Raw genomic sequence first — 72089 nt, 5'->3', positions numbered from 1 at the left:
GACTGACATCACATCCAGGACACAGAGGTTCCCGGTGTCAGTCATTCAGAGAAGAGGACCCTTTTTGGATAAGAAACAGAAACTCAGAGACCTGAAAAAGGGATTTAGATCCTGGAGGAGTGTACGTGCAGGCACTTGGTTCCACCTGTAATGTTCAGAAAGTGCCACCACAAGAAAAAAGTCCATCAAGGAGGTGGGGAGGGTCTCTACGATGGTGACAACTGAAGGTTGCCAGCTAGGACAAGGTCACCAAGTCCTATGTGGTCATTAAGGACAACATTTAGCCCATGGGAAAAAGCTTAGATCTTAATTTTATATTATATACAAAATTCCAGGCAGTTTAAATATTTAAATTTTTTTTTAAAATAAGACCATAAATTATTACTCAAATCCTATTGACGTAAGAAGCCATTTTAACGGAACCATAAAACTAAGACCCCACAAAGAAAAGAATTGATACATTTAACCATATAAAAAATGGAAACATCAATTCCATTTAGGAAGACATGAACATGTTAAAGAAAAATGGAATGAAATATTTTAAAAATATTCCAAAAAAGGTCATAGCTATAATATAAAGAACACAAAATCAATGAGCAAAACATAAATAACTTACTGGGAAAAATTGATACATAGGGATAGTTAGGAAAAGAAAAGCAAAACTCAATAATAGTAATAATTAATAATAATAATCTGCTTTGCTTATAATTAAAGAAATAAAGCCAGACATCGTGCCATGTGCCTATAGTTCCAGTTATTCGGAAGGCTGAGGCAGATGGATCACTTGAGAGCAGGAGTTTGGGGTCAACCTAGAAAACACAGTGAGACCCTACCTCAAAAACAAAAAAAAAACAAAAAAAAAAAAGAAAGAAAGAAAATTTAGACTACATACTGTCAGCTCATTGATGGCAAAGCTTTAAAAAGTTTTACATTGATTAATATACAAAGATGATGAAAATTTGAAAACTTTTTTAGGTTTTCAGGAGAATTCTGATACACACACACACACATATATTAAAATTTTAAATATTTATTTCCTTTGTTTCATTGTTTCCACTTCCATTCTACAAAAATTACTTTCATAAATCAAACCAGGTGCAGTGGCACACACCTGTAATCCCAGTGGCTTGGGAGGCTGAGGCAGGAGGATCACAAGTTCAAAGCCAGGCTCAGCAAAAGTAAGGTGCTAAGCAACTGAGTGAGACCCTGTCTGGAATTAAAATATAAAAAAGGGCTGGTTAAGTGCCCCTGAGTTCTATCCTTGGCACCAAAAAAATAGAAATAATAAGAATAAAAAAATGGTAATATACACTATATATTCTTTTTGTTCTTTTTAGATATACATGACAGTAGAGTATATTTTGACATATATACATGGAGTATAACTTATTCTAATATAGTTTATACTCTTTATAGTACTTTTCTGTTGGTGAAAAATGCAAATAAACCAGTGTCTCTCAACACAAGAGTAGTTAAATGAGTCACCTCTGCATGTATAATGCAATTTCTTGCAACTACTGAAAAGAAAGATTTTATAAACATTGCCCTGAAAATAACAAGTCAGGACAGGTGAGGTGTATAAAATCCATATTGTTTTTGGTTAAAAAAAAAAAAACAAGAGAAAGATACTATGCTGGTAAATGTTTAAAAATAAAATAAGAGAGGTAGCAGAGAGGAGAAATACCCACCACACTGTCATATTGAGTGTCTTGGGCAGTGTGTACATTTTCATAATGTCCAGGTTATTACACACTGTTATAGCTTTGTGATAATAAGGGCCCATCCTGGATGGAGAATCCGCTGTCAGATACCACTATATTCTTTGCATGCACCACCTTATTAGCTCTCCGAAGCATCTTTGGGAACAAGTTCTATCATTTTCCCTATGTAAGGAACGTGGGGTTCAGGCCAAGGATTCCATGCTGAAATGCATGGGACCAGAGTGTTTCAAATGTTGGATTTTTTAAAATTTCAGAACATTTGCATGTATATAATGAGATATGCTGGGGACAGGATAAAGCCTAAACACAAAATTCATTTTTTGAGTCATATGCATCTTCTATACATAAACTAAAGGTAATTTTATACAGTAGTGTAAGTAATTTTGTGCATTAAACTAAATTTCATGATGTGGAATCTTGTTAAGGTCTGTAGACAAGTCAAAATAACACGTGGTATTTTGCCAGAGAAATGTTTGAGTTCGTAAACAAGTCTGGATGGTGCCTGGCAAAATGCCAGAGGGAGTGGTTTGAGAAGTAACAAAAGTGAGCCATTAAGTGTGGAGATTCCTTATTGGTTGACTGATGTATCTAGTTTATGCTAATTAAGATAAGCTGTGCAAAATGTATAAATAGCTCTGTTGTCCTACAATAAACGGCTCCTATTCCTGCTGCATCAACATACACAAGTTATTCGTCACCCCCCCCCCCCCCCCCCCCCCCCCCCCCCCCGGTTATTCTGCTGCAGCCGCCCCCCCGGCAGAATCTTCCATCTGTGGTGGTGGTGTTTTATTGGCATTCAAAAAGTTTTGGATTTTGAAACATTTTTGTATTTCAGATTAGAAATGTTCAACCTGTATTCAAATAGTAAATGGTGGGGTTAGGATTCAAACCCAGACATGACTCCATAGCCACGGTCTTAACCACTAATGTTATACTGGCAAATACACAACGAACATATTCACGACTTTCATGAGGGAACTGAGAATCAGAGAGGTGAAGCATCCTGGCCAAAGCTGCACAGGGTCTACAGAAAAATGACAAAGATGGTATAGAGAGCTCCGAGCACCTCCCACCCAGTTTCCCTTAACATTAACATCTTTGTCCCCATGGCACATTTATCAAGATTAAGAAATTAATATTGCTATTGTTACTATTCACCAAACTTCAGTCATTCAAATTCCGCTAGTATTGCTCTTCTATTCCAGGATCCAATCCCAGGTACCCACTGTAATTAGTTAAAATTCACCTTTCTTCCCTGTTACCAAAGACTTCGAAACCCACTCTTCAATACCTATGGCACACACTGCCAATCAAGGCACTGGTTTTCCAAATCTGCTTGGAGAACTTTTTGCTTTTTCAATAACCACCCTCAGGAATACATAGTGTAGTCAGCTCTTTTGAGTTCAAAGAGCAAACTACTGCAAAGCAGGGCTGTGGAGAGAGAGTCTGTGGGAATCCATGGACTAGCAGCACAAGGAAGGAACTGGAAGAACTTTCAGGAAGGAGGAGGTGATTTTTTTGCATTCTCCCAAGGATCCCTCGTGGTTGGGTTCTGCCTTTATCTGTTCTGCTTCCTCTTCTCCTTTTCTCTCTTCTCTCTCCTGACCTGGATCCACTGCTGAATTCTCCTGCACGTGCCAGCCTGGCCCACAACCCCACACCACCCTCTGCAACTCCACTCTGTTCAAATCCCAGCTCAGGCGTTGAAGCCCGGCCCAGATCGGTAGTGGGAAAACTTGGGTCTCATTTCCATCTGCATCAACACTAAAATAGATGGATTAGATAATTTGATATTTTGTTATTAAGGCAGAAAAAAATCTACTTTTCTACAAGCTATTATTATTGACTTTGTTAGACTTCCCTCATTAGAAAAAAAAAAATTACAGAGAATCATCAAAATTGAATTCTTAATTGTCGAGAGGGGCTTTTTTTTTGTTTTTGTTTTTAAGAGAGAGTGAGAGAGGAGAGAGAGAGAATTTTTAATATTTATTTCTCAGTTCTCGGCGGACACAACATCTTTGTTGGTATGTGGTGCTGAGGATCGAACCTGGGCCGCACGCATGCGAGGCGAGCGCGCTACCGCTTGAGCCACATCGCCAGCCATCGAGAGGGTTCTTGAAGGGAATAAAACCTCTAGGCATTATTCAGCACGGGGCTTCAAAGACTCTACCTTAAAGGATCTGGAACAAACTTCGAGGGATTCAAATTTCTCCCAGAGTTTCAGTAGAAAAGAATTTAGTTAAATTCCTAGAAAAGAAAGCACATAGCTCGTCCAAATCTGCTAATTAATCTCGTAGAACACACTGGCTCTTGGCGGTTATTCCTCCTTGGGGAGAAGAAAAAATAACCCTGCTTATAAATAAATATTTCCTTAAACACATGGTCTAAAATGTACTGCAGTCTTCTGGGATTTTCACCTCCAGTACACCGAAAGGAGTCCTTCCCTGCATGGACATAGTCTCTCCCCACCCCACCCCCTTTATTTTTTCTTGGGGTACTGGGGATTGAAGCCAGGGCCACTTAACCACTGAGCCACCTCCAGCCCTTTTTATAGTTTATTGAGAGACAGTGCCTCCTAAGTTGTTTAGGGCCTTGCTAAATTGCTGAGGTTGGCTTTGAACTCACGATCCTCCTGCCTCAGCCTCCCAAGCCACTGGGATTACAGACAATGCCCCACGGCACCCAGCCATAGTCTCCCTTAAAAGGGCCTCCCTTCCTCTCTCCCTCCGTCCTGACTTCCTTCATTCCCACCGCAAGTGCTTACTGAACCCCTCCCTGCTCCATGCCACATACTGCTAGAGATGATAGAGCAGTGAACCAAAGTAGAGAATAAATGAGACAGTATGTTCTATACGTTAAGCACTCTGGGGAAATGCTAAGTAAGGGAGGAGTCAGGGAGTCCTGGTAGGGGGGGCCTTATAAATAAATGGCCAAGAAAGACCCAGTGAGAAGGTGACCTTGGAGCCAATGCTGATGCAGCCAGGGAGGAAGCCATGCAGGTATCTGAGGCAAAGCAGCTGGGAGGGTTGCAGATGGAGTTTGAGAGCACAAGGATCAGGGCAGGGCCTGAAAAGCAGAGGAGGTGAGATGAGCAAGACCATGTTTGGCTTCCAAACTTTTATACTTTGTATGACATGGATTATTTTGCATTAATTTCGATGTGACATTAAAATGTCATTCATCCTGAATACTGAGATTTTTTTGGCCTTTGGAGGCTAGAGCTCGCCAGCTCTCTCTAGGCCAGGCTCTGGAGATGGAGTAGATGGGGTAGGGGTGCAGGGGTGACAGGGGAGGCAGGTAGGAAACAAGTCAGAGATGGGTAGGGGGTTCTGAGGAGCTTGGCTTTTGCTCTGCCCAGGGTGGGAAGTCCCTGGAGGGCTGTATTCATTTTCTATTGCTGCCATAATAAACCACTGAAAAATCAGTGGTTGAATATAGCCAACCAGTCAGGTTACTGTAAGCCATACAGATGGGTGGTCCAGGGTCTCGCCAGGCTAACACCAAGCTGCCAGGGCCAGATGGCATTCCTCACTGGATGCTCGAGGACAGATTCTGACTCCCGCACATCCTGTGGTCAGCAGAATTTGGTGCCTGGAGGCCACAGGATCGAGTCTCCTTTTCCTTTGGCTGGGGGCGGGGAGCCTCCTCTACCCCAGCCAGCAGTCGGTGGAGGACCAAGCTCAAGCTCTTCTCCCATCAGCCCTGACTCATTCTTCTGCTTTTGAGGACTCATGCAATTCCATCAGGCCCCCTGGATATTCCAGATGCTCTCCTCAAGTCCCCTAGGAGCATCTGCAAAGTCCCTTTGGCAAGGTGAGGTGACACATCCACAGGCTCTAGGCATTAGGACGTGGACATCTCCAGGGTACAGTTATTCTGCCCACCACAGGGCTCTGGGCCAAGGAGCAATCGCTGACTCAACTCGAAAACCGATCCCTCTATCTGCCTCAGTGGAAATAGTTGAGGGAAGTCGGTGGGGGGCAGGGAGGACACAAGAAGCCGCAGGAAACAGGTAAAGAGGCTAAGGTGAAAACTCCAGGGGAAATGACGGAGGTTTGGACTGAGGGAGGGAAGGAGGTAACTATGGAGGATAGAGTTGAGGCTGGATAATGTGGCTGGGGGTTTATGGATCAAACTAACTATCAACAGTCCCAGTTGTTCAATCAAACCCCAATCTGGGTGTTGTGATAAAGGTATTTTACCTATGTGATTGAAGTCAGGAATCAGCCAGACACGGTGGTGCATGTCTGTAATCTCAGCTACTCGGGAGGCTGAGAAAAGTTCAAGGTCAGCCTGGGCAATTTAATGAGACCTGTCTCTAAATAAATAAATAAGTTTGAAAAGTGGGCTGTCGATGGGAGCTGGAGTTGTGGCTCGGCAGTAGAGCACTTGCCTAGCGTGTGCGAGGCCCTGGGTTTGATCCTCAGCACCCCATAAAAATAAATAAACAATGGTGGCATGTGACGGTCATCATTATACAAAGTACACGTATAAAGACTTGAATTGGGTGTCAACATACCTTATCTACAAACAGAGATAAGAAAAATTGTGGTATATATGTGTCTTAAGAATTGGAATGCAGAAACAAAAACAAAGTACATGTATAATGGCATAAATTGGCATGAATATACTTTATATACAGAGATACGAAAAATGGTGCTCTATATGAGTAATAAGATTGTAATGCATTCCACTGTTGTTGTGTATTTTAAAAAAACAATAAATAAATAAATAAATAAACAAATAAAACAAAGGCATTGTGTCTGACTACAACTAAAAACTAAATAAATATATATATTAAAGTGGGCTGTCGATGTAGCTGTGTAGAGCACCACTGGGTTGAAACCTCAGTCCTGGGGTCAGGGGAAAAGTCCCTGATCAACTGATTCGAAGCAAGGGATTATCATAAATGTAGGGTGGGCCTATTCCGATCAATTGAAAGGCCTCAAGAGTAGAGCCAGTACCCTGATGAGAAGAAATGCTGCCTGTGGACAGCAACTTCCGCTCATGCCCAAGAGCTCCAGCCTGCCCTTCCTGAAGCTTGCCCTGTGGATTGTGGACTCACCCAACCAGCTCCTGCCATTACATGAGCCACTTCCTTTCAACCCCTTAACAAATACCTCTGACCAGTTCTGTTTCTCTGGTTGAACCCTGACTGATCCAGACCCTGAGCAGGTTTTGCACACAGAGCCAACTGTATTAAGCTAGTGGATTGGAAGTGGGATGTGGGGAAGGAAAGAGTCAAGGATGATCCTGCCTTTACCCTGAGCAGCCAGCAGGATGGTTCCTTGGCCTCCTGAGGGAAGAATCACTCACACAAAGGCACCTGAGAGAGCCTTTGGAGTGACAGCAAAGGAAGATGCCCCCGTTACCCCCAAGAGCCCCTTGCACAGGGAGGCTGAGCCTGGCTTGCCTGGAGCAGGTGAGCCCCACCCAGGGCAGAAAGTAGGGAATAAAGTGACCACTGTGCTCCAAGGCGCTCATCCGGAAATATTGTGGTTTTCCATTGCATTCTGGAATCCACAGGAAAGCGAGAGCTGAGCTGTGCTCTGCTGTGAGTCCCGCATCCCCTGCTGGTCTGCGCTCTGTGGGAACCAGTTAGCTGAACTCTGAGCCAAGAACAAGCAAGAAGAGATGAATAGAGACTTTATGAATAAATGTTGCTCCGTGGGCTGCCGCAGTCTGGTGACGGAATGGGCTGTACTTGAAAGTAAAAAGTGAGGGATTTGATTTTCTGTTGTCCTTGTTTAAATCTTCCCGGAAGGTAGAAAAGAAAGAAAAAAAAAATAGTATTTGTTACTTATCTGTTACCGTTCTGATTAGCGAGGTAATTGGGCCTCTGACCCAACCTGGTACTGAATATTTAAGAAATAGAAGAAAATTTTCCGTGAGTCTGGCAGCTCTGACAGGTGGCAGGCTATTTGGTACTAGTCCCACCGCCTCCCTTCCAGCCCCCAGCAAGCAGAGCTCCTGGGGCCTGCAGAGAGACACCCCAAAGCCAGCTCCTCACAGAGAACCAGATTCCTCTACTCTGGCAGAGAACAGGGCACTGCCTCAGTTTTGACCTAACATTGAGGCTCACTAGGAGCAAATCAATAGGGCCTCTTTGATGGGAAGAGAGCCAATATCCTGCTCACTACGAAATGGCAAAACTTCCACATCAGAAAGAAGAGGGATGGGAAAATGTGGATCAATGGGTACTGAGTTATGGTTGGGATCAAGAATCACAGTGGGGGCTGGGGATGTGGCTCAAGCGGTAGCGCGCTCGCCTGGTATGCGTGTGGCCCGGGGTTCGATCCTCAGCACCACATACAAACAAAGATGTTGTGTCCGCCAGTAACTAAAAAATAAATATTAAAAAAGATTTTTTTTAAAAAAAAAGAATCACTGTGGGCCATTGCACAGACGGGTGGCTAATGATAAGAGGGATGTACATATCAAAATGCTAGCAGAAAGGGTTTTGAAATTTCCCACCATATAGAAATGGTAAATCTTTCAAGAGATAAATAAGCTTGAGCCTATTTAAATATCATGCAATGTATATATGTATCAAACCTTGCCACGGTATCCCATTAATATGTAAAAATTTTATGTTTTCATGTATCTGTTAAAAATAAATTTTAAAAAGCATGAAAATTCTAAAGTTTTTACATTTCATACTAAAAAGTACTCCTTTGGGTTTTTTGTTTTGTTTTGTTTTTAAAATAAATTCATTTCTTTTCTTCTTTCTTTCTTTTTCTCTCTTTCCCTCTCTCCCTCTCCCCTCTCTCCTTCCTTCTTCCCTTCCTCCCTTCCTCCCTTCCTCCCTTCCTTCCTTCCTTCCTTTCTCAGTGCTGAGGATTGAATCCAGGGCCTCACACATTCTAAGCATGTGTTCTACCACCGATTTAGGTCTCCAGCCCAGGTGGGACTAATTTCTAGAGACTTCTTTCTCCTCCTTCCTCGATTCTAGATTGGACGGTTGACCAGAAGTCACAACCAGACTGTTTCGCCCAGAGACGAAGCCGACAGTGGTTCTTTCTTCAAAAGCCAAGTCTTCAAGTTTCAGCTGGACTTCAGGTGATTTCTGTAGGAGCTTTACTTTCTCTCCCCCAAAATACCCACAGTGGAGGTGAGAGTACAGAAGGTCTTTAGTGCCTTTAGAACTGCAAAGAAAATGAGGTTCTGTTTGTTTGTTTGTTTTGTTTTTGTTAGTTTTTGTTTTGGTCTCACCTCCTTCTGCCCTTGACCTCTACAGGAAAAGTAAAAGCCCTGGGGATTCTGCTGTGGAATAATAACATGCACCACACAAGATCTTTGGATTAAATAATTTGGGCCAAAGTATTTTGGAAGCTGCCAACAGCTTCTACAGCTGAAATGGACAGAAATATTGGCCGGCAGCCGGCCCAGAGCCACACGTGCATGGCAGGTGTAAGAGCTGAGAGAGCTCTGCAGTCCTGGGGGTGGGAGCCAGACAAGGGGTGGGGGGGATGGGAAGAGGGGTCTCCCAGTGGAGAAGGTAAGAAGGCATTCTTAACCCAGAGAAAAAGCTAAAGGGGTGGGAAAATGTCAGGTAGCAAAGTTGAAAGTGACAGTGGGGTCAGAGGGTGTGTGGGGTTCCCCTGCTGTTTACTAGGCCTGTTAATGTACAAGGGACGGCTCAGGGTTGAGGTCTTATGGGAGGGCACACCCCAGAGGCCTATGGGAAAATTGACCCAGAAGGATACTTGCTGTTTTCAAGCATGGGGTGAAAGACATCTAATGAAGTGCTTCTTTTAATTGAAAAAAAAAAAAGAAAGGGGAAAAAAATCATAAGGTTGCTAAGATCTAGGTTAAGTTTTTATTGGTAATCTCTTATTGTGCCTAATTTATAAATTACACTTTTCTCAGGTATGTGTAGAAAGGAAAAAGAAAAAAAACATAATATATGTGGGGCTCAGTCTTTTCTGTGGTTTCTGCCCTCCCCTGAGATTGGAACACGTCTCTCATGGAAAAAAAGGGGGACAACAGTATGTGTCTCCTGGCAAAAATAGTTGTTACATTCTGATAGTTAAACTTCTTTTCTGACGATCTCGTGGTTTGCATGCTACCAAGAGGCCTGCATGGGGGGTGGGGGATGTCCTTCCCCTATTTCAACTATTCCCACAAGTACCTGGCAAAGGAAAGTGTGGGCAGGAAGCATGACAGCAAATTGCCTTGGAAACTTGGAGAAGGGTGAGCTGCTGGGGAGGATGGTAATGAAGCGAATGTGTGTTTACTGGTTATTATAGTATGGCAGGCACAGTCCTGTGTATCCTACATGTATGAGTGCTTTTAAACCTCAGTACCATCCCATGAGATAGGACAATTATCTTTGCATTTAATGGATGAAGAAGCTGAGGCACAGAAGGGTTAAGTAGTGTTCCCCAGTTCAAATAGACTGTCTAACTGCATAATTTTCCACTGAGTGGATATGGTGAACTTTCCCTACCTGTCTCCAATTAGAAAATGGGGCAGTAACATGCTAGCAAAGGTGAGCTGTATTTGTTTGAACTGAAGTGTCTGATAAAGATAGAGCACTAGAGCTTTGAATGCTAGAATGCTTTTGGCCACTATATATCAGTAAGGATGCTTTTGGCTGTACATAACAGCCTATCTAACCAAAAATAGTTAAATAATAAACTCTTGTTATTTCTATAGGAATAAATTTGGGTTCCGTTCAACTTTAAAAGTTTGTGCCAATGATGTCAGCAAGCATCTAGTTGTTTGTTTTGTTTTGTGTTGTGTTATGTTTTGCTTTTTTTTTTTTTTTTTTTTTGACTCTGCCTTCCTCAGTGTATCAACCATGTCTCCCTCACACTAGCAAGACGGCTGCAGCAGCTCCAGGCATCACAGGTCAACAAGATTAGATCACGTTAAGGTATTTCTTATAAAAGACTCAGCAGATTTTGCAAGTAATTGGACCAATCAGGTATCATATTTATGCCCTAGCTTTTAGGGACTCTCAAACATGAATAGCTGGAATTCTCAGCTCTGTGAAAGGACAAGCTCCTCCAGTAAACCAGAAGGAGTTACAATGTGGGGTGTCATGCCACTGATTTGATTACCTATTTACTGGTATTTCCCCCCTTCTTGTTTATCTCTAAGTTGAAGATCCAGAGAGAGAGAAAGAATAAAACAAGGTCACAACTTAGTGCAAACTGGTGAACCACGGCCCAAAAATCCAGAGCCAGCTCCAGGTATGCCTCTGCCCTGAGACTGGGCTTAAGATCTACACAGCTGGAGACAACCATTCCTGCTGCTGGCTGCTGGATTCCCTGGTGCTATCTGGTATCAGCTTCCGAGTCCCTGAGCTTGGTTCAGCTCTGTTCTCCCCAACTACCACTTTGAAAGAATCCATTCTGTTTTCCTCTCTTCAATCTCATTTCCTCCTGCTCCCTCTAAAGAGAGAAATTTCCTAGTGTAGGAAAGATTTAAAAGGGGTCATACCCTCTTAGTAGAGTTTTTGTAAAATATTATAAATAAATTTCCTCATGGCCACCAAAGAGAAGTGCTGCCAATTCCCTGCACCAGGATGACAGAAATTGTGCTTGTTGGGGTCCATGTCATCAGGACCGGGTCTTGAAGTGTGGTTTAAACAAGCCTGGGCTCTATTTTTCTCTCATATAGAAGTCCAGACCCTTCAGGTCTGGTTAGAGAGACCCTCCGTCCTTGGACCCCGGCTACTCTTGCTTTCTGTTTTGCTGCTTTAACAGTCCACGGAGGCCCTGCGGCCATCCTACCTGCCTTCCAACAGCAGGACAGCCAAGGAGGAGTAACGGCCCCAGGGCATGGGCCTCCAGCCATTCAAGAAAATTTCCTGGTTGTAAATATGATATATTTAAATGAATTTCCTGGATATAAATATCCACAACACAGCATTGCTCTTTATATTCCATTGGTGAGAATTTAGCCACGTGGAGACCTCTTGCCACAAGGGCAGCTGGGAAATGGCATTGTATTAGGCAGGGTTGTCTAGAGAAATAGAAGCCATGGATGTGTCTATATAGACATTGGCTCATGTGACTACAGAAGCTGGCAAGTCCCAAACCTCAGGGTGGATAGGCAGAAGGAGACCCAGGACAGCTGGTGCTCTGGGTCTAGTCCAAAGGCAGTGCTGGAGAGCCAGGAAGAGTCAAGGTTGCAGATGAAGTCCAAAGCAGTCCCCTGGAGAATTCCCTCTTTCTAGGGGCTTGCTCAGTGCCTCAGTCTGGCTGGGCACAAAATCACGAACCACTCAAGCAGGAACAAACTTTATTTCCAAAACTCCCGAGAATGCCACGCACCAGGCCTTCTCCCAGGACACACTCCACCAACAGGAAATCCCTTCTCCGGAATTCCCTCCTACCACACTTCCCCAACCAATGGGAACTCTCCAGGAGTCCCACAGAGCTCCAAAGTAGCAGGCTGAGGCGGACAGCAGGGGTCTAATCTCCAATTGAATGCACATCTTAACATAATCATTATCATCTCAATGGCTTGCTGGCTCACCTTTCAACCAAAAATGCCATTTGTCATTCCTACTTGGCTGTGGCTCTCAGCAGCTCAGGCCTGTCATTTTGATCAATCAAGCTTTAGATTGATTGCCCATCACCCATGTGATGGAAGACAATTTATTTCATTTAAAGTCCACTGACTTAAATGTTAATCTCAAAGAAGACGCTCACAGAAAACCCAGAATAACTTTTGGGCAAATATCTGAGCCCACTCTGGGCCTACCAAGCTATCACACATAGTTAGCTATCATAGGTATCTCTACCCTAGTGGCATTTTCACTTTAGGCCAACTGTGTCAAGTGTCAGCAAACTGCATCCACAGGACAAATCTGGCCCTCCTCCTGTGAATGTAACAAAGGCTTTAGGAACAGACACAGCCACACTCGGTTCTATACATAGTGTCAATGCTTGCTGTTGTAGTACCAAGGAAGGGTTGAGTAACTGAAATGAGATCACATGTAAAACCTAAACTATATACTATATTCCACCCTTTGCAAGAAATGTTGGCTGACTTCTATTTTAGGTGACCTTGTGCCCAGTTAAATACCAGGAGTCTGAAGGCAGGTGGGATGGGCAGAGGAAATAGTAGTAGGCAAATAGCAATCTCAGCCCACAGAACTGGCTGCCGAGGTGTTCTAAGAAACCTCTCAGTTGCCCAGCAATCACATGTTGTTAAGCAATCTGTGATGTACTGACAGAATCATAAGGAAGTACAAGTCTTTTTGTCGGCTTTCAGGAACTTACTGGATTAAGTTTAGTGGAGAGAAATGATCTCTGGACTCAGGGCTGAATTGAGGTTGATTCATCAGCCACAGGACCAAACTTTTCAGAGTATCAGTTTTCTCCTCTCTAAAATGAGCATGGGGCAAGGGGTGTAGCTCATTAATGTCAGCTGGGCAGGGCCATGAAATGTGGTACAGTGCTTGCCTAGCACACTTACGGCCTTGAGTTCAATCCCAAGGACTGAAGGAAAAAAAAGAAACACTCCATAATGAGCATGATCTTATTGCTTCATTGGTTTTGTTGTGGTTGTTGTTTTCAGTGTTGGAGGTTGCACACAAGGCCCTGTGCATGCTAGGCAAGTGCTCTACCACTGAGCTACATCCCCGGTCCTAAAAACAACTATTAATTGAACTTGATCTATGTTCCAGGCCCTGGGTAAAGGCTCCCTCTGTGTGCACCAATTTACTGAATCCTCACAGCCACCCTACAAGGGAGGCATGATCATATCTGCATTTTCAGATGAAGACAGAGAGAGATTAGGTATCTTGGCACCTCATTGATTAGTGCGGAGGTGTGGTCCAGCCTGGTCTGTCTGATTTCCTAGCCCAGGAGCAGGACCAGCAGGCTGTCCACCACCTTCCCACGTCAGCACCCTCCAGCCATCTGTGTCTTTGCTCCTCTGGCTACAAGACATTCCCCAAGTAACTGGAAAAGTAGAGCATCTGCAAATCAAAGGCTAATAGTTAATACAAGGCTGCAGGTGGGGGCCAAGCGAGTGGTATCAAGGTCCCCCTGCCCTGGAGTGGGCAGGGAAGGTGTCACAGCAGGGATGGGCCAAGTGGGGTTGTGGTGGGTGTGCAGGGTTTAGAAGGCTGGAGACAGGGTGCCAGGCATGGGGAATGGAGTGGGTCAAGGCTGGGAGGCAGGAAAAGGAAGAATGTGTTTAAGAAATAGCAAGTGGCTGGGCGGGGTGGCACATGCCTGTAACCCCAGAGGCTCATGAGGCTAAGGCAGGAGGAGCGTGAGTTCGAAGCCAGCCTCAGCAACTTAGCGAGCCCTAAGCAACTTCAGGAGACTCTGTCTCAAAATATAAAAAAGGGCTGGAGGGCTGGGGTTGTGGCTCAGTGGTAGAGCGCTTGCCTAGCACATGTGAGGCACTGGGTTCAATCCTCAGCCCAACATAAAAATGAATAAATAAAATGAAGGTATTGTGTCCATCTACAACTAAAAAATAAATCGAAAAAAAATAAAGGTGCTGGAGATTGGCTCAGTGGTTAAGCACTCCTGGGTTCCATCTTCATTACCAAAAAAAAAAAAAAAAGGAAGAAATAAATTGCAAGTCAATTGCTGGCTAAACCATAGGATTCTCACAGGACAGAGCAGTTGGGAAATGCAGATTGGAATTTAATGAAGGAGCTCGAATGCTGGTCTGAGGAGCTGCACTTCTCAGCTGGTTGACACTGGGTGGTCACTGGAGGGTTTTGAGTGAGATCACTGGCAGAGGCAGTTTCTTCAGGAATAAACGTGGCAGGAGGGATGGTGGGTGAGAGGCTGGGAGAGCAGGTAAGAGGCGTTTGCCATGATCTAGACATGAGGTCATGAGAACCTGGAGCGAGTGTTAGCACAAGGCGGGAAGGAATGGGAGGGGTGTGAGACGCCACTGCAGCAGAGCTGAGTGACTGGAGCTGGGAGGAGGGTACCGGAGGGACAGAGATGACACTAGGAATTAAGCCTGAGTGACTGAGAATATCCCACTCCCCGGGAAGCCCGTGTGTCCCCATCCTCCTCGAGATCTCTGTTCCCACTGAGCACCTTCACCGGCTCAGCATTCACCAAAGGTGCCTGCGAACTCCTGGCTGTCTTCTCTGTCCTCTTGCTGCATCCACCAAAGAATCAGAGGCAGAGGGCAAAGCATGGGCTTTGGGTGGAAGAGCGAGGAATTGAAATCTGCTCTGCCTGTCACTAGCTCTGTAGCTGTGGGCACATTTCTTCATTTCCACGTTTCTCTTTAGGGTTGATAATATCTACTCAATGAAGCACAAACACCAAACATTTAGCACTTTCTGGCACACACTAGATGCTCAATAATAACGGTTAATAAAAATGTGCCTGCTCTGCGCACTGGTCTAACTGCTTATGTATACAGCCCTCCTCCGCATCTGTAGGGGCTGGGTTCCAGAACTCTCATGGATACCAAAAACCATGGACACTCAAGTCCTTTGTATAGAACAGTACAGTATTTGCATATAACCTATAAACACATCTTCCTGTACACTTCAAATTACCTCCAGATGATCGATGATACCTAATGCAATTTAAATCCTTTGTACACAGTTGTTCAACTATATTGCTTAGGGAATAATAAGAAAAAAATCTGTTCGTGTTCAGAAGCAACTTTAAAAATATCTTCAATCTGTGGTTGGTTGAATCTGCACATACAGAACCTAAGGATATGGAAGGCCAACTGTATACACTTGTTTATTTCACACAGCAATCCCAAGCAGTGGCTGCTACTCTGACCTCCAGGTAAAGGAATGAAGCACAAGGAAGGCACAGAAACTGCTGAGGTCACAGGGACTAGGTGAGGCTGAACCAGGGCTGTCCAGCCCCAGGGTCTGCACTCTTCACCACTACCCAGAACTTGAGTAAGCTCCAGCTGGGGCTGGGGCTCAGTGGTAGAGCGCTTGCCTTGCATGGGTGAGGCACTGAGTTTGATCCTCAGCACCACATAAAAATAAAGAAAGATATTGTGTCTGTCTACAACTAAAATACATATATATATATTAAAAAAAAAAAGCTTGTGCTCGCACCAGCAGGAAGTAAGAAGAGCAAAATGTTCCCTGTGAGGGGGATAGTAAACTAATTAACAACCAGCCAGGTGCGCTGGCACATGCCTGTGATCCCAGCGGCTTGGGAGGCTGAGGCAAGAGGATCATTAGTTCAAAGCCAGCCTCAAAAGTGAGGCACTAAGCAACTCAGTGAGATTTTTGTCTCTAAATAAAATACAAAATTGGCTGGAGATATGGCTCAGTGGTTGAGAGCCCCTGAGTTCAATCCCTGGTAGCCCTACCCCCCCCAAAAAAAAATTAAAAAAATTAACAACCAACGTGGCAAAAGCACCCATCTGTGAGATTGGCTTCTGATCACATCCAGGAGCTGATCCTTAAGGTCTCTTTTGGTTGCTGGACCCTGGGGCGGGTGCAGGAGGGAGTGGTCCCAGGGGAGAGTGGAGTTAGAGGGTTGGAGAAGAGACTCAGGATGCTCAGGGCCATGGCTTTCAATAACTCATACAGAAAGACTTCATTAACTTTAGTATGGCAGTATGGGTGTGTCCCAGCTAAATATCAGAAGTAGTTGTCATTTATCAGGGTCCTCGGATCAACCTGTGGACAAAACTGTGATGTTTAAGGATATTCTCAAGGTTGAATAGTATATGGACATATATCTTTATTGTGAATACTATGCTCACGTTATTTCTTATAAGAGATCTGAGGTAGCTTGTAGTAAAAAAAAAATCCTCTAAAATAAAATCATTAAAACATGGAACTAATAAGTTATGTGTGTTAAGGGTTTTTGTTAGGCTCTGAATGTCTGTGTCCGTGCAAAATACCTATGTTGAAATGAATGTCCTCTAAAGGGATGGTATCAGGGGATGGGGCCTCTGGAAGGTAATGAAGTCATAAGGGGAGTGATCTCACAAAGGGGATTAGTGTCCTACTAAAAGACATCCCAGTGAGCTTTCCCGCCCTCTTCTTGACATCTGAGAACATAGTAGAAGACAGCTAACTATGAACCAGGAAACTGCCCTTCCTACATAGGCTGGTCCTTAGACCAAAATATTAGAGAGAGAAACAAGATTTTGTTATTTGAAACACTCAGTCTGTAATTCAACTAAGAAGACTTGAACTGAGTAAGGCAGTTTTATACCTAAGAACCTAAATTAAGAACACATAGTGAAAATGAGGTCTAAATTTGACTCTGAGATTCCTAGTGGCTAAGATAAAATGAGAAATAGGATGAGTTTCCTACAGATTATGAAAACACATCTGAATTCTGAGAACCCTATGCTTAGAATTTAAGTGTGAGGGTCAAGATGGCATTTTGATGGGAAAACCACAATTCTTATCCAGAAAAAGACCCAGTGAAAAGCCCCTAGTCGGCTTTGAAGTGGGTGACTCTGGAGAAACGCCCAGAAAGGGCTGCTGGGCATCAGGAAAGGCGAATGGGATTTCCATCATGCCTTTTGCTTCCATGGCCTCAGAGTAGAACAGTGGTCCAAGTGGGCACTTTAAGATAATTTGATTTCTCTCTATGCAGGCATAGGCAGGAGGAGCAGATTAGAGAATTTCCCAAGTTTTAGAGGTGTTGTGTTCTCTTCCAGGCCACATAGAGTTGTCTCTGCCTGACAGCACAGAGTTGTCTCTGATTCTGTCCTGCAGCACCTTGCTAGAATGAAGGAAAGCCCATAAGGTTTGCTAAGATATTTATTAAGAACTGATGCTCAAAGGGCGCGGTGGCTCATGCCTTTAATCCCAGTGACTCAGGAGTCTGAGGCAGAAGGATTGCAAGTTCAAAGCCAGCCTCAACAACTTAGTGAGGCCCTAAGCAATTTTAGTGAGACCTTCATCTCAAAATAAAAAATAAAAAGGGCTGGGGATGTGGCTCAGGGGTTAAATCCCTAGTGCAAAACAAATCGCAAGAAGCTTACAGTGTTTTAGGACTAAAAGGCATAATTTCCACATCATTTTCATTGCTGTCCATGTGATCTAAAATTTCCCAGATGTCAGCACATTGTAGGTTCAAAAGGGAGTGCACCATGGTGCCCACACCTGCAGACTTGGAGTTTCACATCCTAGGGGTTCCCCTTAAGATTCTAATAAGCTTTCTCCCAGTGGGTGTCTGCTGGGCAATGTCCTGGTGCCCTGGCATCTGCAAACCCCCTACCCTCCTTTCCCTGGTGACTATAGGACAAAAGTGAAAGTGGGCATTTAGCTTCTAGGAAGAAGAGAAAAGACCAGGCCATGACTGTTCCTGAGCTTGTACAGGACAAAGATTCAGTTCATGAAATGGCAATCACCTGGCTCTGGTATTTGTGATATCACCTTGTGCAGGTCACCTTGGTGCTTTTTGTTTTAATTTCCTTTACTAAAAATGGCAAGAGTTCTCACATCTCACAAAGATGTAGTGGGAACTGGCTATTTAATGATTAGATGGTATTTTGAAAACATCAAGTATAAAATAAGCGCCAGGACAGGAAAACCAGAGATTTGTGGCTTCCCTGATGAGGTCATTGGATATGCTTGCCTTTTTTTCTTTTCACTTTAAACATCAAAAGGAAATAAATTTTTAAATGTCTGCCTAGTACTGAGAGAGAAAGAGAGAGAGAATAATATTAAGTCCCCAAATCAATAAAATGCTCCTAAGCCTGCAACTAACTTGTTGCATAGGTGAGCCCCAGGTTACAAGGGCAATACATTCTTGACAAATCCTATGCACCTTGAAGCTATATAATGAAAGGTATTAGGAGAATATAGAAACAGCTATAGACATAGTTTCAGAGACCATATCAGAAAATAGGAGACACCTTATGGGTTGAGTTGGGCAAATTCATATGTTGAAGCCATAACTCTCAATAACTCAGAATGTGTTCTTATTTGGAAATGGGATCATTGCAGATGCAATTAGGTAAGAGAGGAGGTCACATTTGAGTAGGCTAGGCACCATATCTGTTATTACTGGACTTGGGGGGAAATTGGATGCAGACACACTCACCATTGGCCAGGTGCAGATGAAGGCAGAGGCCAGCTGATTCATCTACAATCAAGGAACACGGGTGACCACCAGCCAAGCACCAGATACAGAGGAGAGGTGTGGGACAGATCTTCTCTTACAGACTTCAGAAAGAATCCGCCTTCAACATTACAATCTCAGACTTCTAGCCCCCAGACCTGTGAGACCCTACATCCTAATGGTAAGCAACACCCCACCCCCGACACACACAACACACACACATGCAAGGCATGTAGTACTTTGCTATAGAAGCTCAGGAAACTAATAGAACACATCACTCTCAACTGCTTTATGGTGAAGAATTGAGGTTAACTTGGAGAATAAGGGATTGAAGGCAATTGACACAAGTTCTTCAATACTTTTTCTATTCATTAAAAATTTATCTGGGTTAATATGTTATTTTCTTAAAATACAAATTTTAAGAAATTTTCCTAAAAGGCAATGGTCATTAGTTATTTATGACTGATGTTATGTTGTCTTTTCCAGAGATGGCCACACTAGCTCTCATCTTACATTGCCCTTATAGAAACTTGTCGTTTCTTATTAGGAGGTAATGTCCTGATTTCCCTCCTTCTGAATGTAGATGAGCTGTGACTCACTTGTAACCAACAGAATGTTATAGAAAGGAGGGTACATTTCTAAGGTCAGTCATAAAAGTTGATGGAGCTGCTGTCTTGGGAGTAGGGTCTTGCACTGAAGCATTTAGTTGCCTTGATGTCACCATATTGTGAGGAAGCTCAATCTGACTCTTAGAGAGAGACCATGTGGAAAGAAATTGCTGAGACTCTAAAGACAGAGATGCCCAGGGAGACCGCAGGGACTCCAGCCCCTCTTCTATTGTGGCTCCAGCTTTGCCTGACCCCAAGCCAAATTTCCCCACAGAGCCCTCTCTGAATTCCTGATCCACAGAAACCAGGAAAGGTAACAAAATGACTCTTGCTCATTTAAGCCAGTGGGTTTTGGGGTGATTGATTATGTTGAAGTGGATAATGGACATGCCTTATTGCATTACTCTAATAATTAAATTTCTTGACATTTAAATCAAGTGTTTCAGAATTTCATTTTCTTCAGGAAAGGATGGGAAGCATAGGAGAAAGAATGAGGTGGTAACCTAGAAACATCTACTTTTGTAGAATTCCCCAAAGTCTGGGGGTAATTCTCTGAGCCACTAAAAGCAGTCAAAGTTGCTCTCTTTGACGTTCTGTCCCTTGGTTAATTTAGAATGTAGATGTCAAGGAGGTACCTTAGGAGTTGAAACCTCTAACCACACTCATGAATATGTAAATCAGTAAATTTACATAAATTACAGAGTCCCTTTTTTCTTTCTATTTCCAAAGGTATTCTAATTATGCAAAATTGTGTCCCCAACTGCCATGGACTCGAACAAGTTCATTATCACTGGCGCCAGAGTCTTGCATGTTGAATTTTCCAGCTTTGGCAGACCCTTATTTTCAATCAGAATCTGCTACTAATTTAATGGTCTTTGCTTCATTTGTGGTGGGGTGGGAGGGCCAGGTTGGTAAAGGTCTTTACACATGGAATAATCCCAGCTCTCGGCATATAGTTCTGACTCAACTGGGCCCAATTATGAAAGATCATTCCCCCATCATTTCCTTCCGGTCAGAGAAGCCTGGTCCCTTTGACAGTCTCGTGTTCTAAATCCTCCCTCTCTGCCTGCAGCTTGTTTTCTATGGTGTCTTTGATTAGGCCTCCTTCTATCAGGGCATTTGCATTAATAATCCCTTGCCTCTCTTTTGTTAATGGAGTTCTTGCCTGCTGCTTCTGGTCTCCAAGACAGCTCCCAGCATTGAGTGCCAGGAATTAAGATGCCTGTGAAATCCACCCTTGCACTGCAAATGCCTTGCAAGGGAGTCCTTAGAAAACATTGACTTCTTTCCCTTATTGAGCCATGAAACAGTAGTTACTGGAAAACAGTCATTCAGAACGTGGTTAGAATCTCTGTAGACAATAGCTGAGGAGCAACAAAGAGGCTGAAAAGAAAAAGCTTCATAATCCCTTTATTTGTGACTCCCAAATGGTAGCTGCTAAAAGTGACTTCTGCAAACAGTCATTTACTCTTTATCAGATAATCACAGGGCTGGGAGAGCGCTTAATCCACCCCTCTGCATTAGCTAGAGCTGGTGAGGCTTTCTGAAGAGTGTTCTGGAATCCTCAAGAGCTGCCCTCATAACTACACTTGGAAAAGTCAAAGCACATTGTGGGGGAGGAGACATTTACTCCTTCAAACGGGGGCAGAAAGATAGAATTTTTGTCACCTAGTCTTTTACTTCTTTCCTGAATCTTTGGATGCAGATCAACTCTGGTCCTCAAACACACTATATGAGATTGCTATTATTATCCTTATTTCACATTGAATGAAACTAAGTCTCAAAGAAGTTAATGACTTGGGAATGAGAGAGCTGAAGGAGCTGGCCAACCATCCTGGTTTGCCCGGGACTGAGTGGTTTTCTGGAATACAGGACTTGCAGTTCTAAAATTAGGACAATTCTGGAAAACCAGAAAGGTGGACACCACAGGTTTGAACCATGTCCAAACTGTCTCCGAGCCTCTCCTCTGAAACCTGATACAACCCTCAATTGTTCTCAGCCTGAGACTGGGCTCTGGGACATCAGGGCATCTACTGGCAGTACCATGAAGAAGACAGAGTCAGAGGACAAAGTCAGGTGTGTCAAACTGGGACACCAGGTCCTCACACAGGTTATTCAGAACCCACTGGAAAGTCTAGTCCGGGAGCTGACTCTCTAGAGAGTTAAGAGCTAGATGCGTGAGTGTGCACCATTATTTATGTAATATGCCACATCAGAAGGTGTTCCAGAAGCAGCTATAAATCATCACCAGCAGCCCTGCCAGGCCTGGTTGCAAAAACCTCAGAGAGGGCCACGGAGGAGGCAGATTTTTACTGAACAGCTCTGGGGCCTCCTCCTCATTCACCTGCCCCAGACATGCTTCTCCTGGAGGACAGGAGGTTAAAACAGAAAGGACCTCAGAGAACATATCAGGTTTGCTTCCTCCTTAACACAGAGGAGGGGATGAAGGGTGTAGAGCAGATGTGAGCTTCTCAAAGTGACATCTACTTCTCCATCTTGGTGCCTCTGGGGTAAAGAAGGAGGAAGGAAGAAAAGGGTCTTGTGGCTTCTAGTCAAAGCTCTCCTCTGTCAGTGGCGGTGCATGCCTTTAATGCCAGAGATTCCAGAGGCAGAAGCAGGAGGATTCCAAGTTTGAAGCCAACCTCATCCACTTAAGGAGACCATGTCTCCAAATAAAAATAAAAAGGAATTGGAGATGTAGCTCGGTGGTACAGGGCCCCTGGGTTCAATTCCCAGTATAAATACATATGTACATACACACATAAAATTTTTAAAAATCTTCCCCCTCTCTGGCCTGCTGCTCCATGATTTAACTTAAATATTAAAAAAAAAAAAAAGAGTTTGGTATTGGGGATTAAACCAAAGGATGTGAAGCTATATCCCCAGTCCTTTTTATTTTTTGAGTCAGGGTCTCCTGAAGTTGCTGAGGATCTTGCTAAATTGCAGAGGCTAGCCTTGAACTTGCAATCCTCCTGCCTGAGCCCCCAGCTAGTTGCTGGGATTCCAGGTTTGAGGCATCTGACTAGCCCACATCATTTTCAACCCTTTCTTTCTCTACTGTGTCCAACATGTACTTAGATTTTACCTTGTCTTTGACTCTCAACTTCATTTTTTTTGTCGGCTCAGTCTTCCTTTCCCTGTCCTCTCTGTGGCCAAGTAAAACCATGAGTAGAATTCAAGCGTCTCTGGTGGAACTTGGGGTCAGGAGCACCCAGTGTGGCGGAAGCAAAGCCTTTTCTTCATCTGCCACCTGGGGCTCCGGTGAGACGCGTTGGAAGTGGCTGCAAAGGTTGTGCTGCCTGGAGGTTAGGAGTGCGGACCAGGAGCCCCAGGGGCCAGGGGGCAGAGGGGCCAGGTCTGCTGCCCGCCAAGGAGCCTTTTTCCAAAGGATTCTGTTCTCCACCCCAGCTCCCGGCTGGCTGCTTTCTCAAAGCACAGGGACCATCCCTGGAATTTCAGGAGGGGTGTGGGGACTCTCCTCCTCCACACAGGGGATTGCCATTGGGTGGGTGGCCCCAACCCACGGCCACTTCCCGTCCTTCACCCAGGGGACCGCCTCTTAGGTGAAGCACCGCCCCCGCCCCCTCGAGAATGATGTCCTATTGCTTCTTGGCAGCTCCTGCCAGCAGCAGCGAAGCCCTGGTGTTCAGGAGAGGAGCCAGGATTCGTAGGCCAAGAAAGAGACCTCCTCCCTCCCTCAGTCCATAGAAGGGGGGGGGGATGTCTCGTCCCCCGTTATCCAGGGCTGCCCCTCCTCCAGCCAATCACCTGAATGAGATGACAAGGAAATGAGCTCATTCATTATGATTCTGGAACCTACTTATGCATTAGACCCTGGATGAGGAAGCTGAAGAAACTTTGGTTCTTAAGCAGAAAGGTGAACACAATTAGGGTCACTCCAAATGGAACAGCTCTGTCCAGGCGCCCCTCTGTAACAGGCACTGCTCATGGGCCATCCCATCTATCCACCAGGCATCGACTGACTAGGGCTCCTTGAGGACACAGTGCGTTAGATGAGATGATGGAATCCACACTTTGAATAAAGCGTATACAGTTCACTGAAAGGATGACGGCATCATTACCATGTCAACAACCAACTTCCAAGAATACCTAGTGCAATTACGTCTTGACTTTCACTCCCCGCTCACCAGGGATCATGAGAACTCCTCTACCAGGAGAAGCCAAGGGAACTGTCTCTACCAGTGGGTTGGCATTCAAATTCTTCTTTGTGCAGCTTCTCTGTCACCTGCCACTCCCCTCTCTGCTTCCTCCACTTCATTAGTCCCAGCCAGGTTAGGCCAAGAAGGGCCCTAAGTCAGAACGTCCAGAGGTCAGCAGAGTTTTTAGTCTGCAAGTTCATATCCTAGGGGCAGAATCTGGGGCAGGGATGCTCCTATCCTCTGACCGCACCTCTTCCTCATTTGCTTCCCTACAGCTCAGATTTTGGTCCTGGGGAGATTTGTACACTGTGAACTTGCTGAAATGTCAGTAATTTTCTATCTCTCGAGGAATGGCTTCTGCCTCTTTCCACCATTGTTAGTTCCACATCCCCCCCTATTATAAATTAGCTTCCTACACCATAATCTCTATTTTGGGTAGGAAAAGATTAGCTGCTCCTACTAACCAATTATCACTGCCTTCTATGTGGCTCTACCAATGCCCTGGCTCACTATAGCAATGAGGAGTTTTAGATTTCACTAATTTTTATTTATTTATTTTGATACTGAGGATTAAACCCCAGGACACTCAACCGCTGAGCCACATCCCCAGCCCTATTTTGTATTTTATTTAGAGACAGGGTCTCACTGAATGCTTAGGGCCTCGCCATTACTGAGGCTGGCTTTGAACTCGTGATCTTCCTGACTCAGCCTCCCAAGCCGTTGGGATTACAGGCCTGCCCTGGCTAGATTTTACCAATTTTTTTTGTGGATTTCACAAAGATGACTAGGGATGGGCTTGGTTGTAATCATTAGCAGTAGCTACCATTTTATTGGGCATATATTATGTTTGAGGCATTAATGCTAAGTGCTTTGCATATATTATCATTAATCTTTACAACACATCTCTGAGAAAAATATCATGACTCTCATGTTGCACATAAGGAAACTGAGGCTGAGAGAAGTTGCCCTGGATCACATAGGTGGTGAACACAAGTGAATCCGCATGATTCAAAAGCCTTCACTCTTTCCTGTCCACCAGTCTCCCACTCACTCACCAGGCATATGTTGAGCATCTGCCATTTCCCAGACAGGCTCCTCCCCTGTGCAGCTGAACAACTAGCTTATCTCATCTTTTCTCCCATTTCTTTTGATCTTTGACCATGTAGAAAAGAATGCCCAAGGTCTGTTCTAGAATTCCCAAGAAAAAGTCTAGAACAGCAAATAGAAGGGTAAGAATGAACTATCTGCCTGTGTTCATTTGAAGTTTGTTGACGGCAGAGAGAGGAACTGTGGGAAAGGTGTTTCTAGTTGGCATATTCCAGGCAGTGGCTGAGATAGATGCAAACGTGGATTAGGAAATTCCACTGAAGTATAATAGGCAAGAGGGGGAGTAGGGCAAATGAGTGTTAAAGCATTAAAGTGTTGCTACCTTTGTATAAGTATTTGCAGTATTGGAACCAACGTTTCTAAGAAACCAACATCATCACCGATCCCTTGTGGTACCAAAGCAAGAGCCTGACGGACTGTGTGCTGGTCTCTGGAAATCAGTAGTGACAAAGTTCCAAACCTATAAGGAAAACCCAAAGCAACAACAAAAATGTCACTGAAGCCAGTTACTTCCCTTGTTTGTGAGTCATTGAAATACTTTTAATTTTTCTGAAATGCAGGGCAAGCTTTCCTTCTTAAAAACAAACAAACAAAAATCAAACTGATATGGTGAAACCAAATTACCATGCTCTGAACTAAACTAAAGCAGTTTTGCTTATCATTTAAATGACTTCCTGGATTGGTAGTACTGTTGATAGCACTTTTCTACATCACCCCTATTAACTGCATCCTGAGCTATTTGTCTGAGGAAGATAAATCCTTGCCTTGTGCCCAGTGAAGAAACTATATCATCAGCCTGATTCATTCCTTTTTGCAAATGATGGACTTAGTCAATGTAGTGGCCATTTACTCTGTTCTCAGCAAGAGCAAGGACATGTAAGTGGAAGTCTGCACATGACTTCTGAAAAGATTTTCTACTCTTAACAAGTAAAAAAAAAAAAAAAAAAAAAAAAAACCCAGGCACTTTCCTACTTGTCTTTGGATGTTTTTGCTTAAGGATGTGATGCACGTATCTACTGCATCACATGTCACCATGAGGGGAGACAATGCTGCTTCATTGAGGTCCACAATATAAAAGAGAACAATCTTGGTGACATACAAACTGCTTCTTGGTTTCATCTCAGTGATATGCTGGAAAAGGAAAAATAGCTTGAAGCCAACACATCATTTAGGAGCAAAAGAAATGTATCTGACTGAACCAAGATGAGACTCTATTGTTGCCAAATTCCAAAGGAATTTAGAAGCTGAGCAAATAGCACATATTTATTGAGCATCTTCTATATGCCAAGCACTGTGCTGGATGCTGGGTTACAAGAGTGGACAGAGCAGACAGAGTCATTGTGATCCTGGAAATCATGTTCTGGAAGATGGGTGATAAACAAGCAGAAAAATAAGGATAAGAGGAAACATTCTTAGCTTAAAACAGTCCTCAGTATAAACCCAGACTCTGAAATCAAAGAGATCTGCATTCAAATTTCACCTCCACCATTTACTCTGACCTTGGGAAAGTTCTTTAATCTTTCTGGGTATCAGTTTCTTATGGGCAAGATGTTGATCACCAAGACACTAATTCACAGACTTGTGAGAAATCAGCGAGCAAAGACTCTCTGTGAAGTGCTCCACAAAGAACCTGTCACAATTGTCCTTCTAGATTCTAGAGTGTCATCATCATCGTCATAATTACTAATGCAAATCATTGTGGGTGTCAAGAGATGAACAAGACATAGACCCTGCTCTCAAGAAATCTGGGGGCAAGAATCCAGATCTGTCTATACAACAGTTGGCAGTTACACAACCGAAGAATCTCCTGGTGACCAGGTAGGGTGCTCTTCTCCATACACATATTATAACCATAACCTACCCTCTTTTGTAAGAGGGAAAGAAATATTCTGAATGGTTGCTGCTCTTCTTTCATAATACGGCTACTTTCCCAAGAGAATCAAGTGGGGGGTGCATGTTGGGGTTGCCATTTAAGGGTTTGTGCTTCATATCTGCAAATACACACAGATATCCCCACAAATGATCTCACCAAAGCCTGCCCCTTTCCCTCCTCTTCTCCATATCATGCCCACTTCATGTGTTCAGTGTGCTGCAATTGACTGTTAACTGCTGTATCTAGCTAATAAAAAAGATAAACATGGACCAGCTGAGTCCTCACACCCCCACACACCCTCATTTTTAGAAACAGTTCCAGGGATAGTCACAGGAGACCCTGAGCTCATTCCTTCACCTTTGGTGTGCTTCTTCCTACAGCCTTGCTCACACACTGCCTTTTGATGGGCAATCCCTTGGAGAATCTTTCAACTCTTAGATAGGAATTTCATTAGCAAAGGAAGGGCAGGGGAAAGGAGGAGGACAGCACAGATGCGGACCGGACCAAGAGTGGGTGAAAACAGGGTTTGAAGGGGACCTAAAGTTGTTTCATACTGGCTGCCCTCTCCTTTAATTGTTCCTTTATTTGTACATGCGGTGTCCAGAGGGAAAACCGCTTTTCATTAATTGGGCAATTGTCCAGGCACCGAGCTGGGCATCCCGCCTGCAGAGCTGTGAAGTCAGCCACATCAGTCCTAAGCTTTGAAATGAAGTGACATCTAACAGGAAGCACATTCCAAATAGGGAAGTTAAGGGAAAGGGTCCAGGGTCCTATTTCTCTTCCCCTTCTTCCTGCAGCCGCATCTTCCATCCAATCTTGAAGAGTCTTATTTGGCTAAGTAAGAGGACAGGGATGAGGAGGATGGGAGGAGGGGAGAGTTCCATGGGACTCTCAGAAGTCACCGCCTGGGTATCAAACCTGAATAACCAGGAGAGACGTACCCTCCCCAGGCAGACTGTTTCCCTCCTGCCCACGCTGCAGGTTTTTCAGGTCCTTGTTTGAGCGTGCATTCACAGGGCGTAAACAAAAGTGCTATCAGCAGCCTGCGTCAGCCAGCCAAGCTATTTAAGCAGGCAGGCATCAGCAAACGCAGCTTCCAAACCCAGGGCTCCCCTTGGCCACTTGCACGTAAGTAACTTTCATTCTCTGCCTTTAATGCAGAGAATGAACTTGCATAGAAACTAGACCAAAATGCTGTCGTTACCATGATGATAGCTTTTCTGTTGGAAAAGGGTGGTTGTGAAAGGGAGAATAAAAATGTAATGCTTACCCCCAGCAGGGAGCCAAACCCCCTGCCAACAAACATGCCTGGGGTTGAGCTGACTTTGGATGAAGCAAGGGGGGAGTCCTGTTGGTCTTTTGGCCAGCAGGTGAGGTGTTTTCTTTTTGCTCTCTCCCTATTAAGACACTTTGAAACCAGCATTTGTGTAACTGCCAGATGCGTAGTTTTGTTATTTAGAAACTGATAATTGCTACTGTATATTTCAACCTTTTCTAAGATCAGTTTAAAATTTTTTTTTTTGCATGTGGGATGTACAAGAGGGGCCATCTCTGGATTGAGTAGAGATGGCTTAATGATGAATTTGCAGTGTTACTTAGTATATTTCTTGTTCTCATTATACTTATAAATAACAATGAAAGTATTGATCTTGTTTAAGATTAATAGAAATCCTAAACTCTGGAATTTTCAGGAAATGGAGGTTTATGATAAAAAAAAAATCACTCTGGTATTAAGCTTGGAAGGAAAGCCTTTGAATAAAAGGACTCAACATGCCACACAGCTTAGATGAGAAGATGTGGAAGAGAAGAATGCCAAACGTTCCCAGGCAGTAGACAGCGCCTGGAGTGTTTATCACACCCTGAGGTTAACCCTGTGTAGGCATAACCAGGACCGGGCAGAGAACAAAATACCAGGGAGGCAGGGAGGGAAGAGAAGGAGGGAGTAGATTGCAGAGGATTTATAACTAGACATCATATTTATAAAATGCATGTGGGATATTAAAGGAAGACAGTGTGGCATTCATTCCATAGCTCAGCCATTTGGGTCTAGGATCTAGGGATTAAGAGACTGGCAGAAGCCAAGGATCTTTCCCAGGTATTCAGCCCCCAGCCGCTTCCCCTGTCCTCAACACACATCTAGAAGCTCACTGTCTAGACCCCTGGAAGTCCACAGACCCTAAATTAAGATACCTTGGTTTAAAATCATGCTTTATTTTTTAATTAGGAAGAAGTAGAAAGTTAAAACACTTAACTCGATGGGCACTTCTTGATCACCAAACTGAAGCTATTATAATTTTACAAAGCCCTTTTTTTTTCAATCCAACAAATAATGATTAAGCGGTTTCTCTGAGCAAAGATCAACTGGGGGCTGGGAGGAGGAAAAAAGAAATAAAAGGACCCTGGTCTTGAAATGTAAAGTCCAAGGATGTAATAATAAGAAGCAACAGTATTTACTTAAGATTCAATTTGTAGAAGACACAAACTCATCTGTAGTAGAGGAAGACAGATCAGGGATTGCCAAAGGCATAGGAAATTTGGGGGGCTGACGGATACGTTTGCCATTGTGACTACGGTGACCATTTCTTATTGTGAAAACTTACCACTTTGTATACTATGAACACTAACATTATTTTTTTTTAAGAGAGAGTGAGAGAGGAGAGAGAGAGAGAGAGAGAGAGAGAGAGAGAGAGAGAGAGAGAAAATTTTTTAATATTTATTTTTTAGTATTTGGCGGACACAACATCTTTGTCTGTATGTGGTGCTGAGGATCGAACCCGGGCCGCACGCATGCCAGAGGAGCGTGCTACCGCTTGAGCCACATACCCAGCAACACTAACATTATTAGATGTCAATTACAGCTCAACAATACTATGGCACTACTGTACAATACCGTTCTTTTTTACAATTAAATCAACCAATGTAACATGAAAATAAAATATGAGTAATTTTGGAGAAAACTAAAGACACAAAGTGGAGGAATGAGAGAGTCAGGATATAGACCTTTTAGGACTAGAAAGGTCTGTAGAGATCATCTAACTCAAAGGTTATTGGACCTGGAGAACCTTTTTAAAAACATCAAGACTCAGCCCCACCCCAGGGCAATTAAATCAGCAGCTCTTTGGTCGGCAACTCTGACCTTGGTTATTTTCTTGGTTTTTGTTTGCAGTAAGAGGGTTGGAAACCAGGGCGTCACACATGCTAGGCAAGCCCTTTACCACTCAGCCATGTCACCAGCTCTTTTATTGTATTTTGAGAGGATAGTAAGGCCCAGACAAGGGATGGGGATGGTCCCCCAGCCCCATGACCACTGTGTCCCAGGGTAAGAGAGGCTGGGAAGCCTGGGGAGCACAGTAATGGGAGCTTACAGGATGAGGAAGAGGCTACTCTGGGTCCTCAAAGTCACACTTACAGCTCCGGCTAGGGTATCCAACACCTGCCAAGAGAATTCTTGGAACCCAGAAGTGCTCCAGGCAGCAAGCGGCAAGAATTACTCTGAGCCTCAGAGGTGCATTATTTAAGGATTGTGCTATGAGTCAAAAAGGAGGATGAGAAGGGATATTTCAAAACTATAGCCTCCTTTTGTTCCCTACATAATATCTGGTCTAAGCAAGAAGATAATACTTATTGAAAGATATCTCTGCGGAAGCACAGGGCGCTCTGCTCTGGTGCCCAGCCACGTTCCATTGCCGGTTCAGGAAATGGCACGAGTTCTCAGCATTGGGGTGAGTCTGTCTAGCCCAGGGTCTTTTCATTAGGATGTCCAGAGCAGCCCTGGGCAAAAGCCTGGGTGGGTGACATCTGTCTTTATGACTTGTACCCTTCCTGTCTGTCCCTCCCCACCTGTGTGGGTACTGGGGTATGGGACCACAGTACCTCACTGCACTGCCCTGGCCAGCTGCCATGTTCTAGTGGGTTCCCATCTCCCCTTTCACCCCAGTGTGCCATTTCTGGGGTCTCATTCTCCCAGGGCTTTGCCTACCCATCGTTGGGAAATTAATTAAAGTCATAATGTTAATGGACAATAATTGCTTAATGAGTGATGTCTGTCCCTGGGATATTAAGTAAGTTCCACCCAAATAACATATCTGGGAGTTCTTTGGACTGTTATGTAAACATAATTGCCATCTGAATTCTAAAATGGGGCAATGGGAGAATCGGTTTTAGGTAAAATATATAACCCTACTGGTCAGAATTTTCAAACAACTTGCTGGTAGACAATATACCTAGATTGTGGGTTTTCTATAGAATTCTTCAAATTATATCCTGTATGCAACCATCTCCAGACCATGGACTTGGTTGGATAGATTTCTTTTTCTGAATTATACCACTCTTTGTTAAATGGATTTATACTCATTGGAGGAAGCTACATTTCACTTGTGTTTCTGAAAAAATGAAGAGACCTCCTAAGATCTCTAGAGACAAAATGTCAAGAAATTCTGCTCTCTCTCTTTTTTTATATACTGGGAATTAAACCCAGGGGTGCTTAATCACTGAGCCACATCCCCAGCCCTTTTTATCTTTTTTTTAATTTTGAGACAGGGTCTTGCTAAGTTGCTTAGGGCCTCGCTAAGTTGCTGAGGCTGGCTTTGAACTTGCAATTCTCCCATTTCTGCCTCCCAAGCCACTGGATTACAGGCGGGCGACCGGGCCCAGCATGCTCATAGGGTTTTAAAAACATGAGCTGTTCCCTCTCTGGAGCAGAAGGCAGGCACCAGCAGAGGAGCTTGCCCAACTTTAGTGACCAGGAGCCTTCTTCCTTGAGGACCCATTCTTCCATTCTTATAGGCCAGTCAACCTGTGCATCCTACCCACCCTAGTCCCTGTGGCTCTCCACCCACGACAGCCCTTTTGTCCCATTGTAAAACAGATTACTTCAGCTTGGGACAGCAAGTGGCAGCTGCATTTGACGTGCTCTGCCCTGGAAAAGAGGAGTGTGGTGGAACCAGAGGATCAGCAGTGAGAGCTGTGCTGGGGAGGAGAGGGCGGAGGTGAAGCTCCATCCCCAGCCCTGGGGACTGGACACTGTGCTCTGGTGAAAGGACTGGTTTCCATTGGCTTTGGGGTGATAGCCAACTCTGGTTTAATGCTACTGTTGTTAAGTCAAATGCTACTTCCTGTCGTTCAGAGTTTCACCAAAAATAAAAATAATAATAATTTTTTTAGCAAGTGATAGGTTTATACTGCTGAAAAAATAGGTTTTGTATCCAAGGAGAATGTCCTCCTTGGATAACTTTTCTTTGAACATTTCCCCTTCTCTTTTATTTTTAGATTCTTTCAGTGTGGAATGGCTTAGTTCAAAGGGTCACTTGGACTTTTTTTTTTAACAGGCTATGCTATGATCTAACCTGAATTAAGTGTTGAATGTTGCTGATGGTTTCCTCGGGCATCTAAATTATCAAGTAAATGGGGGTGGTAGACAGCAGAAAGGTGACCTGTGGCCTGGAGGGATGGATAAAGCACCAACCTGCAAGGTTAAAAACTGACCCCTGAGGGTCCGAGGCAATGCCTGTCCTCCTGGGTTCCATTCATCCCTCCTGATTACCTGAAGCATGCTGGTGGGGATGCGGGTGAGTCCCACACTGCAAGTGGCAGGAGGCTGTGTCCTACGGAAGCGGGTGCATCTGCTGCCCCCTGGCCCTGCTCACCAGGCTGCCCTGGCTTTCAGTGGCCCTGGTGTGGATTTGGCATTCCAGTGGTGTGGATGCTGAACACATGTGGGATTTGAGGTGTGTGAGTGTGCAACCAAGCAGGTGCGGGATAGGCTGTGCCTTTCAGTTGCTGGGAAATGCCTATATCAATCTTTCAGTCCCAATCCTCCACATAACTGGCGGAAGATGGTCCAGCTCAGGGAGCAAAGCACTGGCCTGGTGCTCAGGAGCAGCCTGAGAACCCTATTTTCTCATCTGTAATAGAATTTTAAAACAGGAAGAAGCCCAAAAGATTAATCACCCAAGTGGGATTATTAATAGTACCCCCTTTCACTCTCAAAACACCTGGCCTGACCCATAATCTATCTGATCACCCACGAGCACAGTCCATGAAGGTACGAGAGAGCACGCTCGCTTGCATGGAATCGTAGGATTTAGTTGGCCTGGCTCTGGGACCCCGGCCGCCCCACACCTCAGTCTAGCCTCTGTGACGAGTCATTGACTCCCCCTATGCTCAGGTCCCCTATGGGAAGCCTGGTACCCATACTGCCCAGACTGAGAACTGGTTATTTATGTTGGCTCATCATCAGGAAGTTCAGAGTATATGTGGGGACTCAAGGAATTATTCATCACATGGTCAAGTTACTCTGTTTGCTTTAGGCTCTTATGAGCTCTTGGACATGTTTGGGTAGCAATACAAGCTCTGTTAAAAATAGGGAAAGCAGTTTTTATCTATGCCACCATAATTTGTTATAATATGCCTTTGGTGGTGTTGATAAAATGTGATCCAACGTGAAAACCCTGCCAGGTCATTTTCAAATAACTGTTCTGCCCTTGTATATTAAAAGGAAAGAAAGAAAAAAACCTGAGACAGATGGTGATCCATTCTGATCTTAGTATATACTGAGCAGGAAGCTAATGACAGTCATTCTAGCCATTGGATCTAGAAGGGATCAAGATGGAAATTTCCTGGAATTCTTCAGTCCTGACAGATCTGCTTACATAGTGAGTCTCTGCTGATGTTTTTCCCTTTCCTTCCTGTGTGGCGTCTCCCTAAGGAAATTTACATAAACAATTTTCCTTAGTACTTGTATCCCCCCAGCCCTTTCTAAATTTCTAGTCTACCAGTGCCTGGGAGAAATCGGTTTTATAAAAACCTTCCGTAATGAATGCTGGGAGTATCGTAACTTTATCAAGTCTTCTCACTCTTCACCCTTTGGAGCTGGCTACAACTGGGATTTATAAAGAAACAGGGAAAACAGTAGGAGGTCACTCCCCCTTGGATTAGGTCATCCACCTAGTTCTGGGCTCCACAACTGAAAAGGGAGGAGAGTCCTTGGAACTAGTTCAAAAGAGCTCCTCCATGACTAAACGCAATAAAAGCACATCTAGAAAGAGCAGCGAGAGGCCCTGGTGTGATTCAGCTTGGACAAGAGAAAGCTAAAGGACCTTTTAATGGTGATGTTGAAAAGCATGGAGGTCAATGGCCAGCCTCTTCATCTTGTCCTTTGAGGGTAAAAACCAAGCCCAGGGATGGGTGTGTGCTGCAGCACGAGGGACATTGAGCAAGCCACAAAGTAGCCCCTCATTGTGAAAAAAATATTTTGGGAAGAATTACACAGGCCTCTCTGGAAGATGGGGCAATCCATTCCCTTTTAATGAAGTGTTTTTTTGTTTGTTTACTCTTTGCTTTGGCCTCTAGGCTTACATTAACACATTTCTTAATTCAGATTATATCTAAGGTTTTGTACCTCATTCTTGTTTCCTCCTCCCTTGCTCTCTCCTTCATCTCTCTGTTGAGCTCCATGCTGGTTTTTTTTTTTTTTTTTTGAGAGAGAGCCATGTATGTCACTGATAATTCTAATATATTGTTTTACACTACTTATTATTAGTCTGTCATTCATGGAATAGGTAAGTAAATAGAACTTGTCCTCTGGTGTTGGCCATCTCTCCTGCCCCTGATTCCCACAAATGATGCTGTGATGCATATCCTCAAACATATGCTCCCTGCCCTTCAGATCTGGCTGTTGGGAGGGAAAGGTGCAGGATAAGTGGCTTGTGTGTCCTTTAGCAATAAAGGAGAGATATGACATCACAAGTCCTTTTTTAAACATTTAGGAACTGTTCTGGATTCCTTAACATTTTAATAAGAGACAGAGTGGCAAAAGTAATTTTATGGAACTTAGAGATATTTAGTTGTCCCCCTCCTCCATTTTATTTGTTTGTTGGTTGGTCCTAGGGATTGAACCCAAGGCCTTGCACATAGTAGGCCAGTGCTCTGCCACTAAGCTGTACCCCAGCCCCATTTTCCTTTTTTGATCTCATTTTCTTAAACTTGGATTCATCTATCCTAGAAGCATTTCATTTTTCCCACATAGGTCATAGATGATCTTGAGCAAAGCAAATGAAATGTTCTAAGAAATCATATGGCTTCTTCTGAGGTTAGGCAAAGTTTCTAAAATGTTTTGCCATTTTAACAATCGCAAATTTGATGTCATTCAGGTTGCCCAATATTACATCCTGCCCATTATTATATCCCAGGTCAGTGGGAAAGCTGGAGTAGTACATTGTATTTATATAGTTTTATAATTGATACTTCCATTCATAAACTTAATCCATCTCAATGAATCCTATGCTGTGAGACAGGTGGGGTAGGATGATAACAATGGGAGATGAAGAAATGAAGTTCCAAAGCAATTGTGAGCTGTCCAAAGTCGATTGGAAAAGAAAGCAAAAAAGCTGGAAGGCAGTTTCGGGTTTCCTGAAGCTCCATCTAGTCTCTTTGTGAAACATGTCTAATGCTTAGAAGGGTGATCTATTATAAATTCAGAGTTATGCTCTAAGCAGGTAGTGTATCTGTCCCTTTCAATCATTTTGTGATGTTAACGAGTAAGTTAAAGCTATGCACCTCTGTTTGTTCACCCATATAACTATGTATTGCAGCAAAAAGTAGTATGGGTGTTTGGACTTTGGCACAATTTGGAATTCTATCAGGTACCGCTGTGTGTCACTTTATCCGTTACTTAATTGTAGTCAATAAAATAAGAATGGTCGTTGGATCATAAAAAATCATTGATTAAAGAATTTTTATACAAATTTACCAGTCCAGTCTTTCAAAGAATCTCTTCTGGACTTCTCAAAATTCACAAAGCATCCAAGGAAGCTATGCCTGCTTGCTTTAGGCAGAGTACAAAGCCTAAGAAAGGGCACACCCTGGCAGTATAAGAGCCTATTGTTCATGATATCACACAGGTCCCTAAATTTCTTACCATGGAATTTGGGCTAGGGCAAAAATACTGTAGAACCCAGCATAGATTCTCAAACAAATAAATTATGGTTTCACATTCCCAGAATTACAAATGATTATCCCTTTACAAAGCCAGGCAGTGGGAATGAGAATATTTTGGGAAAGAAGCTCTAAGTTTTTAACATTCTAAGGTGACTGGATGGTGACAGGACAATCAGACAAGTTTATCTACTTGATTCTCAATTATCTGTGAGTGACTTATCTTTATTAGATGTTTTTGGAACACCAGACTGATTTCTAACATCGGCATCTATGTTTCTCAGTATGCAACAAATACGTCTCCCTACCTTGCAGTCTGTTGGTCTAATTAAGCTAACACTCTTCTGAACAAAACATGACAAGGAAGTCAAAGGGTAACCAAAGGTTAATAATATCCTCCAAAAACAATAAAAGTATATTTATTAGCTACCATTTTTAATTATTTGGGCCATTTTTCCTCTACCCGAACTATTTAAAAAGTTTGATCTTTTGGTTATTTGCTTCCACACTTAGTCATGCAAGTTTCTCTTTGGCTTTAATGGTTCTCTTTAGCAAATATTGAGAATTTTACCCCAGGGCAGAAATCTATTTGTCTGATTTCTTGGTGCATTGGGTCAACAGACATTTTCAGAGAGGCTATTTGATCATTCAGTTTGCTTCCCAAACCTCATCCCTTCTGTATGATCTGGTTTGAAAAGCCCTGTGCACGTGGCAGGGCCCCATAGAAATCTCCAGGACACACTGTTTTTGTTCCTGTTTATATTTGATCATAGGACTGAACTCTGTTTGAGGTGTAATAGATATTCATGCCTATTAAGCATCAGCAGGACACACCAACAATCCCACAGCAGGCAGAGGCCCAAGCATTATTCATCCTGCCAGGCAATTTCTACCTCAAATTGCAAAAAAAAAAAAAGAAAGGTCAGGAAATTTGAAGCTATCGTCTATCCTCTTACCTTTAACAACAGAGCTGCAGTGTCGTCTTTCCTTAAGACTAAAAAACAGCCTCTTCTTCATCTATGTTATTCTGTTCTCTAAGGGCCTCACAGGTCTAAATTTTGCTGATCCATAACAGCAGCAAAAATGTCCAAGTTCAACAGGAATCTTTACCATCTCAAACTGAAGTGAGGAATTTAGAATCTTATATATAATAAGGGGACTCAATGTCCAGGCTGGCCCTGAATGCTCCTGGTGTCTGCCTGTTATAGTGGTGTATGTATTCAGAACATTCCATTTATTCTTAAATGTTCTGGGTTAGATGACAAATTATATGGCCACCTTAATTTAACAGACAGGCTGAATATTAAAAAGCACAGGGGTTCCAAATTTTTCAGTCTTCTCAGTTGTCCTTTGAAGAAGGAACTGGGCACAAAGTGTTCAGCATACAAGGACAGAGCTCAGAATGGGCCTGTCTACTCCCTTTCTTAGGTCAATGACATCGGTAAACTGTTGATGAGGAAGAACATGATAATTTAGAACCCAGGCCACACCAATCCTCAGAATTTTTAGGAGAGGAATGATATCACTGTCACATTGCCCAACACTATTGCTTCTCTGTATTAAGTAAATTGCCGGACACTGTTGCACACATTTGTGTTACCAGAAATGTGGGAGGCTGAGGCAGGAGGATCACAGGTTCAAAGCCATCCTCAGCAACTTAGCAAGGCCCTAAGCAACTTAGTGAGATCCTGTCTCTAAATAAAGAATAAGAAGAACTCAAACCCTAATACAAAGAAAAAAGTGATTATAACACTTGTAGAAATGTATACATCATTTTACACTTTTCTGATTTGTGTTTCATGAGCATCCACCACTGGATCACTACTGGAGTAAACAGGCAAGAAAGGAAATTCCTAGCCACATTTTACAGACAGGAGAACTAAGTTTAAATAAGCCAAATGACCCAGCCAAGGTCATGTGATGACTAAGTGGAGGAGTTAAAATTGAAACTCAGCTGAGTCCTCACCCAGTGCCCCCATTCCTCCCACAGTTTAACGGTCTCACTCATTAGTGAGAATTTAAAATGTATCCCCTGCTATTCCTGTGAAACTATCCATTGCAGACACACAAACGTCCCCTCTGTGACTAGTGCCACATACCCAAAAGCCCCTAGTTTCCAGCTGCTGTGAGCTCTGGTCAGCAACTAAACTGTCCTCGTGTGACAGTGCTCCTTGGTGTCTGGCTCAGGGAACGTGACCCACAAAATCTTTCCTATTCTCTTCCTTGAGGCACTTTGAATGGAAGAATGAGCAGCAGGGCAAAATGCAAAGTAACTGGTGTTTTCTTTATTGCCCACAGTGAGCATCATTAATCACATATTAGACAATGAAAGTCTCACATCAACACTCCACAGTCCCCATCACTGTCCTGTCTTCCTCTCATCCTTCCCTCTCTGACACAAGCACAGCTCTAATTATAATGCTTTTATATAAAGCTAAAGAAAAACCTACTTCTTGACGTGAAAATAAGCTCTAATCAGCATGAATTCAGTAAGTACTTAGTAATCAATTTTGATGGACTCTTCTGGAAACTTGACACACATCACAATTTTGCTGCAAGCGTTTGGTATCTTCAAAAATCCCCTGAAAGTCCCGTCCATACCTGCATCCAAACCTCCTTTCCCTATATCAGGTTTCAATTAAAACAGCTTTTTCATAAGCATCTTCCAAATAAATAACTTCTTATTCAATGTCACTAAGATATTTTAACAGGACTATTTTCTTTTATAGTTACAAATATGTAGTAAACCCCATCCCCAGCTCTGTGTGTTAGCCTGGAATTCTATCTACATTTAAAATGTTCTTTACAAAGAAAACTTTTTCTGAATTCATGGACTTTGGGAAAAGCAGCCTGTTTCCAAAATGGAGATTTTCTCCAAGGGAATTATGGAAACGGCATTGGCCTCCTTCATGTGCCCATTTATTTCTAAAAAGGTAGGCTAGAGTCTCCACTTATTTCACAACATACTCAAAGAAGAAACTAAAACTTTGTTATTCTCTGTCATCATTTTCCCATATTGTCACATACAAGATTAAAACAGGAGTTGGGTTCTCAATGAGAAGAACTCAGTGTGTAAGCAAGGAATTCACAGTTAATCAATGATTCATGGTTGGAAGCCATTCACAGATGCCCTCCCCTCCAATAACTTCTTCTTTTTTTAATAGTATCTTCTTGTTTTCTGAAGGGATCTAGAAAGTCTATATCACTGGGAATTTTGTTTTGGGAGGATCCTTAATTCAATAAAATTCTTCCCATCTAAGTATTAAGTATTAAGCAATGGTCACTAAGCTCCTACTGGTGCGGTGGAAGTTATTAACCTCTCTATTCCATTCCAGTGGCTGCTGTAACTTTTTCTCATTTATACATTATTTACTAATGTCCTCTTTCAACTCTGCCTATACCAATGAAAGAAGAGTGTGAGGGGAAGCAAAGCCAGCCAAGCGGGTGGTGCTGGTGGTATTAATGGAAATTACTGGCTGAGCCATTGGATCACCAAAATTGAGAAATATGCCACAGAAAGGAAGTGTGGCTCCCATGAGAGCCAGGGCACTGTCCTGCTCCTGACCCTGGTGGCACCACCCAGTTCTGCTGTCCCTTTAACCACAGCCACCCAACAAGGATCTTCATCTACGTAGCTGCTCAGTACAAAGAGGAAATGCAGTGTAGTGTTTAAGAAAGTAGATGCAGAAGTCAGACTATCTGAGTTTGAATCTCCATTTTTCACTTATGAGATTTGTGATTTGGGGGAAGTTGTATCCATCTCCTTGGGTAAGGTGTATAATTTCCATCTGTGCCAGTTTGCACGGGTGTGAGATGCAGAGGGGCATGCCTGTCACAGAGAGTCACCGTTCCTCTGATGATTAAATGAATTAGTTCAGCGAAGGCACTTGGGACAGTGCCTAGCACATGGTAATGAATAACTTTTGCTATTAAATAATACTATTGCTATTAAAACAGGGGTGGTATTTCTGTATGAATCGACTCTATGTTGTTGGGGGTACTGAGGATGGAAAGATATCAAAAGCTATAGAGTTCTTTCTATGTTTATCCTTTGGCTAGTCTTAGTTGTTAAAAACACAGAGCAGTCTTTTCGTAAGTTATATACCATCCAAGTCACATCAGATGCCATTGTTTAAGCTCTGTTCAGCAGACACCAAAAGACCACCTATTAAATGCCAAATACTCTTTTTTTTTTTTTTGTACCAGAGATTGAACCCAGGGGCACTTAACCACTGAGTCATATCACCAGCCCTTTTTTGTATTTTTCTTAGAGATAGGGTCTAAGTTGCTAAGGGCCTCCCTAAATTGCTGAGGCTGACTTTGAACTCACAATCCCTCTGTTTCAGCCTCCTGAATGGCTGGAATTACAGGTATATACCACCATGCCCAGCCAGATACTCTTATGAATGTTGAGGAGACACAAATGTATAAAAGTGAACACAGCCTCCACAGAAGATTATAAAATTTGGTGGGGAAAACAGGCCCATGAATAAGTTATTTCTAAACAATTTCAGTGTGGTCATTATTCTCAAAAAACTTCTCAATTCACTAATTCATAGAATATTTGTTCCTGCTTATTATTATTATCTTTTTTTACTACTCCTGTCTTATTAATACGTCCTTGTTCATAGATTTATGAAGTGGTGGTGAAGAATAGGCAAAGAAATCGCTATTTCAGTGAAAATGCCAACAATAATGAAATATAACCAGTGCACCAAGCAGAGAAGAGATGCTGAGTCCCCCGCATCCACCTGTCAGTCTGGAGATCTTCCTCCAGGCATGCATTTTATAAGGAAGCAACATATGCAGCATTTGTTTTTTTTAAAAAACAGGTTCTAATTTCAATCAATGTACTTTACCATTCTGGAAAGATAAAAAAAAATATCATAAGTGAAATTTAGAAACAGTTCTTACCAGTTTCCCAACCTGGAGATGAGTCACTTACAGTAGCCCACAGCCATTTAAAGAATAATAATCTGGGGTTGGGGATTTAGCTCAGCAGCAGAGTACTTGCCTAGCACATGCAAGGCCCTGAGTTCTGTCCTTGGTCCTGAGGGGTGCGGGGAACAATAATCTATTTCATAAGCAAGCGCTTTACACTTTAGAGAAATGCCCCTATAATACTATGTGAACTCTACAACAAAGTTGTAAGCTGGGCAAAGGTGTGTGTTATTATAGCCTTTCTTTACTTGAGAGAAATGGGAGCTTGCAAATGATATTTCAAGTGATTAGTACTTGGTGCTTCTAAATATTCAACCAAAAGGTCAGTATGGAAAAAATACTATATTAACTCACATTTCATTTTGCTCTTAATTCTACTGTTTCTTAGAGCCAGGGGGTCTCCAAGGCAAGAGGAAAGCTAACTTAAAGAGGAGGAGGACAGGAAAATAGCAAGGTGAATAATTAGCAACTCTGCAGGGCACATACTAAAAAAGCATCAGAGGGCTGGGGTTGTGGCTCAGGGGTAGAGCACCTGCCTAGCATGTGCAAGGCCCTGGGTTCAATCCTCAGCACCACATAAAAACAAATAAATAAAATAGAGGTATTGTGTCCAATTACAACTAAAAAATATTTATTTACAAAAGCATCATAAATGCAGAAGTGAAAAATCTTTAAAAGACAGTACTTTATATTTTTAAGATATGGATTAACAACTAAAATATACAATCCACAGCAGGGCTAAAACTACCCTTGCCTGACAAACCTTGCAGGAATAAGGTACTTGGGAAGGTCTGGTCACTGGTGGCCCATTGGAGTGGTTTGAATTTTAGTAAGTATTTCAGTCTTCCTGCCTCACAGTCAAGCCCAGAATATCCCAAGAGGACAGATGCTCCACTTGGGAATTCCCATGGTTCTGCCTGTGCCTGTACCCGTTTCACAGGCTTAAAGTTAAGAATACGGACACTCCAGGACAAACTTGAACAATCTCCCCAAGTTATCTGTACCTCCATTTCCTCATCCATCAAATGGAGTAAGAACAAACCTTGAAACAAACCTCAGTTGTCTGATGTCAAGAGATGCATGGAAGTTGGCAAGACTGCTTGCTGAGAAGCTGAAAGAGAGAGACTGGAGAGGCCACAGCCGGCCAGCAACTGCCCAGCCCACACTGGCACCACCTGCATCCAATTCTTTACTAAAATGACAGAGGAAGCCGGATGAAGTGGTGGTCACATGTAATCCCAGGCAACTCCAGGAGGATTGCAAGTTCAAGACCAGCCTTAGCAATTTAGTGAGACCCTCCCTCAAAATAAAAAATAAAAAAAATTGGGGATGTAGCTCAGTGGTTAAATGTCCCTGAGTTTTACCCCCAGTACTACTACTACTAATAATAATAATGATAAAATGATAGAGGATGGCCATGTTAAAGCTCAAAGATCCAAATGGATTCAGCGATAGCTTAGGATTTCTGACATCAGTAGAGCATGTCTGTGGGGGCGTAAATCAATTTTGATGATAACAAAGCCTTGATTTACCATTATTGCCATAGCCAAAAAAAAAGGTAGAATCCTTAGTCTCCCCCTGACATGTAGAAAGTTAGTTAACCTCTCTTGACTGCAAAACAGGACTAATTTCATTTTCATTTCTAAGAGAAGAATGTGAGAGAAACTGAAATGACTAATATCAACCTGCTGGTGGCCTGGAGCTCCATGCACTGCATACAAACCTTTGAGCATGCTGAGTGCACATGGACATGCTTTTTTAAACTCATAGCCTAATAGTGTTTCTTTTTTGCACTGTCCATCTCACATTATTTCTTCTTTACTCAGCCATTTTAAACCTATCTCTGTGATTTTCACTTGAAGACTTCGATATTTACTTTGGGGGGAACTAATAGGTTAACACATTTTTAAATTACATAATCAAGTCCTGACTCCCTGAGCTCTATGGAAGCAAAACCAGTAACATTTTTGGTACCAGGGATTGAACCCAGAGGCACTTAACCACTGAACCACATCCCCAGCGCTTTTTTTTTCCCCCTTAATTTTGACACAGGGTCTCTCTAGGTAGCCTAGAGCCTCATTAAATTGCTGAGGCTGGCCTTGAACTTGTGATCCTCCTGCTTCAACCTCTGAGGTTGCTGGAATTTACAGGCATGGACTACCATGCCCAGAAAAATGAGTAACACTTCCATCCTGATCCAGATGAAAAGTCTTAGTAATTAGTTTTCCTCCATAATTTTTTTTTTTTTTTTTTTTTTGGTATTGTTCATGGTCACCAATGGAAATAACTGAGCTAGCCTGGAGACCAAGTCTTGACTCTCAAAAAAACAAAAAAACAAACCTCAAATCCCCTTCTGGCCTGGAACAGGAAATACTTTTGCAGAGTAAAGAGTAAACATATGGAACCTTTTAACCCCAAGCGGTCATGCAAGCTTCTGAAAACATAAATAGCTTCAACAAGGTTTAGATAGTATTCGTGTATAAAAAGAATACACATCAACTTTGGCAAAAACTAAGATTGACAATGCAATTATTGATGAGGATATGGAGAAAAGGAAATGCTATATACTGCAGGTAAAAGGGTAGTTTTGTTCAACAACTTTGGAAAATAAGTTTATAATATGTTGTAAAGTTAAATAGTCACACCCCACTTAATGTAAGCCTACAGTTCCAGACCTGGCAAGATTCCAGAGAACTCCTAATGGTGGGGAAAAGAGAAGAATGTTCAAGGAGTCAGGACAGTAGCACATACCTGTAATTCCAGAAGACTCTGGAGACTGAGGCAGGAGTTTTGTAAGTTGCCTGGGCAACTTACACTCTGCCTCGAAATAAAATTTAAAAGGACTGGAGATATAGCTCCATGGTAGAGTGCTTGATTAGCATGTGGGAGGCTCTGGGTTTGAGCTCCAACACTTCAAAAAAAAATTATTCAGGGACACAGTGTTGATAACAGCAAAACAAGAGACAACCCAAGTATGAGGAGATGTCAATCAGTCAAAATATATTTATAAAATGGAATCAACAGTGAACATGAATGAGCTTCTCTACATGCAGAAATATGGATGGATCTTGAAAAAAATGCTGGGTGAAAGAAGTAATTTCCCAAAGAATTATATATATTATGATACTATTTTAATTATAATTCTAAATGCATATTAATTATACAAATTAATCCTCAACAAAATACTTGCAAATCGAATTCAATAGCACATTAAAAATATCACATACCATGATCAAGTTAGTTTCAATCAAGGATGCAAGGATGGTTTAATATACATAAATTAATAAACTGAATATATCACATAAATAAAATCAAGGATAAAAATCACATGATCATCTCAATAGATGAAAAGAAAAAGTTTGATAAAATTAAACACCCTTCATGATAAAAGTCCTGAAAAAATAAGATATGGAAGGATCATACCTCAATATCATAAAGGCTATATATGACAAACCTATAGCCAACATCATATTAGATGAGGAAAAACTAAAAAAGGGTTTCTTCTAAGCAAAGGCACAAGACAAGTGTGTCCATTCTCACCATTCTTTTTTCTTTTCTCTCACCACTCTTATTCAATATAATTCTAGAAATTTTAGAGCAATTGGGCAAGAGAAATAAATAAAAGGTATAATACGATTTTTATACAGTTTAATAACATACAAAACTTAAAAAAAATTTAGAGATCCTTACACATGTGCTAGAACTAATCTTAAAAACAAAACAATAAGTAACACAAAATTAAGAATCATGGTTCCCTCTGGGGACAGGCCAACCAAAAGGGAGTTGAGGGAGAAATACAGGTAGCTTCCAGAAGTTCAGTGATGCTTTAATTCTTAAACCAGGTCGGGTTCATAAAACTAGTGTTTTCTTAATTTATGTTTCATAATTTTTATATACTATCTTTTTTTCTTTTGTGGTACAGGGGGTTGAACCTAGGGGTGCTCTACCACCAAAAAACACCCCCAAACCTATTTTATTTTTTGAGATATATTCTAAGTTGCTTAGGTTGGCCTCAAACTTGTATCCTCCTGCCTCAGCCTCCTGAGAAGCTAGGATTAGAGGTGTATACCACTGTGCCCAGCAACATATGCCCTTTTGAATACTAATAATGTTTGAGTGGAAAATGAAAATGTCTATATCTCTAACTAGATTTGAGAAACAATTCCCGTATTCTTTCTGGAAATGTTACTTTGTACCAATAATAAAACTTAGCGCAAGGTAGGTCTCTGGTCTAATCAAGAATGTTTTGTTTTGTTTCATTTTGTTTTTTAAAGAAAAAAACTATTTTTTTAAATTTTAAAGTGATGAGAGCTTATTGTACAAAGTTTGGAAAAGCAGAAAAGCATAAAGAAGAAAACTCTTTGGGCCATTCATAGTTGTAAAATATAACCATTGTTAACATTTGTTGTATTTTCCTCTTTTTTTCATATGTAAAAAGATGGAATCAATATAGCATTTTTTAAAAAAATTTTTTAGTACTAGGGATTGAGCTCAGGCCCTCACACGTGTTAGCGAACACTCTCCCACTAAGATACATTTATTATTAATATTATTATTATTTTGAGACAGGGTCCCACTAAGTTACCCAGGCTGGCCTCAAACTTGCTATTCTCCTGCCTCAGCCTCACAAGTTGCTGTAATTACAGGCAAACGTCACTACTCCTGTCTTCAATAGAACATTTCAAAATATATTTTCCTGCTTAGATTTGGAATCTTACTTCCCTGAAGGCGGCAATGATGCTTATGAGTACATAAAGCATCTTGAGTCGAATGTTCAGTTTTAAGTTATAGTAACTATATTATCTACATAAAGTATAACTTAAGTTTTATAGCATTTCCTCACTGGAAATTTTAAGGAATTAAAAGAGGACAATCAAACCAAAGGTTGCCAAATATTTTCTATGTAATATTTAGCTTCTAAGTCAATTAGAATAAATAAATGTGATGGGATAGGGTTTTTCTTTTGATGATATGCTTTTAAAACCTCTGATCTCAATATAATGTTTTTTAAAGACTTGTTTTATTTTTGAAATTGTTTTATTTTTAAATTATTTTTTCTACTTTTTTATTGGTACATTACAGCTGTACCTAATGATAGGATTTGTTGTTACATGTTATTTCTGAATTTTTGAAAGCTCAGCATCTCTCTGGCTAACATAAGTTTAAAGGCCCTTTCCTATTCCTTACCATATATACAAAAGATTAAATTGTTCATTCTTATATGTACTTTAAAAATTTATTCCTGGACTGGGGATGTGGCTCAAGCAGTACTCGCCTGGTGCTGGGTTCCATCCTCAGCACCGCATAAAAATAAAATAAAGATGTTGTGTCCACCAAAAACTAAAAGAATAAATATTAAAAAATTCTCTCTCTCTCTCTCTCAAAAAAAATTATTCCTTTAAAAATACCTCAACTTACCATCTACTCAAATATTAATGATATATGCAACATCAGAGCAGGTATCAGGCATAAGAATTTCTAACCATTCATAGTTGACTTTAATGATTAAATTGCAAAATCTTGTAAGAACTGGAATACTTTTCATCTCTCCCATGCTGGGTTCCTAAAGTATGATTCTGATTCAGGAGGTCTTTGGTGGGCTTGGACATTTCTGCAGGTGATTCTGAAGCCTGACCAGGATGGTATCTCCTGCTCTTAGTACCTTAAGGACACTAACCAACAGTTTTATATTCAAAACAACAAAACTCTGTCCCAACCCTTTGTACTGGCCTGGAGAGGCAGATCAATATTCCACCCCTTTTTGTCAAATTTTTTTTTCTTTTCTTTTTTGGCAGGGCTGGGGATGGAACACAAGGTGTAGCATGCTGGGCAAGGTTCTATCACTGAGCTGCAGCCCAGTCCTTCTTTTTATCAATTTCTGAGAGACACTGACAGCCTGGGTGAGCCCCCTCCTAGTTGCTCCAGATCAGCTCAATCAGTGATGAGTGGGAAGTGCTTTTCCCACCAGTTTGACTAGGGAAGTGGCCACACATCATTTTTCTCACTTAGGAAAATATAATAGTTTCAAGAGCCCATTGTTCACAGGAAGTTCACAGAGAACATAAAAGAAACATAGGTGAAAGAAAAGAAAAAATTCTTTACAAAAAGGGGTGGAATCTGCCTCTCCAGGCCAGTGCAAAGCCTGGGCCAGAGTTTTGTTGTTTTGAATATAAAGAAGGTCCTAAAGAAATATCCACCTGCTTGTTTCCCTTTTGGCCAGTTTGGGGGAGGACCTGCTGTTGATAATCTTTGTTTCTTGGTTTCATATTGGTGGCATTACAAAGAGGTCAGATTAGCTGGGAGAGAAAGGAAAAGATGCCAAAAAAACATAACTAAAGATTACCAGTTGGTAGCACTTTCCGTGAGCTAGTTTATAAAGGTAGAAGTAAAGTTGTCAGATTGACACAACTGTCTACTCTGTCATTAGAATTAATTTAGGAAAAACCAGCAATTTTCACTTAACCTTTTTTTTTTTTTTTTTTTTTGGTACTAGGGATTCAACCCAGAGGTGCTTTACCACTGAGCCTCATCCCTAGCCCCGCCCTTTTTTTGTTTAATTTAGAGATAGGGTCTTGCTGAGTTTCTTAGGGGCTTGATAAATTGCTAAGACTGGCTTTGAACTCATGATCCTCCTGCCTCAGTGCTCCCAAGTCACTGAGATTACAGGCATACACTATTTTGCCCAGTGTTCACTTAACCTCTTGAAAATATTTATGCAATGACTTGACCAAACCATGAAAGAAAACTACAATCACAGGACACATTACTCTTTGAATGTTTCATAAGATGTGAATAACCACAAAAACAAAACCTGTGCTAAGATTAAAGTTTAAGTAGCTTTAAAGTATTTTTAGTTCTTTTTATCTGAAATTGTTTAGACTACCTTCAGAGAAACTTCTCAATCATTTCCTTATTAGAAACTGTTGAGACGCTTTCTAAGGCCAAGGTTAACAAGGCAGGTTGATTTATACAGTAAGAGGGAAAGAGAGAAGAAACGAAATCAACAGCAAACATTTGTCAACCACCAAGGGCTGAAATAACAGAGATTGAGCTTTGTAGAGAACTAACAAATATATCTGACGGTAGAGATCTTTTGCCTATGTTTCTAGAAACCAAGCAAGTTGATTTGGGTGTACCTTGGAGAAGTACCTTGGCCCTCCCACAGATCTTCTTAACCGCCAACCAAAACCAATGGCCTTCTGCCAACTAATCCAAGGAGTACTTTAAAGTCAACCAGGACCTCCCCGTGAAACCTCAAACAAAGTCCTCTAACAGTAAGCCACAGAAATCTAATAAAATAGAACGCACCTGACCCACGTAAGAACATAAGCAGCCCTTGAGTTATATAACAGTGGTAACAAAAAGAAAGGAAGAAATATATACAGAACAGCCTTTCGATCTTGAAGCCAGTTTAGAAATCTAACATTTCTGAAGGACTGAGGATTCTACAAAGCTGCAGCAGAGATTCTCAAGGCATAGCCAGCACGACAGTATCAAGTGGAATTAGACGGAAACTTTCTAGAGCAAGAAATAAAATTAGAAGCAGTAGTCTCCCTGTCCTGGTCTCTTCTAGGCAAAATAAGTAGTGGTAGGTGGTTTCAGTGGGCAGCTATGGCCTGGAGTGGTGTCACCACTAGGATAGTTCGTGCCCATTCAAAACGACAAGCCCCCACCTGCATTTAGACTGATGGTCTCTTGATTTTTCCTCCCTACTGAACTGAAGACAGACTGGCCTACTGAGAAGGGGTGAGCCAAACATGGGCTGAATCCAAAGCTAAGGCTTTCCATTCTAGGATGCTGGTCACTAACTGGGCAGCATTGGGAAAGTTAGCCATTTCCCTGGACTGTGACAGAAGAGACTGCAGGAGGTAATTTGGATGGCTCTTTCCAACTCTGGAGTTGTGTGTCAAAGACAGCTGAGAAATGTGTGCAAACAGGGGAGGAGCTGTTTCAGAGGTGGCTTGACCCCCTCCTGCCTCAGTGTTGAGACAGGAATTGTTGCTACTGATTTTTAGGTGATGGTGGTGGGGAAGCACAGTTCCCTCAAAACACATGATTTCACAGTAAGCTGCTAAGGGATTTGAACATGACTGGCTCACAGTATTGCAGCTTCTTGTCTTGCCTGAAGTTCCTTAAGGTGACCTAGTAGAGAGGCAAAGGCATTTATTTAGGGAGAAGAAGATTCAGGTCACAGAGGAAAAGGCTGTAACAGCATTGGGTACATGATACAGGCAGATTAGTGGAGTGTGGCTCATCCCCAGGCACAAACCACATCAAAACCTACTCAGGATTGTGCTGGATGATTTTGCAATTGTTTGTTAAAACAACAAACCAATGTGATTTCATAATTCCTACACTTGTTTTTCTTTTACTGTCAGTAACAGTCAAGTCCTGACAGGTCTGTACCAAATCCACAGTCAAGAATATCTTGTAGGCTCACTTTCTACACCTGGATACAACTTAAATTGGGAGAGGGGGCACATCTGCCAATTTTCTTTGCCCCAATTCCAAGGCTGCTTAGGAATGGAAAGACGGAGTACCAGGCAGTCATGTTGTCCCAAATCTGGGCAATGTTTGGCTCTAAAAGAAAGGCCTAATGTCGTTTATGATGGACGTGACTTTATAGGAAGTCTATACTACCATCACAAGGGAAGTCTGAGGTTTTAAATGACCATTGAATTTGATCCTTCTGAGTGTGGGCTTCATCTTGGGAAGTGATCACGGTGGTGGGGAGGCACTTAATGAGGTGGACTCTTTACCATTTACTGTGAAATACTGGCCCCGCAGCTGCAATCTTGGGGACTCACGGATTGCATTAGAGTAGGCAGAATAGTTGGAGGAGGAGGTTACAGGGTGCAGAGTGGCCCACGGCAAGCCCTGCAGGTGACTCAGTCTCCCATCCTAAATCCCCTAGGCTCTGTAAACCTGTCTCCAACTCTGTAAAACGGAAAGATCTTAAAAGCGCATCACCACTTCTCCAACTTTCAGAGGTAGCCTGCCCTGTGGGAAGTTTTTCCAGAGGAAGTGTGGGTGCTCAGCCCTCCCTGGCGCAGGCTGCCAAGAGCGCGCGCGGGAGGCGTGGCCGTAGCGGACTCGAGGGAACCCACCCTCCCATCTGTCGTCCTCACCCTGGGAGCTCCCCCTCCGGGAGATAGCTTTTAAGTCGAGTTTTCAAAAGCACCTCTCGGAGAGGGCGAGAGGCGGGGGCGCGGGGACCAGTCGCGGGGAAGTCGCGGGGACCCGTCCTGCGAGGCAGGAGGACGCGCCGCTCCGCTGTGCGACCCCTGGTGCCACCCGGGAAGGTCGGCCCCGGGGAGGGCGCTCGCGAGCTCCCGCCGCTGCCTGCGGCCACCGGGGACTCAGCAGCTGGGCAGAGGGAGGAGGGGACAGCCGAGCACAGTGGTCCAGCCGCGTCCCGAAGAAGTTGGGTCCCTCCGGTGCTCCCCGCCCGCGGCCTCGCTCACGGCAGCCGCTTCTCGCTTCCCTGCAGCCGCGCCAGGACCATGTCAGCGGAGACGGCGAGCGGCCCCACGGAGGACCAGGTGGAGATCCTGGAGTACAACTTCAACAAGGTCAACAAGCACCCGGACCCCACCACGCTGTGCCTCATCGCGGCCGAGGCCGGCCTTTCGGAGGAGGAGACCCAGGTGAGTGCCGCACGTGCCCGCGCGCCGGACCCGCTAGGGCGGAGGAGTCCCGGTCGCCCCCCGCCTCGCGCCCTCGCCTGGTCGCGGGCGGCTTAGAGCCCGGACCCTGCATCGCGGCCACCCCCGAAAGCCCAGCTCCCTGGTTCCCAAGGGCGCCCCGTCTGCCCTCTACCCTCAGCCTGCGGTGGTTGCCCCAGGATCTGCGAAGGCACCATGGTCACCTTTATGTCCCCTGCTTTTCCACTGGCACCATGGTCACCTTTATGTCCCCTGCTTTTCCACTCTCTCTCTCACAGCCCGGGATAAATTCTGTCCTCCCTCTGGGCTGGGAGCCGCGCCGGTCGCCTGCTCTTGTTTCGATTTCCCTGGCAGCTTGGTATCCCCTCCGGGCTGTGGCGGGAGACCTTCTGGAGCATCTATTCTCAAAGGGGATGTCACAGTTGGAGGGGACCTTAGAATTTAACTACAAATTCAGCCCTCAGATTTGGCAATGAGGAAACTAAGGCCCAGAGGGAGGGAGTTGTTAGAATGGCAAGGGTCCTTAAGCGTGTTTTCTTCACCACAGCATGCCCCTCTTAGCTGAAAAACTGAAATTGTACCTAGCCAGGCCAATTTGGCTCAGATTTTTTTTTTTTTAATTCCCTGGTTCTAAGGTTTAGAGTCTTTTTCTGGAGTTTTTCAACAATGAAGACATTTGACATCACAGCTGGAGGGGAATTGGCAGCAATACCCCTTAAATGCTCTGATTTTTAATTTTTTTTTAAGAACTCTCTTATTAATCCCCCACATTGCTTAGAGAATGCAGCACTTGCCTATGTGCAATGTTGGAGTCTTTAGCTGACTTTTTTTTTTCTTAATAAACCCTGTCCAAACTCTGGCTTCTCTTTTTCCTTCCATCATGAAAAGACAATTTGTTACCAGTGATAAACTACTTGGAACTGAGCTAGCATTTCTTAGGGGAACCCAAAGCACTTCACACCTCTAATCTCAAAGCTAAAGCAAAGGACATTGTTACTATTCCCATTTTCTAGAGCACCAGGGACTCTGTCCTCTCCTCACCATGCTCATTTGAAGCTTAAAACCTTGTAATCCATACTCCCTAGGATCCTAGAACCAAGACCCTGGACCCAAACCCAAAATAATTTCTGCTAATTAAGCCAGAGGCATTTTGGAAAACCTGCCCATGGATAATCTTCTCCTTCGCAGATCAAGTAGAAAGGCAAACATATCTGTTTCTAGGAAATGGAACAGCTGTCTGATTAACCAGAACCAGAACTAAACGGGAGGTGATTTATTGTAACCCAAGTCTAACAGCTCATGTTTCTTGGAACCCCCTGCGGAGGCAGCCTGCTGAAGTTTGAGCATTTTAAACCCCATGCTATATTTAGGAAAGAGGCATGATTATAGAGACAGCTCATCGTTTTAAGGCTGTAGGATACTGTAGGGACAGTACCAACAAGGGATGGTAACCCCTTCTCAGTGTCTGATTGTCCCATGGCAAGTTAGCATTAATCCCTTTACTTGTAAAGCAGAGTAATTATGTTAATATTTGTTGTTCACTATTTTGTGTCTGTGTATATTGTGTGTGTATGAGAGAGAGAAAAAGAGAAAGTTGGATGGATGCTAGGCATCAAACCCAAGCCCTCAAGCATGTTAAATTTACACTCTATTCTACCACTGAACTACACCCCCAGCCCCGTGTGGATCTTTGGAATGGATAATACATGCCATGTGTTGTTCAATGAATCCTCTAAGTATTGTTATTTATTTGCCACCATAGCATGAGGGTAGGTACTGTTAGCCTGTTAGGGTCTGTAAACAAGTGAAGATGAGTTACCCTCCCCCCCACACACACCCGTTATTTTGCTGCAGCCGGACTGCGGCATTAGCCCAATTGTCTAGATAAGAGACTGAGGCTTAGAAAGGTTAAGTAACTTGCCCAAGATCACAGTTAGGGGGCAGCCAAGCTAGGACTTGAACCTGGGAAGTTTGGTTTCACATTCCAGACTCTTGACCTCTATAGGATAGAGGAAGGATGGAAACAACAGGGTGGGTAGGAGGAAAGGACTGAAAACTCATATTTCGTTCTGAAAAAAAAAAAATCCATGCATTAAACAATGATCACTCCAGGCCATAGTCAACCGTTCCTCGAGAGCCACCTGATATTAGAGAATTAAAACTAAATCGGGGTAGGCACAGAAAGAAAGGCACCTGCTTCTTTCTGTGGTTGAGGTCTGCAGCATAGACACCTACACATCAGATCCACCTGCCCCTCTCAGGCAGCCCTCCCTCCATTCCCTCTCTTCTGCCATCCTCAAATAAACAAATGGTGGACCAGCCCTGACAGCAGTGGGTGTGGGTGAGTCAGCCTCATAGCAGGGCCCCTTGGCTTCCTCTTCCTGCCATGGGGCCAACACCTTCTTCCTCCCTGCGGCTACCACAGCTCAGATGCCTCTGTCCTCCTGCCTAGACCTGCAGGGAGGCGTCTGGAACACAGAGCTCAGAGAGAGACAGCTTAGCAAGTTTCAGGAAAGAAGACCCCTAGGTTCCTTGGACAGCCTGTCCTTGGTCACTTCTTACTAGACTGGGTCTCATCTTCCCAATCTTTCTGACCCCACTCCTGCCATCTTCATATGTACTGGGAGATGGGAATGGTTCTCTAATCTCCTCAAACAATTATACATTTTTTAAAAAGTGTCTTCTACAAAAAAGAAAAGCATCTGTTGGAGATATAATGTTCAATGATGAGTTTTCAGGCATTCATGAAATTATTTTTATTTGTAGCAGTTCTTTTGGGGACCTTGGAATAGCTCCATGGAGGCCAAGGCCCGCTGGGCCCACATATAAGCAGGATCTGTATCAACACATCCCTGTCTCTGTTCTTACCAGTGTGGCTCTTTACACGCAGCAAGGTCCAAAGCCAAAATAATATTCATCACATAGACCCGAATCTTCACCCTACCCTAACACCAGCCACCTCCAGATAGAATCACACTTAATTTTCCTAGAACAAATAATACTTTACAACAAGAAAAATAAGCATGAGATACTCTTGTGAGGCAGTTCCTGCAACGACTCACTACTGATGATTTGACAGGGGCAAGAGGAGCCAAAAGGTGGACACATTCTCTGACTAGGGGGGGTTTGTGGACCTCTTTTTTTTCCCTCCAACCTTCCTTACCTCAGTTGAGTAATATACTGACATCCTAACAAGTTTGAGGAAGGCACATCTTTCATGATGACATGAAAACCTAGTCATTGCACTTATGAACCAACCACAAAAGAATCTGCAGCTCTCTTTATAGCTGTCCCACTGTAGGACAAAACTCTCTGCTATGGGGGGTGAGCAGGCAGATATTCAGAGTGTCATGAAGGATGCTGTAATTTTTTTAAGTTGTATTGACTAGGATCCTAGAATGATTTTTCCCTCTCTAAACAGTAACCTAAACATCACCTGCATTTAAGTTAGTTGAACCGGTTTAGAACGCCTCTTTTTATCATTTTGAAGTCAGTGTTAGAAGGGGCTGGGAAAGCTCTTTCATCAGCCCTCTGGGAGCCTAGGATGATCTAGTGTTCTCTATTTTACACACACACACACACACACACACACACACACACACACAATTCAAGTGCAATGTAGTTGGCATTGGTTCTTGGAGAAGTTTCCAGTATTTTTTTTTTTTTATCTCCTCTTGATGTTTTGGGCTTGTTCCCAGAACCCAGTGGTTTTTAGTTGTTGGATGTTTTATCTGTGGAATAAAGACCTCTAAAGGTCTCCCCGTGAAAAGAATGAAATGTTAGTTGCTAGAGAAAAGGATACGAACAATGTTATTTTGCACTAACTCCTCCCATCCCAGTGTCTCATTATCATCTGTTCAATCAGAGTAAATAAATCTCCATCAGTGGGTGAGGGTAATGAGGGCACGCATTTATAAGCAAGCTAGGGATGAATATCTTTCCCAGGGGATGACGGAAACAAAGGGAGGGAAGGACAAAGCCAGGTGGAAAATCAGCATAGATGTAACTGAGACATATGATTCCACCTTGTTGGGGGGGTGGCGTAAGTGAGACATTTAATGGTTTTTGTTGGATAGCAACTTGTTTGTTAAATCATTATGTATGTATTTGATTTTAAAATATATATATTTAAAAATATATATATTTGGAAAACAGTTGAGCTTTTCTGGCACCTACTCCCATCCCCCAGTGCTAGAACTCAATTGGTTAAGCATTTGGATGCCAACTTGCAAATTTGCAAACGTGATCCAGGCTGAAGCAATTTTCGGTAATGCCATCAATATTCTACCTCACTCCATAGTGTAAAGATGTGGGTGGTTCTTTTGAATGGGGCCAGCTCAACCATTTTGTCTTAAATGAGTTTTGATAGAAAGTGAGATTTTCTTCCTCTAGGTTTTAATTAGACAGTCTTTAAAATGCTGTCATTTATTCGGCTCTGGTCAGTAGAAATCCTGTTTAATCAGCACTTGAGGCCTCGAAACCCCCATAGGGCTACCTCATTAAGGAAGCTGGTGTCACGCTGTGCTCAGGCCAGAACCCAGAGTTAGCTGAACACACATATGGATTCTAGAAGAAAATGTGCCCAACTTTCACAGAACTTGGGTTGAAGCCACCAAAGTATGGGAGCTTTCTCTTCTCAAAGATTAGTGATCCCCAGGAGCAAAATATGGCATCCAGGGAGCAACCCTCAAAGAAAGGGCTTCCCTTCCCATCTTGCTGGCCTCTGCTCTGGCTTTACATTCCTTTTCTTGGCTGCCACCCCCCAGTATAAAGGATAGACAACTGACCTTGACAGCTGTGTGTGGCCATGAGGTGCATCTCTGCTGTACCAATCGGGGCATTGTGGTGCGGCCCTGTGATGTTCATCCAGCCTAGCACTGACACGGAGCCCCAAGCCGTCCTCGAGCCTCACCCCCTTTCTAGTGCCACAGACTGTCCTCCAGCACTTGTCCTTACAGGCACTTCTGCTCCTGTGCTTTTTCCCATTTTTTTCTGATCTTGAGCTGACACTAAAAGTCCCTTTCAGATCTCTAGATCTCTGCAGGGATGAGATCTTCCCCAGTATGGCCCTAGAGCCTGGCCCACTGTTCTGAGGTTGAAACTACATCTGAGCAGCCATCAGGTCATGCTAAGCATGGAGCCACTCTAGATGCTTCCCTCTGCACCGCCTCCATCAGCACATCCCAGGTCTGGTGTCTCAGAGCTGGGCTGTCTCTGATGTTTCCTTTCTGTCCCCTCATTCCCTTGCCCCTAGAAGGAATGAGTTTCAGAAAGCTCAGAAGGGACAGTAGAGACATCCCCCACCACCAAGCTTACTTCATTTATAGAAGAGCTGAGTGATGCTCTATTTTTAGGGACTTTTTTTTTCCCCAAGTTTTCATAACTAAATAGTTACAATATAGCTTCCTAATAGAAGGGCCCAGTGCTGCAGAGCCCTGGCCACCTCCCCATGCAGCTTGCCTGTTTACACTGAGTGACAGGCACTACCATCATTCTCAATGTGTACCATGACATGTGAGCCGCTGGGAAGCACAGAGGCAGACAGAGCTTGGGGATCCCGACTTCTTGTCAAGCTAACCTGTTCTCTATGGTGTAGATCAAGCTTGCTGCTCTGTTTCCTCACTACTCCCTCTTCAAAGTTTTGTTTTGTTTGGGGTGGGGGTTCCTTGGCAGTATTAGGGATGGAACCCAGGGATTCATGCATGCTAGGCAAGGGCTCTACCACTGAGCTATACTCCCAACCCTTTTTACTTTTTGTTTGAGATGGGATCTAAGTTACCCAGGCTGGCCTCAGACTTGCAATCCTCCTGCCTCAGCCCTCTGAGTAGCTGGGATTACAGACATGAACCACCACACCCTGCCAATCTGTTTTCCTAAATCCCAACTTCTTAAATCCTGATCAACCTGGTCCAGACCCCATCCCCTATTCCCAGCATGCTTCTCCTGAACTCTCACCCACCGCACAGCATAACAAAGACAGCCAGGGACTAGGAGAGTAACATACTGCATTACCACAGCACATCAAAATGTTTTAGTCTTCCTATGGTACCAGGTCTAGAAGCACGACCCCAAATTATGGTCACTTCTTTTCTTTTCTTTTTTTTTTTTTTTGGTGGGGGGTGGGGGACGGTACTGGGAATTAAACTCAGGGGCACTCGACCACTAAGCCACATCCCCAGCCCTGTTTTGTATTTTCTTTAGAGACAGGGTCTCACTGAGTTGCTTAGTGCCTCACTTTTGCTGAGGCTGGCTTTGAATTCACAATCCTCCTGCCTTGGCCTCCTGAGCTGCTGGGTTATAGGCCTGTGCCATCTTGCCCAGCACATGATCACTTCTATGAGATGTGACTATGTGAGTCATACAGAGCTGGAAGATTCTAATATACTGTAGGTCTCTCCATCTTCTCTCACTGCTCAGTGGCCCTGGAGCAGGAGAGAGAGGGCTGGTCCCCTCCACAGATCCCTGAGTGTTCCCAGGTTGTCTAGTGCTCAGTTATCATTCATTTTATTCATCGAATTCTTACTAATTAGCTGTCAATGAGCAAAGCCCACAGTGAGATCAGCCATAGAGATCTATCTGGGCATCCAGCAATGTCTTTAATTCCTTTTATTCATTCAACAAACATTGATTAATCTCCAACTCTTGATGCAATGGTGATGATATGAAAACAGTTTGTTTCTAGAAGGATGTATAGATTTTTTAAAAAAGTGAATAGTCCAGGCACTGTGGCATACATTCATAATCCCAGTGACTCAGAAGGCCAAGGCAGGAGGATGGCAAGTTCAAGGTCAGCCTCAGCAACTTGTGAGAACCCTGTCTCAAAATAAAAATAAAAAGGGCTGGGGATATAATTCAGTGGTAGAATACTCCACTGGTTCACTCCCAAATACTAAAAACAAAACAAAAAGAAAAGTGAATACATAAGCAAATATTTTTTAAAATATATATATTAAAAGTTCTATGAAGGCAACAAAGTACTAAAATATATAAGGAGAACCTACTTTTGATAAGAGTGATCAGGAAGACTTCATCAAGACGGTTCTATTCAAGCTGAAAACTGTAGATCACAGAAAGACCATCAGATAAAGAATATAGCCCATTCTAAGCATAGGAAATGACTGTGCAAATGTCCTGAGACAGAAAAGTTGGGTGAAGTGTGAGAAACGTTTCACCATGCACCCATCCCTTGCTTCCCTCCTTCCAACTGGGCCACAGAGGCTATGTTTTAGAAAGTAAACAGGCATTTCAGTTTCTCGGTATGTGACAGATAATCTTGCCCACTTCTCTCTTCCAGAAATGGTTTAAACAGCGCCTGGCCCAGTGGCGGCAGTCGGAAGGCCTGCCCTCAGAGTGCAGATCTGTCACAGACTAAGGAGGCCTCGCACCAGCAGCTCCCCTCTGTGAGGTCCGTCTGCTGATTCTCCTCAATTTCACCACGCCGTTTCAACTTTTCAGTGTAATGATGTATGTTCCATTGTTAGCTGTCCTGGATTTAACACAGTGTTGTGGTTTTTTAGCTGTACATAACTAGAAAATAACAACCAGAAGCTAACCTCGACTTCCATATAAAGCAGTGGCTTGGCTGGGAAACTCGGTGTGGCTTGCGTGTCCCTCTGGGTTGGAATGACAGATGGTGTGAAAGCCATCTAAGTCTGCTTTGGACCCTCACCTCCCAATGACAATTTGCTTTTACCATCCATTTCAAAACAAGCAAGGCCTCTGTTGAAAAGATAACATGATGGAGCAAGGAAGGCATTTCCTTCTGAATCTCCTTACCAAAGTTTTTCTCCTTAAGTTTCATTTGACACATTGATGGTTGGGTGAGAATACAGAGGTGTATCTGAGTCGTTCAAATTTTATAAAACAGTTCCTTGGCATATAGCTGCATTAATTGGGAAAGAACCCCGATGGATTAGAAGCAACGTCAACCAAAATGCAACTCCAGAGATTCAAAAAGTCTTGAATTTATACCTTATTTAATGCATTTGTTAAATTTATTTTGCTAAATAAAATGAACTGCTTTTTGTCTCCGAAAATGGTATTCTAAATAAAAACTTAACTTTTTGTTGAAAATGCACTGAGTCCTTTACAGATTTTTTTAACCTAATAAGAAACATATCAAAGAGAAAAACAGAATAGTTCTTCCTAGGAGCTGAGAGTTGTCATTTTCCAAATCCTTGCTTTTCCAAGTGTAGTCCAAGACCAGTCATTAGCATGAGCGGTGAGCCTGTGAGACTCCCAGAATCTCAGACCCCAATCCAGACCTGTGGAATCAGATTCTACATTCCTACTGAGGTCCCCAAATGGTTTTAATGCATAGGAAACTTTGAGCAGCACTGTTTCAAAGGACACCACTGGTCAATTTACGTCAATTTACATCCATTTGCTAAGGTAGCTCATAAATGTCTTAATGGTCTCTCAGTCAAGATGGTGTCAGATTGCATGGAATAGTAACTTGGTAACAGATGAACCAAAGAGACAAAGGTGGGTAATCCTGGGCTGTTCAAGTAGTTCCCTAATGCTGCCAAGGATTTAGGGTCCCTCTGTATTCTCAACTTTGCTATCTTTAGCACTTGGCTCTGGAGACCGGAGAGGAATGCTGGGACTGAATCTGCATTTCAATGGTAGTGGGGGAAAGGAGGTGGAGGGAGGCAGCTAGAGCAAGTGCTCAAGCCAAAGGCAAATGCCAGCTCAGTCTTTCCTTTTAAAAAAGTTTACACATGGGGCTGAGGTTGTGGCTCAGTGGTAGAGCTCTTGTCTAGCACATGTGAGGCGCTGGGTTCAATCCTAAGCACATCATAAAAATAAATAAATACAATAAAAGTATTGTGTCCAACTACAACTAAAAAATAATTTTTTAAAAATATATTAAATAAAGGTATTGTATTCATCTACAACTTGAAAAAAATATTTTAAAAAAAGGTTTACGCACAATGCCAGGCAAGGTGGTATAGGCCTATAATCCCAGCGGCTCAGGAGGCTGAGGCAGGAGGATCACGAGTTCAAAGCCAGCCTCAGCAAAAGCGAGGCACGAAGCAATTCAGACTCTGTCTCTAAATAAAATACAAAAAAAAAAAAGAGGGGGGTTTTACACACACACACACACACACATACACACACTGCCTGGAAGTCCCCACTAGCAGCTTTCATCTACATCTCACTGGCCAGAATGGGTCACAAGGCCAGCACTAAGTGAATCTGGGAATCTGGGAAGGTGCCCATTTGTGATTGGGCATGGGGTACAGTTGCTCAGAAGGAAAGCCTGGAGGGTGTAGCTGGGTGATAGGGTGCTTGCCTACTGGGTTTAACCCCAGCACTGCAAAAACCAACCAACCAAAAAAAAAGGCAAGAAGGAAAGAGCCAGGCATGTTGGGACACATTTGTAATCCCAGCAATTTGGGAGGCTGAAGCAGGAGGATGGCAAACTTGAGGCAAGGCTGGGCAACTTAACAACACTCTGTCTCAAAATTAAAAAATTAAAAAGGCTGGGATGTGCTCAGTGATTCAAGTGCACCAGCAACCAGCATTTGATCCCTAGTAGACACACACACACACACACACACAGAAAGGATGGGTATTGGAAAGGCTACTAATAATGTCTATCAATGCAGCCAGGAATGATGCCGGTGAACACTTCTGAACTCTTACCTACAATTCTGGCTCAGTTTTCGAGTTCTTTAAAATAAAAAGCCCAAGAGTAAAAACACTAACAATTGTTCTGAATACAACTGTTTACAAGATCCTATTAGACATCCTTGGTGAGTTTCCTCTCCCCCTACCTTAAAACATTTCTTCCGTAAACAAATAGTGAGCCAGGGCCTGAACAGAATAGCCTCATCTTGGCATCCTCCCCTCAACCTAATTAGTGATGGTCTAAGCATCTGCCAGCCACAGGGTTGTATGCTGACTTTTTTCCTGGGGAAAAAAAAGGGGGGTGAAGGCAGGGTTTGTAATATACAGCCTTTATTGTGTTGAGGCATATTCCTTGTAAGGATGAGGCAGAAGTATGTCTTTATATTAACACTTGATCATAGAGAGCATTTTAAAACTTTTCTAAGCATTCTCACAGATACTGGATTACACATTGAGAGGAACGTGGGCCAGTGACACAGAGCACAGATCTGCTCATAAAGTAATGAGAAAGAGAAGCTGAATCAGGTCTAAGAACTAGGTGGGAAGTCTTTCCAGCCCATCTGAGCCATGATTCAAGAACAATCCAGGACAAGAAGAGTTAACACTGTGGGCAGAAGTCTCACTTCCCTTGAGGGAGTCTAGAGTCCTTGAGTGCCCTAGTTGGGAAGGAAGGAGGATTCAGTGTTCTTTAAGATGTGAATTTGTTCCCAAGACTCATCTTCTTGAGTTTGCTTTTTTAAACCATAAAACAAAGATTGTAACACTTTACTAAAAAAAGAGCCTCTTGTAAATAAGTAATAATTACCATTGCTACAAAGTACTAAAGTACATAGGGCGGGCTTATTTTGATCCATAAGCCTTTATGAGAAAACAGAGCTCCAAGTGTTATCCTAGAGTCTCTGCTGGACACCCAGGGTCAGGCCCCTAAGTGATAATATCCACCCTAGACTGAGAGAAATCCCACAAGCTCTCTCTTCTCACCTTGTGTCCTAGCTCCACTACTGCAGACATGGCACAGATCATCCTCAAAGTCCCTCACTGTGGTCATTCAGGCTATAGAAGCTGGAAAAAATGAAATACTCCCCTTTGTACTCACACTTGAAGTGGTTGTGGTGATGTGACGCTGCCTACCCAATGAGACTTAAATTGAAGACTGGGGGGTGGGGCTTGAAAGGAGCATTTTTGCATTTCTTATTTTAGTTTTTGCAGTGCTGGGAATTGAACCCAGGGGTCAGGGCATGCTTGGCTGCATTTTTGCATTTCTTTCTTTCTTTTTTTTTTTTGGCTCTTGTTAGATTTACATGACAATAGAGTGTATTTTGACATATCACACATACATAGAGCATAACTTTCCATTCTTGTGGTTGTACATGATGTGGAGTTACACTGGTGGTATATTCATATATGAGCATAGGAAAGTAGTGTCTGATTCATTCTACTGTCTTTCCCATTCCCATCCCCCTTCCTTCTCTTCATTCCCCTTTGCCTAATCTAATGAACTTCTATGCTTCCTCCCCCACCCTTATTGTGTGTTAGTATCCATATATCAGAAAGAACTTTTGGATTGGCTTATTTCACTTAGCATGATAGTCTCCAGTTCGCATTTTCGTGGTTTTTTTTTTTTTGAGATTTTTAATTAAATTTATTTTCTCTGATACATAAAAACTTACATATAGTACATATTAAGAGGGGTACCATGGGATGGTTTGATACATATAGACATTGTATAATTTTTAACTCATGGTAAAGGTTATCTGTATTCTCATTTATCATTTCTTCATAGTAAAACTTTCAAAATAATTTATTTTTGAAGTGAAGAGTACATTTTTGTTATACTATAGAGTCATACTACTGTTCAATAACACAACAGAACGTCTTGCTCCTATCTCACTGTAACTCACTACCCCTTATCAATCTTTCCTCATTCCTCTTAACCCTACTCTCCACAGCCTCTGGTAACCGCCACTATACCCTTGTCTTGTTCCTGGTGTTAGAAAAAAAGGTTTTCAGTGTTTCCTTCAATCAGCATGATGTTGGCTATTATGGGTTTGTAATATATAGCCTTTATTGTGTTGACACATATTCCTTATAGATATAATATTTCTGAGGGTTTTTTAAAATTTATGTGTTCTAATCAGTTGTACATGATAGCAGAATGCTCTTCGATTCATTATACACAAATAGAGCACAATTTTTGACTTCTCTGGTTGTACCCCAAGTAGGGTCACATCATTCATGCAATCATACATGTACCTAGGGTAATGATGCCCATGTCATGTCACCATCTTTCCTACCCCTACCCCTTCCCCCTTCCCCTTTGCCCCATCCAAAGTTTTCACTCATCCCATGCCCCACCTGATTGGATTGGCATCCACTCATCAGAGAAAACATTCAGCCTTTAGTTTTTGGGGATTTTGGCTTACTTCGCTTAGCATGATAACACCAACTCCATCCATTTACCTGCAAATGCCATGATTTAATTCTCTTTTATTGCTGAGTAACACTCGGTTGTGTAATTTTTGCATTTCTTGATAAAAGGTACACAGCAGGCTGCTATCCTTTTCTCCTGTTTTGACTTGAACTAGTTTCATTTGTTAACTGTAGAAATAATCCAAAAAGGAAACATATAACATAACAAACAAAATTCATAAAAATTACTCAGGATCAACACCACCCAGAGGTAACCACTTGTTAATCTTAGTATTATGGACTACCATATTGAAGAGGAGGACTACTTTCTGCATATAAGTACACAGAGATCAGGGAAAAAAAATACTTGATATTTAGAAGTTGGTTGCAGTTTGAATTATTTCCCTGAGAGAACGAAAAGATTCTCCCTAAGGAAAAAAAACTTGGCTTTTTGTTTAGAAAAAGATCTTGATATATTTGGGGGACTGTCTAAAATATAGATCTAGAAGAAGAGGAGGGAAAAAAATTCAGTGACTATGCTCAATTTTTTTTAAAAGTGTAAATTTAGTGCTTTGTCCCATGGACACTCTGATAGCAGAATATTTGGGAACTTTTGGCATTTGAACAAGGAAGAGACTGAGGAAAATATAATGTCAGTTGACCCAGAAGAAACTCTTCCCACTTCATACAATCCTGGTAGAACAGTTAATTCCGGTGTCCTAAATGCCCAATCCACCCCATGATAGGTGGACACATGACCAGCATGGCCAATCACAATTCCAGGCCCTGAAGCAATGCAGAGGCTCCTAATGTAAGATAAGCCAATCAAAGTGATCAAAAGACCTTTACCAGAATTTTCCCAATTGATCTGGAGATGATTTCCCAATTGATCTTACATGGAAAGTCCTGAGGATGTGGACTGGTTGTAGGAAGCCATCTTTCAGCCACTCTGTAATGAGAGAGGATGGAGCTAGCAGAGATAGGAGTTAGATTGATAGAGAGAGAGATGGGGAGAGAGAGAGTCCTGCAACTCTGATCAACATTCTCCCCGTGGTCTACCTAAGCCTTCCTATCTCTATGAACTTGTGAATTCCCTTCATAGTGTATATCTGTGATTCGTCATAAAAGGAGTCCTGACTAATGGCATGATGAAGAAAGGAAGATAGAAATATGGAAAGACGAGTATCAGCCACTGGGGTAATTCAGAACCCAGAAGAAGCAGTTCAACAAATCTTGAAACTAATTGGGCAGAGGAGCAGACTTTTCTTAGTCAATAGGAAATTGAGAAAAAAAAATTTTTGCATATTAAAGGAAAAGATAGAATATTCGCAGACATCCAAGTTATGTTCTGTTTTGAAGTAGATGCAAATGTGTGGTAGATAAGCTTTTGTTCCCTTCTTGGGCACATTTTGCTACTCACTCTCTCAACCCTTGCCTTCCACATATAAATCTTGTCCCACATATTTTACTGTCATTTAAAAACCTCACACCAACTGTTTGAGATGTGTCCCTGCCTACACTCAGTGCCAAAGTGACTAACAATAATGGTAATAATAAAAATCATTTGAAGGTGCATTCTTTTCCCATGATGAAACTGCTGAAAATTATCACTCAATATGTCAGGCAAGTACGTAGGACACCTGCCACTGCTTATGTTGGCAAAGCAGGAGTATGAAATAATGAGATTTTTATGTGTGTTCTTTTTATGGTAGGTAGGCTGGTGCTGTGCCGTTGTGCTCTTTATACACAAGTATAGGAATGGAAGCCAAGGTTCCTAGAGTCCTTTTCCTACAACTTCACCTTCACCTGCACTATTCCAGTTGTACTATTACAAACCCTCATGAGGAATGTGTTCCTGTAAACAAATATCAATGTGGCTTCTAAGGGTTTTCTCCTAAACCTTAGAAAAACATAAGAAATGTTGGTTTGAATCTCAACTTAGGTAACTCATCCAATTACTTAAATACAGTGATGAGCTGACTCAGAGTTTGTATGAATCATCCTGAGAATTCCAGATTAGCAATGCAGAAGGATTTTCTTTCTTCTTCTTCCCACTCCTGTTTTTAAAAGCTTTCTAAATGGGAATCTGGCATCGTCTGGGAGTGAGGAATGCAAATTTCTGGAGATAGTAACCCTAAGAATAAGAATCCTCAGGGGCATAAGAACTACCAACCCAAAGCACAGAATATGGTCAGGATACAGAACGTGGGTAGATTTATAAGAATGCACATGTATATTTGCATGGCCATGGGGGACAGCTGAGGCAGAGTTTTGTTTGTCCCCTTAGCCCTCTCCCCTTCTTGAGTTTCATCTGGGAGATGGTGACCTGCCTAAAGACAGACTAAGTTTTTTCACTTTTCTTTGTCATTAGGTTTTTAGCCAGCCTCCAAGATGCCCCCAAGGATCTCTGCCTCCTGGTATTCACAGCTTTGCATAGTTCCTTCCCTACCCCACACCAGGCTTAGTCTGTGTCTTGATCCATTTTGTGTTGCTGTACAGAATGCCTGAGATGGAGTGATTTATAAAGAAAAGAAGTTTATTTAGGCTCACGTTTCTGGATACTGGAAAGTCCCAGATTGGGCAGCCACAACTAGAGAAGGCTGCTTTATAACCTGGCGGAAGTCAGAAGGGGCAAGCCAGCGTGTGCAGAAGTGAAACCTGAGGAGTTGACCTGCTTTATAACTGCCTGCTCACACAGCAACCCACGCAGTCCCACCAGCATTACCCCAGTCCCACAAGAAAGTTATTAATCCCTCTTAACAACCTAATCACCTCTTAAAGACCCCCACCTCCAACAACACCACAATGGCAGTCCAATTTCAACTTGAGTTTCAGAGGACAAATGATATTCAAACCATGACAGTCTGTGTGACTAATAAAATACAGCAGAAATTATTGGGTGTCATTTCTGAGATAAGCTCACAAAAGACACAAAAGACCTCTTCTCTGCCCAGCCCCCACCCTCCCTCCCTCTGATATTATTTGCTCTGGTGGAAGCCATGTTGAGCAACCCTATGGAGAGGCCCACACAGCAAGGAATCCAGGCCTCGTGACAACAGCCAGTGAGGAACTGTTTGCCAACAACCATGTGAGCGAGATTGGAAGTACATCCTCTGGCCTGTGTCAGATAACTTCAGCCCCTTAGCCACCCCCACTTCCCTATGCTGCTCTCAAAATCGTTTGATATAATAAATGTTTGTTGTTTTAATCTGCTAAGCTTTGGAGCAATGTGTTATGCAGCAAGAGATATCCCAAACTAGATGTGACCAAGAAAGAGATAGGTGGCATTTGTGCACATGCCCCTGAAAAGATTAAGTGTGCTCTCTCCTCTTTCCTTGCCACATCCTGAGCTAGCATGCAACCATTCTAGGTAGTGATGAGCCATCTGAGATCATTGGATGACGATGATGCCTAAGGACTATAGGATAATCACAGAGAAAGAGCCTCTCTCTCTGTTATTAGTCAGGAAATACTAGGTTTATTGGCACTGACCAACAACCTCCATTCTCAGTGTTTTAAAAGTAATGGTGTTATTTCTCACTTCCACGAATTTGCTGAAGCTCTGGGCAATTTCTAGGCTAACTGTCCTGTATATCAATAGTGCTCCCAGAAATTTCAGTCAAAGAGAAAAAGAGAGAGCCTTGCACTGGCAACCAACTACTTCTGTGACACACATTTGCACTCACATTTCATTGGCCAAAGCAAGTTGCATAACCATATCTAACCCCAAGGGGGCAGAGAAGTACAATCCTCCCTTATTTCTGGAGCATGAAGTCCTGAAAATACTTTTTTTAAAATCAGAATTACAATCTACCCAGGAATTCAGCTTCATATTGACCTCAATACACCAGTCTTGGACTCTTATCTAGGAAATAGCTGGATACAGAAATAAATTTTATCTTAGTGGAGTTGCAGTGTTTAGGGGCTTCTTGTTATAGACCCTAGTCTACATTGTAAGCAATAAAGGCATTTATCTAGCTAAGAGTGGCCCTAGGTCCGCCTACCTGCTCAGTGGTCTTAAATTGTTGACAAGGAAAAACAGAGGCACATAAACAGTCTCCATTTGTCCTTTCATGTCCATTCTTCATTCTTTTTCATCCTACCCTGTGGCCAAGGAGGATGCCATTGTAGATAGTGTCAGCCAGGATCCCTGGTCCTCTCACTTCTGGTTGGGTTTAGCCAATAAGAGGGACTAGCAGAAGATCATAGGATAAACACAGAGAAATGTCAGCTATTTTTCCCCCGGCTTTGAGCCTATAGAGTTGTGGTTTGACAGTGGCTATGTTCTTCTGCCTAAGGCCACAGTGCAGGCAGGAGGCCATCTCCACAGCCACAGGCCTCTCCACCTTCCAGTAATGTCTCCTTCCATGACCCATCCTAAGCCTAGAAGTGATAACTATCATTAGCCCCAATGCTCCACTGTCCCTTGTTGGTTTCCCTTAATGAGTACCTTTATTAAAGTATCTCCAGTTACCTCTGCCATATATTTCCTGTTGGTTCCCAGACCAATGCAATACTTCTCACTCAAATGATAGTGATTGGCCAAAACAATGAAGAACTTGAGAACTGGGCAGAAATGAATGTCTTTTGGATCAACTGTGTAAGAATCGGAGCAAACATGTTTTCATACCTAGATCCCAGAGTGCATGAGAAAGGTCTTTTGCTTGTTTGTCACCATGATGTCAGTGAAAAGCCAAGTGATGTCTGAAATATTTGTGACTTTAGGCCAAATCATTCCAGTAAAAAAGCTATCTACCTACTTATTTCAAAATTAAAGGGTTTTTTCCCCAAAATATTTCTATTATTCATTTCAAATATCTATCATTGACTTTCCAACCTAACTCATTAGCTGGGTTTTCACTGAACCAGAAGCCAGGAAGCTCTGAATTAGAATATGGAGTTGCCAGGTTTCCGTTTGAACAAGCTTCAGGGAGGTGTCCAAAAATCTCGTAGGCCACAAGGAGTACACACAGCTCATGGAACTTGATTTCTGTCCTTAAAGATTTCTGGGATGGAAATCCCTCTTTGATTAAACAACAGAGCTAGGAAAAAAATGTGGAAAATCAGGTTCTTCATCCATTTATTAAAATATTTACCTATTCTTAACCAAAAAAAAAAAAACAAGAAAAACAAAATAATGTCTGTTTGTTAGAAAGCAAGATTCTATTAAAAGTGTATTATTGGGTTTCTATTTTCCGGTATAACAAAGGTGTGATTCCAGGTTTGGTTGGTTAGCTAGGCCAGAGCTCCAGGCATCTTTTCTGGGAATTTCCTCGTCCTCCTCATGGTTACAAGATAACTGCTCCAGTTCCAGGCATCATATCCCAAATGACATCATCCAACCACAGGAAGAAAAAGCCCAGCTTTCTTTTCAGGCATTTATTTTATCAGGAGGAAAGGCCTCTTCTCAGAAGCTCCTAGCTGTCTTCCCCTTCCTTCCCATTTGTTTGGAGTGGGCATATGGCCCAACTCCATGTTGATAACTGGTAAAGACAGCCAGCACAGCTGGGTGTGGTGCACACGCCTGTAATCCCAGCACTCGGGAGGCTAAAGCAGGAGGATCGCAAATTCAAAGCCAGCCTCAGCAATTTAATGAGGCCCTAAGCAACTTAGCGAGATCCTGCCTCAAAATAATGATAATGTGGCTCAGTGGTTGAGTGCCCATGGGTTCAATCCCTGGTTCACCCCACTCCCCCAAAAAAGCAGACTGGCATATAGCCGAAGCTTATTAAATACCTATTGAATGAACAAAGGGTAAATTGGACCACCATGGTTGGCTTAGACCAACTGCAGCCCATTCCTTGTTGCCCATTTTTCTAGAAAACATTGTTGCTGAAGACAATTGGCATTTTCTTATCAAGAGAGAAGAAAGGAATGAGTACTTCTGGGCAATCAGTCAACAGTATATGCCACATTACACTATTTATTCTTAATGCAGGGAATAAGAGTGGCTCAGTAAAAGAGATAATTATCTCCCAATGGCTATATTATTTTAAAAAAAAAAAGTTTGGACACTGGGCACAGTGGCACACACCTGTAATCCCAGCAGCTCGGAAGTCTGACACAGGAGGATCTCAAGTTCAAAGCCAGCCTCAGTAATGGCAAGGCGCTAAGTAACTCAGTGAGAACCTGTCTCTAAATAAAATACAAAATAGAGCTGAGGATGTGGCTCAGTGGCCAAGTGGCCCTGAGTTCAATCTCGGTACCAAAAAATAAAATGCAATTTAAAACAATGTAAAATAAATAGAAAGTTTGGGTGTTTAAAAAAAACTGCTCACAGGAGAAAGAGTCACACTAGTAAACAAGTTACCATGTTCTAAAGAGAAATGAACTCCGCCCCCACCCCCACCAGCTTAGAACTCAGTTCCTTCAGATATTCTGCCTGCCCAAGCCCAAATTTGGTTTGTATCTTTCCCCCCTCATATTACAACACTTGGCTGCTGGTTTACGCCTCCCTGTCTCTTCCTCCCCCCTGCAGGAGAGGCTTGCATGTGTTTACCAAACCCTCTTCCTTTTCTTTCTGTGCCTACAGCTCCGATTCCCACCCCACTTTGCAGGTGAGTGAACTGTGTGAGTGAAGGTGGTCACTGGAACGTGGGTAAAGTGATGTGGGCCACTTCCAGGCCTGACCATAGAAACTACCCAATCGCCTAAATCCCTTCTAATAGGGAGATGGGGGTTGCCTCCGGTGACTGTCCTCCTTGTCATCCCACTGAATGATGACAAAGAAGAATTGCAGAGAAGTGAAGGGCAGAAACTTTCCCTCGATTTTTGTGAGTTTAAAAGGAATGGGGATGTAGCTCAGTGGTAAAAGTGTTACCCAGCATGCTCAAGGCCCTGGGTTAGATCCATAGCAGCTGGACACTCAACAAAATGTTTAAAAATTCTGGGGAAAAAAAAAAAAGTAATGTCAGTCAACAAGATGCTAAAATGTCTTTGCCATTACCTCAGCACACATTATGTGCAAGCACCACTGTATCTCCACACAGGGTTTCTAAATAGATGTTTGCTGAGATATCAAATAAAAATAACCTGAGGGGGCCGGGGTTGTGGCTCAGTGGTAGAGAGCTTGCCTGGCATGTGTGAGGCACTGGGTTCAATCTACAGCACCACATAAAAAAATTAACCAATAAAATAAAGGTATTGTGTCCATCCAAAAAAAAAAAATGAAAAAAAATTACCTGGGGTCTGTCTTTAAAAGTTCATGTTCCTAGCTTCTTCTCAGCAAAAGAAACAATCAGTGAGATGAATAGAGAGCCTACAGAATGGGAGCAAATCTTTACTACAAGCACATCAGATAGAGCACTCATCTCTAGGATATATAAAGAACTCAAAAAACTTAACACCAAAAAAACAAATAACCCAATCAATAAATGAGCCAAGGAACTGAATAGACACTTTTCAGAAGAAGTTATACAATCAATCAACAAACCCATGAGAAAATGTTCAACATCTCCAGCAATTAGAGAAATGCAAATCAAAACTACTCTAAGATTTCATCTCACTCCAGTCAGAATGGCAGCTATTAAGAATACAAACAAAAATAAGTGTTGGGGAGGATGTGGGGAAAAGGCACACTCATACATTGCTGGTGGCACTGCAAATTGGTGCAGCCAACATGGAAAGCAGTATGGAAATTCCTTAGAAAACTTGGAATGGAACCACCATTTGACCCAGCTATCCCACTCCTCGGTTTATACCCAAAGGATTTAAAGACAGCATACTACAGGGACACAGCCACATCAACATTTAAAGCAGCACAATTCACAATAGCTAAATTGTGGAACAACCCAGATGCCCTTCAGTAGATGAATGGATAAGGAAACTTTGGTATATACACATAACGGAACAATACTCAGCATTAAAAGAGAATAAAATCATGACATTTGCAGGTAAATGGATGGAGTTGGAGAATATATGCTAAGTGAAATAAGCCAATCTCCAAAAACCAAAAGGCCGAAAGTTTTCTTTGATATGAGGATGCTGACTCATAATGGCAATTTGGTGGGGGGGGCCACCGGAGGAATAGAGAAACTTTAGATAGGGCAAAGAGGAGGGAGGGGAAGGGAGGGGGCAAGGGGGCAGAAATGATGGTGGAATTAATTATGTACATTACCCTAGGTACATGTATGAAGATACGAATGGTGTGAAAATACTTTGTGTACAATCAGTGACTTGAAAAATTGGGCTCTATATGTGTAATAGGAAATGAATTGCATTCTGCCATCATGTATAACAAATTAGAATTAAAAGAAAAAGTGCATGTTCCTGCACCAGACACAGTGGCGCATATCCACAATCCCAGTGACTAAGGAGACTGAAGCAGGAAGATCTCAAGTTCAAGGCCAGCCTCAGTAATTTAGGCCCTAAGCAACTTAGTGAGAGCCTATCTCAAAATACAAAATTTAAAAGGCTGAGGATATAGCTCAGTGTTAGAGCACTTCTGGATTCAATCCCAGTATTAGAAAAATACAAAACCTTCAATATTTGGGGGTTTTTCCCATTAACAGGAGAATGGATAAACATGTCATATTTATACCATGAAATACCTACCACACAGCAATAAGAAAAAAAAAGTCATAACAATATAGAAAGACCTCAAAAACATGCCATCCACAAGTTAAAAAAAAAATGCTTTAGGAGTCCATTCATATGAAGTTTAAGAAAAAGGCAAGACAATTCTGTCGTGATGTAAGAGTGGAAACTACTTCTAGACAAGAGGAGAGGTCCAGGAACCTGGACTATAAGAGGATTTTCTGGGAAGATAGAAATGTTCTAAACCTTCCACAGGTGCATATGTGTAATAAATCAGTGAGCAGTACACACAATCCAATAAGATTTGTTTATTTTACTTTAATTCTAGGCAGGTGGCTAGACTCACGGCTATCCAAAGACAGACCCACATGCCTGTACTTCCCCACCCCTCCTTCTCTGAGTTTCTTCCACTCCACAGGCCCCAACAACTTTTGTCTTCTTATTTGCCAGACATTTCCTGTAGCCACAGGTCTCTGCTCAGTCTCCTTTCTAGAGTTTTCTTCCACTGTTGTGGCTGTGAGTGCACTAATACTGATGCTCTGTATCTACCCCCTAACCACACAAGGCAAGTGAACAAGGGAGTCCAGAATGGGTCACTACCTAGATCCCCACAGGTTTGGCCCTTCTAGACACCATAGTTGCTATTGTCACTTCTTTCTTTATGGCTCTTTTAAATCTTCCAAGTTCTATTTCTTTCCTTCATTGCCATCTTTTTCTCCAGTTAACTCCAGCTTCGGGGAATGAATTAAAAAAAAAGTTAATAAATTTTGGTTACTGAATTCAGTTAGGACCACTGTGGTTTTGGACACCACTACAGATAGGTTTGCCAAACAGTGGCTGTTGTGGCCAAGCAACTTAGTGAGCCACTGGCAAAGAAGGGTGTGGAACACCTGAGGCTCAGACTCCCGGAGGCCAAGATTACAGACAGTTAAATAAACGGGACATTACAGTTGGATGAGGATGATAATCAGTGCAGGCGTGGGTCAAAGTTCTCACATGTTTAGCTTCTTGTGACTTAATTCTCTGCTCAAAACTTCACAAACTATAAACTCTAGATTTTTCAGAGCAAGGTGCCAACACTTTTGGCCAGAATCCGACGTTTGTTCCAGAGTGGAACAAATGCATCTCTGCCCACGTTTGAATCACAGCAACCTAATCCCACAGGAGAAAGAAAATGGAAAGTATAAAATATAGCTGAACTACTGAGTCACCCATAAAAGTGAGAGTGTGGGTGAACTTGTTGAAATTAAGGAGGCCTCCTGACTCGGGAGCTGTCTGTCCCTGAGGTCAGACAGCTGTCTTTGCTGGACTGCTGTGTGTGGAAAGAAGAGGGAGCCAGAGACATTGCTTCCCAAGTGGACCAAACGTGCTGAAAGGTCACATTCAAGGCCAGTGGTTCCCAATGATGGCTGCACACTGGAATTACATGGGGAGTTTAAAAACCCCTGCAGCCCGAGGGCTGGGTTGTGGCGCAGTGGTGGAGTGCTTGCCTTGCAT

At 42.8% G+C, this 72089-nt stretch overlaps 1 protein-coding gene and 1 non-coding gene across 4 annotated transcripts; one reads left to right on the top strand and one right to left on the bottom strand.

Moving 5' to 3' along the window:
- Window positions 1-27314: 27314 nt before the first annotated feature.
- On the top strand, window positions 27315-58088 carry Hopx (HOP homeobox). 3 transcript variants are annotated; one of them, XM_005320032.5, is made up of 3 exons: window positions 27315-27603; window positions 49841-49997; window positions 57310-58088. In XM_005320032.5, the coding sequence occupies exons 2-3, from the start codon at window positions 49854-49856 to the stop codon at window positions 57385-57387; spliced, it is 222 nt and encodes a 73-aa protein (XP_005320089.1). In that variant the 5' UTR covers window positions 27315-27603; window positions 49841-49853; the 3' UTR covers window positions 57388-58088. The 3 variants fall into 3 exon arrangements, with proteins under 3 accessions (XP_005320089.1, XP_005320087.1, XP_040148310.1); XM_005320030.5 differs by lacking the exon at window positions 27315-27603 and adding an exon at window positions 49495-49652; XM_040292376.2 differs by lacking the exon at window positions 27315-27603 and having other exon boundaries at window positions 49663-49997.
- On the bottom strand, window positions 53178-53284 carry LOC120892488 (small nucleolar RNA U13). The gene has a single exon (XR_005737205.1). It is a non-coding gene; the product is annotated as a small nucleolar RNA U13 (small nucleolar RNA).
- Window positions 58089-72089: the final 14001 nt, after the last annotated feature.

The sequence above is a fragment of the Ictidomys tridecemlineatus genome, chromosome 9 (assembly GCF_052094955.1).
Source record: "Ictidomys tridecemlineatus isolate mIctTri1 chromosome 9, mIctTri1.hap1, whole genome shotgun sequence".
Taxonomy (NCBI): domain Eukaryota; kingdom Metazoa; phylum Chordata; class Mammalia; order Rodentia; family Sciuridae; genus Ictidomys; species Ictidomys tridecemlineatus.
Note: the sequence above shows the minus strand (reverse complement) of the source record. Positions and strands in the feature narration are given on the sequence as shown.

Coding starts and splice junctions, on each gene's coding strand:
- Hopx (XM_005320032.5), top strand. CDS start 49,854: ATGTCAGCGGAGACGGCGAGCGGCCCCACGGAGGACCAGGTGGAGATC. Junction 49,998..57,309: donor TTTCGGAGGAGGAGACCCAG/GTGAGTGCCGCA, acceptor TCTCTCTTCCAG/AAATGGTTTAAACAGCGCCT.